This window comes from Cuculus canorus, chromosome 2, assembly GCF_017976375.1.
Source record: "Cuculus canorus isolate bCucCan1 chromosome 2, bCucCan1.pri, whole genome shotgun sequence".
NCBI lineage: Eukaryota > Metazoa > Chordata > Aves > Cuculiformes > Cuculidae > Cuculus > Cuculus canorus.
The window spans coordinates 149,312,380-149,384,468 of NC_071402.1; the positions used below are offsets into that span (position 1 = coordinate 149,312,380).

The 72,089-nt window shown below is 39.7% G+C and overlaps 1 protein-coding gene across 3 annotated transcripts; it reads left to right on the forward strand.

Annotated features, from left to right (window-relative positions):
• The first annotated feature begins 2,758 nt into the window (after positions 1-2,758).
• On the forward strand, positions 2,759-59,755 carry LARP4B (La ribonucleoprotein 4B). 3 transcript variants are annotated; one of them, XM_054059116.1, is made up of 17 exons: positions 2,759-3,121; positions 20,888-21,022; positions 34,370-34,517; positions 34,699-34,860; positions 36,964-37,045; positions 39,032-39,168; positions 39,750-39,853; positions 41,498-41,608; positions 42,064-42,117; positions 42,472-42,681; positions 45,820-45,926; positions 46,341-46,595; positions 48,063-48,108; positions 51,079-51,243; positions 54,547-54,671; positions 55,235-55,346; positions 55,888-59,755. In XM_054059116.1, the coding sequence occupies exons 2-17, from the start codon at positions 20,942-20,944 to the stop codon at positions 56,167-56,169; spliced, it is 2,181 nt and encodes a 726-aa protein (XP_053915091.1). In that variant the 5' UTR covers positions 2,759-3,121; positions 20,888-20,941; the 3' UTR covers positions 56,170-59,755. The 3 variants fall into 3 exon arrangements, with proteins under 3 accessions (XP_053915091.1, XP_053915090.1, XP_009556663.2); XM_054059115.1 differs by lacking the exons at positions 2,759-3,121; positions 20,888-21,022 and adding an exon at positions 29,075-32,505 and having other exon boundaries at positions 46,458-46,595; XM_009558368.2 differs by lacking the exons at positions 2,759-3,121; positions 20,888-21,022 and adding an exon at positions 29,076-32,505.
• The last annotated feature ends 12,334 nt before the right edge of the window (positions 59,756-72,089 follow it).

The following is a 72,089-nucleotide window of genomic DNA, read 5'->3' on the forward strand; positions in this document are numbered from 1 at the left end:
TTGTTACCAAATACAGCAGTTGGCCCAAGAGAGTTGAAAAGTGCATATATTTGTGTTGTCAGTCATACATGTAGCTACTCAGCGCTGCTAACTGTGCACTGGACTATTACTGCAGTCAAACTGAATTTTAGCAATGGAAATAATTAAGAAATTGTCTCATGATAGCCTTGCCACTATGCTATGATTCTTCAACTAGAAAAGAAACAGATACAGATCATCACAATTTTTATTACATCAGGACTGAATGCTCTGTATTTACATGTATGTGTTTAGTTGAGAAAATGAAGGTGATGTCATTTAAAATCAAATGAGAATTTATATTGGAATGTATCTCTGGCTACTTCATCTGAATCTGGATCATTCCTACAGTTAAGAGATGCACAAGTGATATATGGGAATAATAACAAGCTTTTATCAGTTTACTTGATAATTTTCAGTTAGCTACAAAGGAAGCCTGAATATTTCATGAAACTGTTGGATTCCACATAGAACTGAAACTCAAATGTAGATACCTTGTATGATGTTTTGGCAGGCTACTTAATGTCTCTTAGGTAATTTCCCCTCCCTTTGGAAACGGTATTTAGTTTCTCCTTATCTTTGCCTGGTTTGACTGTTAAGATGGTAGTCTACTTGGAACAGGGACTGTTTTTCACACAATCAACTATTTACTTGTGACCTATGAAAAGATACTGACAGAAATAATATATATTTAAACTGCCACTCATCAAATCAATGCAGTGTAGAATGATTACTGGATTCTATTTAAGTTGCAGTTTAATGACAGGAATAGCCCATTGCATGCAATCATTTAGCATTTTACATTTGAAAATCTCTCTCTCTCTTCCTGTTAAGCTGCGTAATAGCATCAGGAACTGTAAAATATTACTTGGCTCATTAAATCTCACAAACTGCAAAGTACTGGTCTGTGGGTTTTGGCTAGTGTTCAGGGTCAGCAGTTCTCCAATAGTGGTAATTCATGAAGACTTATTCCATAGATCTGCAAGATAACATATTTTGAGAATAAAACTGCTGGAGTGTATTTTAAAGGAATGAAAAGGGGAGAACAATAAGAGAGCCCAAAGCAAGAAATTCCTTACAAAGCAGAAATCTAGTCCTGGTTCGGTGGAATTTTTTATCACTTCACCTGAGTGCTTCACAAACTGCAATGAACTAATCCTCTATGCTTTTGTGAGGAAGGAAATATTATCCTTTGTATTAAACTTAGAGAAAATAAGACTGTAAAGCCCAAGCATTCAAGTACGTGGTTTTTACAGCTCTGAGTTTCTGTCTACTCAATTTCAGGTTTAGCTTCCAGGAATACTTTATTTTTTGCAGTTCCTCTTCCAAAGGACTGATCTTCTTAAGTACACTCCAGTCTTTTTTTTTTTTTCTGAACTAGAAATACTAATTTAAAAACCTTATACAACATCATTTTAACAATATATCACTAAGGAAGAAGCAACTCGTCTAATCTTACTTGATTTTTGTGTACTAACAATCCTATTGTTCATACGCTTTGTTCCTTCTCTCTCCAGACTCCCGAGCTTGAGCTGCACAACAACTAGTAGTTTCTATTACCACAAAGCATCCACTGACAGTTTATATTTTACTTCTATCTGGGCACACATTCCTCAGCTGCCCGCACACGAAGAAAAACATTAAATCTCTTTGATCTCAGCAGCATGCCATGCACGGTACAGGCAATTTTTGGCAGCTGGTCATGAGGTGATGTAGTTTTGCCACATTTGAGGCAGATAGCAAGCTGAGGACTGGGAGCAGTCCTGGAAGAGGATTCTGTCTAGCATATTTTTTAAGTCCTGAAAAGAAACGATGTTTTCCATTTGCCTAATTTAGTTAAAAAATCATGATCTAAGTAACTTCCAGAGCTGTTTGACAACACTTGTAAGACTTTTGTTTGACCAAAGAACAAACATCTCTTGGATTTCACCAGTTTTAGATAACTGACAACATACTCTATGCCCCAACACAGTAAACTGAGGCTGCAAAGAGTTCTACTGAGAGAACGGTCTCCAGACTTTCATAACCCACATGAAACAGAAGGCTCTTTCATGAAACACTCTTCTCCTACAATCCTCCCGTTTATGTTTATCACTTCCTTTTGAAGCCACAACTGCTCAGCCTTACTCCACAGAAGCTGCTACGTTAAGAGCCAGAATACTCTGTAGCAAGGCCTGTCGTTTTGAATGGGGAACTGGATCAGGAAGCGACAACACGCCCTCTTGTCACCGCAGAGGCCTCAAAGCCCTACTAGACTCACAGCCCTCGGGGAGCCGGCCTGCCCGACCCTGCCGCCGCCCCGGGGCTGCCGATACCACTCCCGCCCCTTGTCCGTGTGCGAGGCGGCCCCCTCCGAGCCCGAGCCCGCCGTGCTCCCGTGAAGAACAGCTCGCAAGGCTCTTAGGGGAGGCTGGGCCGGCCACAAGGCGCCCACCGAGCGGCGTAGCCCTGGCAGGGCCCGGGCGGCGGAGGGTCACATAATCCGAGGCGCCGAGGCTGCTTCGACGATGATCCCGCCCCGGGGGCGCGGCTACGGGCAGCGCGAGGGGACAAACCGCCTCAGGCGGGCGGGCGGCGCCTTCCCGCCACCGCGCGCTCCTTGGGCGCGGGTGACGTCAGGTGCGTCACGTGCAGCCGGGCGTCACGCCGCGCGCGGGACCAGCGGCGCCCAATCGGCGGGCAGCAGTGCCGGCCGAGCGCGCCTCTCCGCGAGCCAATCCCTTCCGCCGTCGGGGGAGGGACTTCCGCCGGGAGCCGGAAGCGGGTCTCTCATGCGAGCGGGTGGCTGAGTCTCGGGTCGGAGACGTTTCGGGCCCCGCAGCCGCCGCCGCCTCCTCCTCCTCCGCGCCCCCCTCCCCGCTGTGCTGCCGCCGCCTGCTCCTCCTCCCGCCCCCCGCCCCGCTCTCCGCTCTCTTCCTCCTGGCATCCGGCGGCGGCGAGGCCCCGGCGGCGGCGGCGGCGGCGGCGCAGCGAGAGGCCCCGGCGGTAGCGGGCAGCGCGGCAGGAGCGAACGGCGCCGGCGGAGCGACTCCCACTTTCTCGTTCCCGTCCGTCTTCTCCCCGCCGAGGCCCGGCCCGAGGGCGCAGCGGCTGTTGGTGACAGGTGAGTGCGAGGCGCCTCCCGGGGCCCGCGTCCTCCCGCCGGCGGGACCCGCCCGGGTCGGCCCCCCCGCCCCGCTGCCGCTATCTCCCGGTGCGGGGCGGCGGGGACGGTGGGGCTGGAGCGAGGAGAGGCGCCCCGCCGTTCCCAGCCCGCCCCGCACCGGGGAGGCGGCCGGAGCCGCCATCTTCCCACCCGAGGCGGCTCCCGGGGGAGCGGGAGGAGGAGGAGGAGGAGGAGGGAGCCCGGCTCGGGGCCTGGGTGGCGGCGGGAGCAGGGCGAATCGCGGGACCGCTCCCGCACTGCGGGCTCATCGCCCCTCTGGGGGAGAGCCCCGGCCAGTCGGGCGGAGGTAGCGGGCCGGCCGTGCGCGCACGGTAGGAGGGAGTGCTGGGCGAAGCAGCCACCGCATAGACGGCCTTTTACCCTCAGGAGTTTGTTGTCGCTGACTGCTTCGGCCAAGTTGTTTTCACTCTCGGTTTCAATGTGTGCAGATGCTTAAAATTACTACGTAGGTTTGTCCACAGTTTAAACAGATGTGCACTTGCTAAGCAGTGTTGTACAAGGTTCCTGTGCGGCAGATAAGTGTAATTATTTTTATTCTGCAGGTAAGGGAATAGAGGCAAAGTGGTTAAGACTTGCCCGTGGCCACAGAGAGCAAACCAGTTTCAAAACCACTGTTTAAATTTGAGTCATAGTTGGGGTAAAACCATGGGAATTCTGGCTTCCGATCCTGTTTCTTCTCTCTAGCCTAGTTTTGTTGGCCTTTGTCTGAATCCTTAATAAAATTAGAGTAGGAACCCTTAAGTGCTGCCTCAGGATCACCGTTGAATGGCTTTACCCTCTAATGTGGTTGGAGTTTCGTGCCAAACTTATCTGTTTTTTAGGGACTGGATACATTTTCAAAGGTCAAGGCGTGTTGTGTTCTTTTTTTTTTAAACTTGCTGGGGTTTCACAACTCCAGGATTTTGAGTCTGATCTGGTAACTGTTTTTATCAGTTGAACTTTCACTTGTTTCCTGCTGACTTGTAATCATTTCTTCAGGTTAATTCTTGAGATATGGAGCTAATCAGCTTAAGTGCTCTTGCTATGGGAACACCATTAGTATTTACTATTTTTTTATTAATATTTTTTGCGCAAAGTGAATGAGGGGAGAAAACTCATCTCATGGGGTGATGCCTGATAAAGCATACGCAGAAAGCAGTACATATCCTATATATAATGACTATAGGGAACTCAGTATCTACCTGTGTTGCCATTTATATGTGCATATTATTTATATGGAAGCCAAAATTACCCTTAGTTTGTCTTACATTTTGTGTGTCTCTGTGTGTATGAAATCCTTATTAAAACTGAAATAAAAGATTTGCGTGAGTGAATTCACAGAAAGCACTTGATCTCTTGGATATCCCTAAGTAAGCGATTGTATATTTTCATAGCATATAATCATGTCCTCAAGTGCACACAATGTTCTGGGTTAGATTGAATTGTTTTCCTTGTAATTATTTCTGGATTTTTCAAGTATTTACACACAAATGCCTTAAGGGAGTAAAGGTGTCAGCACAAGTGTGTTCTGCCTTAGTTGCTTTTTATGGCTTGCTCTGGTGTAAATACGCACATAGATAGCTATGGATGACTGATATGTACATATTTCTGTTGTTTAGATACATGTCTGAGACTTATATCTGCTTCACTACAGAGTAAGATAGAAGATCTCACAACCACCTCTAGTTCTGGGGCTTTGGAATTTGGAGATGGGGTAGGGTATATGTTTTTGAGAGATGTGATAACCGTGTAGACAGTTTCTGGCTGTGATATTTTACTTGATTAAATTGAAATTAAGTACATGGTTTATTTTACTGAAACGCAAAATAAATACAGTTAGGTTTGTCTAATCTACTTGCTCTGTGGAGATCTGTTGCTGTGTCTCTTAAGTCTCGTATCTGGCAATGGCTTTGGCATTAAATCCATTGTTGGGCTTAATTGGCATGGTAATATAAACTCTTTGTTAAATATTTATTACATTACCTCACAAAATGCACATGCTAGACAGAGAAAAAGCCATGTTTCTGACCACATTGTGTGACAAATCTGAAGTGACAGCTGAAAGGTAGCAAGGAAGGAGGTATAAAGAACAAAGTAATTGGTTGTAGATGTGTTTCGTCAGTTAAATTTTTTTAAACTAGGTGGCTTTTTAGGCTATTAATGTTTAATTCCATGGTGCCTTTATATATTCATCAGGCATTCACATTCTTGCAAATTGACAGATAAGGTGCACAAATAAATGTGTAGTGCAGGCATCTTTTTGTGTTTGTTTTTTGGAAAGAACGGGTCTGGTCAAAGGCAGCACCTTATTGTACTTGAAGAATGTTCTTGTCTTAGAGATGCTCTGTGGAGAAAGGTGACTGTAGAGGTCGCGAACAAATGCAATGTCAAGAAGGCTATCGCTGGCATGGATTAAAAAGCAAGAGACCAGATGAAGAAAGCAAAGGAACACAGTTTCAAGTGTGGAGAATATCAAGCTTTGGGAGTATGATTTTTTGTGTGTGCTTGTACATACACATGTGAGAAACCTTTATATGAAATAAGATGCAAAGAAAGTGTTTTATGTATTCTTCTGTTCCATTGAGCATTTACTAGCAAAATTACATTTTTGGGCAAGTTCATGTAACTCTTAGAAATAATTGTTGAAAGTAGTCTTCAGGTGCATGTATTCATGTATGTAATCAGTAATACTAAACTAATGTGAGTATAGCTAGTCTCTTATATTTGCATTCGAAATGGGCACACAGGTACGAGTCAGAAAGGAAGGATGTTACGACATCAGACATTGTAAGGAAGAAAATTAACCCCTCCCCCTGCAGTTTTGTAAGAGGCAACAGTATGTGGGCAGCTGTGTAGAAGATGGGAGTAAAAGCTACTCTTGTAGTAAAGGCCCCAGGAAAGTATTGAATGATGTTGTTCCCAAAGCAAGGCATAAGTGTGCTGTATCAAATACCGTCGGTTTAGCCCATATAAAATGAAATCTAGACAGGTGAATTTCATCATGTAAGACAGCCATTAAATTAGGAAGGAGAAGGTGGTAAAACTTAAAACTGTGAAATAATGCTAGTTCATGTGATACTTAAAAGAAAAGATGCAAGCACCCCTTTACCCTCTGAACTGGTAATTTGCTTTATCAAAGGTGCCAGTTGAAAATGTCATCACAGTTGGAAGCTAGTGCTTTGGGGAAGTTCTGTTTTACTTTTTTATGTTTTAACTCTGTGTGAATTTCAAGGCAAGCTAGTGTGTCATAGGAGTCAAATGTGAAAGTAGACTACCTCTCAGGACTTTGAATATGAGACATGGTGATATTTCACCTGGTCAATAAAAATAATCTGGTGCTCTAAATACTGGATAATTGAAGACCCATTGCTCTTCCAAAGATCTGTTTCTTTCTTTTTCTGGATATGCTGGCTTTGACTGACTCATAATAAAAAAAAAAAATCTAAACCCACTAAGTTTGAGGCACTTGTTAGAAGCAGGAGACTAGAAGTCGATCTCTGTACCACACATTCATTTAAACTAATCTAGCACAAAGTAGTGCAAGTAAGATATTCCATTAATCATAGCTGATTTCTTATATTATGGTGACGTGACAGAGCTAAGGTTTATAATCTGTTTTGATTGGTCTTTCATGCTTGTGTATTCTGTTTCTGCTCTGCTGTTATGTACCCTTTCTAAAGGGGGGTGTTCCCTCTTCTATTAGGAAGCAGGTGCTGCAGAGTAATACCTGCAGACAACAGAGGTGCTTTGGAGTTCTTAAATTAGGTGTGACAGTAACATAGTATAATTGTGTGATTAGGAAAGCCATGACAGCATTTGTTCTGTGATGTGTGCTGCTGCAGGTATTTTGTGTCTGGCTATATGTTTCAGGAACAGCAATTAACTCCAAAACTGGAAGTCTGACAGGGGTTACTAATATGTTGCAGCTACTTGTCCTAGAACATTGCAGGGAATTGGGGAAATGCTGTTTTGACGCCCTGATGAATCACCAATTTCTTTGAGCCTTAATCTTTTCTAACGCTCGTTTACCATGGAGGGCTGGGCTATGCATATTCTGGATCCTGTCAGTCCAGCTCCTTAATAGGTAGTTGAATGATGTAATACAAAAGGAATCATTCGTTCATAAGCTGAACGGATTGCCGCCTCTGCACTTCCAGCAGCTCTGTTGTTATTCGCATGAGGCTGTTGGCATGTAAGGAGCTAGTGTTCCCGAGAGTATGTCCTGCAGTGAAGGTTTATTCTGGATTGCCTTTATGGCCATCTAGAGTTCATAAAGCTCTGGAGTTCAATGTACATGTATGTAAGGTAGTATTAGTTATACACATCTTTTAGTTCTAGACTGTTGCACATACAGATGGATAGAAAAAGATGCCTATAGATATCTATAGACATCTATCCGGCATGGTAGTTTGTGATGAGTTAGACCCAGAATTGCTTTCCCTGTTAGGGACTCCTTCCTAAAATGCCTGTATCACTTCCAGTATTGAACTTGGCAAACCATGGCGATACAAACTTTGGAAATTACACCTTCAGATGCTATCAGGAGTTCACATGGGACATGTTCAGGAATATACTGTGTTTCAAGTGTGGCAGTAGAACATAGAGTTGATATATCTAAAGCCTGTGCTGGGCCTTTTGCAAGTCTAAATACCGTATAATTTAATTTTGCTTTTAGATTTTCTGATTTTTCTTGAACGTGTACCAGAACAGTATTTTCCCTTTGCTTAGATTCATTCTTCCTCAACTTCATACCGGCCTTTCTCTCTTAGCTTCTGGAAATAAGCAACAATGATGACTAATAATACAATATTGATGGTATTCATAAGGCATATCTATCTCTCTTGGTAATGGAGAAAAAACTTCAAAAAATTGTAGCTACCCCTTGTTCTACTAAAGTGTTGCTCTGTATTTCTTAGCAGACCTAATATTCTGCAATCTATTTTCAAGTATTTTATAATCATAGGATGCCAATGGTCTGATGGGGAATCTTGAGAAACAAAATATTAGTTAAATAGCAATTATGTTGAGTGCAAAAACATTTAACCATTTGGTAAATAACACTTGTTGGAAAGAATGAGATGCTGGAGAAACTTTACAGTGAAGTCTCTTGGCAGCTTTATAGTTTTGTTTGCAGCCAGTGCTAGTATCTATAAACATATTTTTACAGGTTGTGATGCTGTGGAGGGTTGCCCCACAACAGTCTGACTCTTGACTGTTGGTCAAACAAGGACCTGATGAATCAACAGGCCAATGTCCAAAGTAGCTTGCTTTTTCATACCCTGGCACTGAAGGTTTAGGCTCAAACGCTTTGTATTCTACTAATTTCTGATTCTTGTTCTAGAAATTAGAAAAATAGCTCAAAAGTAAAAAATGCATCAAGACGTTGGTTACTTTAAGTGCTGAGGGCGAAAACTGATGGAGTAGCTACCTGTATGTGCAGAATTTGCAATCTTATCTTGCAGTTTTGTTCCCATTCCGTGTTGTTACTGCTGGACAGATTGGGACAGAAAATGGTCAACATGTTGCTGTTTAAAGTAGCAGGGCAAACAATTGGGGCAAAATATCATTGCCTGCCTGGCATGTCTCCAAGAGCTTGAATTTGTGTCCCTGTTACTGTTTAAAGCTTGTTGTCCAGTTCTTTGTAGTAGAGATCTGAAAGACTTGTGTTATAAGAGATATGATTATTAAGAAGGGAGGGGAGATGCTTTTCTTTTTTTTATGAACAGATTGCAGCTTTCCTTATCTGTTTTATGATTATAATTTTCTGTTTCTTAATTAATGTTGTGCATTACAACTGCCTGGATTCAAGGAATTTTGACTTGCAAGGAAGAATTATTGTCCTTAAATCTGAGCTGAAATGTTGTACCAGTCCATCCCTTATGAGTGAGTCAAAAACCTGAATTACCAGTAGTTTTGATTACAGTGATACTCTAAAAAGGTGGGGTGCTCTAACTGAACAAATGTACACTCAGTAAGCGATAATCTTTCCTGCAGTGTTTTTAAAAGTAAGCCAGAGTTGCTTTTGATTTCGGTGAAGCTTGTAATGGAGGATGGTGGCTTTTTTCTAAAGAGGAAGTGATACTAGAATGACTGGATTATTTGGGTTAAACTCTATTTTTGGTAAAGAGGTTAATGAAATAATCATTGACAAAAACATTAGCTTCCTTTTCTTATTACCAAGCCTTAAAGTTAAATGATGCTTTTTGTGTAAGTAGTTTCATTTCACCTTAGATTTTGTCCTGAACATGTTTCAAAACTTAATTTTTTAGGAAAATGAATGCCTTTCAAGTAAAAAAAAAAATAACCCCAAATCCCAAAGCCTGAGGCAACCTCATCCTGGACTGTTTGTTTTGCAGATCAACTGTTTATTAAAAGTCTTTGCATAGTTAAGGACTATTGTATACATTCACATTGGAAGAAAACTTGTCATTGCACCTTTTTATTTGTCACTGTAATTATCAGCATCTTACTGGGTTCTGTATATGCCTCTCACCTGGTGTTTACATAGGTGTAGACTCTTTTCTCTGTCTCTTCTGAGACCTGTTCAGACTGAAGATGTGTTCTGGCAGCACTGTGACAGTTGTCCCATCAGTCTGCATCAAATCTTTTTTGGAATTCCAGGTCTGCATGGATTTGAATTTGAGATCTTTGGTGTAGGATTTCTGCTTTCCTGAGTTTGGCATTTTGTGTGTTCTGCGAATGTGATTATTGATGAACAACTTAGCAAATTGGCTTTTAAGCTGTGTGTATTTCAAAGAATAATTTGAAGCACTAAAAATATTGTGTCCTATAAGTTCCTAATACAGTTTTTGACCTCTTCTTGCTTAAGCATAGCATTGATTGCAAACTTGAAAAAATCCAATATAATCCAAATAATAGCAATATTCTAATATGATAAGCCTATTAGGACCTGTTAAAGAACATCAGACTTCTAACCTCACCCTTGGAACTCTGCCCTAAATATTTACCTTCAAGTGATGTTTTTAGTCTTGTCTTTCATCATAAACTACTGCATATTCTTCTGCCAACTTCTGATTTTTTTCTGAAGAAGTTGCTGTCCATGAAGTCCTGCCCAGCAGAGCGGTGTTTATTTTCTTTACCTTTGCTACTGGTACTTCCTAGAGTCACAGGCAGCATTGTGAGTGTGTGTTGGCCCTTTTCTGGTTAGCAGTGTAGGGAAGTATGAGGAAAGCATAAAGATTGTATTGGTAAGCTGGGAGGATGAACACTTAGTAGTTGAAATAAGGAAGTTCGTTGTTCCCAGAATTGGTAAACTGACACTCTTCGTGCACAACGTTCAACTTGTTCCCTGTAAGCGAGTGCTAAAGCTGCTGGTACTTTGTCATGCATTGTGTTGTTTGAAAGTCTAGTATTTCTTTGAAGAATTCAGAAAGGCCAAATAGGGTCAGTTGCTGCATCCTACCTTTAAAATTTTCAAGCAGCTGGTAAAATATTGTAGAACTTGCAGTTGTTTTCTGGAATAACCAGAATTTATAAAATGACAGGTCCACTTACTGCAAGACTGTCAGACTAAGATGCTGGTGAGTTGGTCAGCCAGCAAAGTTCAGTATCTTTACTAGTTCACACTCCAAGTCAGGAATCTGTTTCAGTCTTAGAATGAAAACTGCCTCTCATGATGAAGTGCAACAGGTTTTGTGAGCTCTTAGCATACTTAATTTTAATTGTTGCTTGCTTGAACGCTGGAATAGAATGATTAATCTCTCCAACTTCCCATAAACAGATAAAAGTAAAGCAACCCCCAAAAAGTGGTTGAGAGCAAGCCAGCTGTGTAGGGAGAGAAGGGAAGCAGGGAAAATATATTAGGCAAGATATTATACTTGCATAATAATTCCTCATGTGTGCATGAGTTCAGAGAAGGTATGATACAAGGAGACAGGCTTAGTGTCCAGACTGTCAAGGTAAGCTCCCCTGCTGGAAATAAGATGTGTGTCAAAATCAAGACCTATAGTTTACATGAGAAAATATCTGATAAATCTTTCATGTGTCTTTCTCCAACAGCCGTGTTAATCTCTTAGTGTGGGGTCTCGGTTGGCTGTGGGAAAGATAGTATAGTCTGTAGGTATGTGGAATTTTTGAATAAGTTTCCCTTATTTTAAATAAATGAGAGTTTTAGAGTAAGTTACCATCTAGTGTTACAAAAATGCCTATTTAAAAATAGTACAAAACCAAACAATATTTTGTGAAATCCCTAGTCATTAGTGCTAAAAGGAGGTCTCGGCTCCTGCCCTATCCACTCCAGGGCAAATTTAATTTTCTTTCAGTTCAATTTACTGTTTCTATTAAATTGTCTTGGTTGTCTGCTTTCTGTGTGTACAGAGGTGTTGTGCAGTTCTCATGTGACCTCAGTGCAGGCAAAGCAGCATGGATAATAACTGATGAGTTAGATGAGATTTTGTATTTGATTGTGCTAAACTTCAGGAAGAGATTTTTGTGATGCTTTCCTAATGTTTGCATTAAGTGGAAAAAAACCCAACAATTTCCACATCAGTGAACAGTACTTGACATTAAATATTGGTATTACATTAAAAGCCTGGCATAGTCTCTCAGCTAGTTTTGTAGACATAAACATATCTGTGGTTACTGAGCAGCTTTCAGAGAAAAATGCAGTTAGCCTATCAAAGATCTCACCAAGGCATCTGGAGTTAGTATTTGTGTAGTAGGTAAACAATTTTAGCAGTTAAAATCATGTATATTAGTAAAAAATACTGACACTTTTATTTGTATTGCCTCAGCTGTGACTTGTATTTGCAGATCAGAATCCTGCTGCACTGGATGTTGTGCAAGTACAGGCTGTTGTCTTGTAGCTTAGTCAGGTATGATGGGTGAATGCAGGTAGATAGGAGCATTGTAAGAAATGAACATGAGCAGTGGGTTCGTACAATATATGATGTCTGTGCTCTGAAAACCTTACCAGTTTTTAAAATATAGTAATTAAAAAGCTTGTGGAAGGAGGGAGCTCCCATCACATTCTGTTGTCTCTGTTAACTCGTCTTAGGCTTAGACTTGGGCTTTTTTTATGCTTGGCTGTTTTTAGAAGATTATATGTAAAGTTAGTCTCCCTCTACGGTTAAGCTCATTTCAGAAGTAGGTTCTCTGTTATACTTGGAAGCAGAGGCAGGTGCGAAATGCTCTGTGATGTGTGGGGTCCATAATTCCAAGCTTGTCCTTCTGTAGGTACTTTGAACCACTGTTGCCCTATGTTCAGGCTTAATTAGTCTTCTGGTTTTTCAATGCAAAAGAGCAGTGATTTGCATTGACCTGTTCTTTCACTTTTTAATTCAGCACAGGCATTCTGCTGGGATTTCTCCTGTGAAGTCCTGCAGGTATGTTACTGTCATCTTGTTTGTTTTTTTTTTTTTCTTTTGTAGTAGGAACTACTGGTGGTATTTTGTAGGCAGAGTGATGTGGACTTGACCAGTTTTCACTTGAAACCGCAGTACTTGCTTTTCAGGACTCTGCTGGTTTCCTGGAGAACAGGAAAGGAGGATTAATGGCATCAGTTGTTCAGGTTAGGTCCTCTCTCCTCTACTACTCTTCTCATGGTCTCAGAAGTAAAGTGTGTGTTCAAGCAACTATTGTGTAGTTCTCTATTAACCTGTTCGTAAAAAAGGAAGGTTGTTCGAGTTTATTCCAATTTGGTTCTTACTGATGATGTTTTCTGTCCCGGAAAAAGAGTGACACCAGGGCTGGGAGGCAAGGAGGAGATCAGCTGCTTGTGAACTTGACTCGGGGCAAATTTTGGAGTATTTTAGTGGAGAATGGTCATCCTTTGAGTTATTTGCCTAACATGCTTGAGTAGCAAATTCCTGATCTCCTTCCTGATAAAGACAAAAGACCTTATTCCTCAAGTATGAGCCATTTTCCACGTTTTGCAGGCCTTCGTGGTGAATGTAGAATTTATGATACTATGTTCAATTAGATAAGACAACTTTTCAAAAGAGGAACGGGTTGTGGAGAATTATGATCATAGATGCTTTGTTATTAGGGCAGCATCCCACTTTTCAGAACTGGCAAGGTTTGGCTGAGGTGCTGACAGCTTTAACTCTGCTCAGTGCACAAATGGGAGAATGGAGGGTTTGTTTATTAACAGTTTGGTACTTTTCAAAATCAATCTGATAAAATAATATCTCACATCATAGATACAAGAGAAATTAAATACGCATCTTTATGGATAACCTGCAGGGTGTGTGCTGTTAGTCCACTTAAAGTGAGGAAAACAAACCTGTGGCTTTCTGATGGATGTGCTACATGAAGCAAGCCCTTTAATGAGTTGGGTTTTTTAATGTTATGTGCTTTCAGCCTGCAGTTAAGAGTGCAGCTTGAGATTTGAAAACTGAGAACAAGCTGTAAGCAACCTGAAAGCTGCTCATGACACAATCGCACTTGTCTTCAAAGAACTTGATACTCTTATCAGGCAAAAAAAATTTATTCCCAGTAGGTTATTCCTGTCATGGTAGGCACTCCCGGCATTCTTAAATAGTAAGATTTTTTTTACATTAAACATCAAGTGTATTGCATTCCTGAGGACCATGTGATTCACAGGCTTACTAGTTTGTTTCCTGAATGATGTTTGAGTGTGCATCAGATAGTACCTGCACGTAAAACTTACTTTCTTGGTGTGCAAGAGGACTGCAAAAATTCTGTCAATATAATGAAAATAATTCCTTTTATTTTAACCATACATATTTAAAATACAATGCATAAAAGACTACATGTAAAAACGAGATTATTTGTTGATAGGGGTCATCCTGTTATCTTCTGTGTACTGTTAAGATCTTTCTCACTGTTGTTTGAGGTTAGGTGAGTGAATAAAGCTGTAACTTTACACTTTTCCTGTCTTTCTTGCTCTTAAAATTTTTCATATACTTCTGTATAGACTTCTTATCATTTACAACTATCAGGTGTCTTTGGTGTTTTATCACCTTTGTTTGGTAACTTACTGCTTGATATCTCTTGGACAACTAATTACTGTAATGATCTGAATTTCTAGACTTGTGGAGTTATCAGTTCTGATGTGTGATGGCATCGCATAGAACTGTGTGTGAGTCAGAAAGCTCAGTAAATTATGAATTGCTTTTGAAGCCTATTGCAGATGTGTTTAATAGACCTTTAAGAAATGCAGCATTCCCTTTAAATGGCAAGGTTTACTGTATTCCTTGAACTCTCAGCCATGCTTTGAAGAGAGACTACATTTAAAGAGACAATTAATGGAATTGCAGGACAGTTTTGGAGATGCTCATCCTTAAGCTTTTAAAAAAAACTTGAAGTAGGTACAGCAGCAACTCTAAATAAAGCATTTGACCTGGGATTTTCTATGGCAGAATGTTAAACCCACAGCATCCAAGGTTTAGGTGGTCTTCTGACAAAGTGCGGAAGAACTGGGTAGCACCCAGTTGCCATGTGGTACGCTCGTGCTTGTGTCCACATTCTTCTTCAGGAACCAAATGTTGCATTGTTTTGGGTGCTGTCTGGGGAGTGACTGAGCAGAAGCAATTTTCTGGTCAGGAAGGAAATCTGAAATAAATCTGATGGTACTTATCTTGTTTTCCTTTGAAATCTAACTTTCCAGCCTCCGTGCTGGCACATGTGCTGGATATATGTACATTCTGAAGCCTTCTTCTGGCAGACTTAGATAAATGTTTGGGTCACACTACGCTCCACAGGAGAAACTTTCAACTTTTCCCCCAACTGCTTAGCTAATTGGCAGTTAAACAAATCCAGAGCCCTGTGATGATTTTTAAAATAGTGTATTCCATATTTAACTTCTGTATTTAACTTCTGTGCTGTGACTAAATATTTGTCATATCAGCATTTTAATTGCTGTTGTGTAATAGAGTTTATAACTGACATAAGCACAATGATGATTGCAGAGATGCCATTGACAAACATGCTTTTTGAGGTGATCAGATTTTTTTCATTCACAGCTGTTTTGTCCACTGTGGTAATGTAACCACTTCAATATATTTAAATCATGCCATCCTTTGAATTGTACATTGCTTGTCACATCTGCTCTGTAAAGAAAATGATTTTCTGCTTTGAAAGGAAAGATGTGAACCCCTTAGTTGTTGGAGGCTTCCTGTGTTAGAATGATATAGCTTTATAGGGTTATTCGTCTACAGAGTGGTAATATGTGCCCTGTGCAATGGGGTGATGGGTCAACTCTTGCATTAACAGCTGAAGTCTTTCTTTGAAAGTCTTCTGAAACAGCCAGCTGATTAAAATTGCAGGCCTGTGTTTGTATCACATCTCATAATGCGAAGGAGGAGGGAAACTTGCAGGCTTTCAGGATCAGGAATTTGTCAGTTTTTCTTCATGGCCCTTTATAAACTTAACTATCCTCTGTATAAATGGGCAGCTTTACCTGGGCTGATAACATGATTAACTCTTGACATGTTACATGTGCCTTGGGTATTCAAAACACTTGTGAGACTAATAAACAAAGGTAAGCTTTGTTTAAATAGGAGTTAATGTATTAAATTAGTAGCATAGTTTTGGAAGAGGTGTCTGTTATTTCTCATATCAACTTTGTGATGTATTCAGCAGGTGCTGAAGCTCTTCTCAAAGCTCGTCAGTGGTAGCTCTGATTATTTCTGCTGTGTTGTAGTGATCCTTGTGGATACTTAAGGGTGCGGAAGGTAGTGAGAAAGTATGTTGTCTCTGACAGTAGGAGGTTTCTGGCCTGCAACTGGAAGTTTGTTATGAGGTTTAATTGAAGCAGTACACCTCTGTTTTGAAAACATTTTAGACTTTCTCATGTTACTGGAAGTGTATTTCTCTATTAGCTTTGTGAAATGTTTCTCTTAATCTGTGTTTAAAATTTTTAAAATGTTTGCTAGGAAGAGTTCTGCACAAAGCCAAACTCAAATCTATTTTTGTTTGTGCTTGCTGGAAGAGCAATGAAAAGATCTTTTATTCTAGTGAGCTTTTTTGGTTTATGGTGTTGCTGTTTGCAGTGGGAAAGTTAGTTGTCAGCACTTGCATTTGTAAATCTCTTTTTAAGGGCTGATTACCCTGGGCTGAAAGTTGGCAGGCAAGATCTCTGCCCTAGAGCATTGTTTAGGGTTTGCGTGTTTTTAAATAACAGATCTGACTGGTTTGATTGAGAGAATGCATGCTGCTACTCGTACTCTTGTAACTCTAGACAGCAAAACCAACTGCATAAAAGCATACTTTGAATATGAATTAGAAAAATTAGAGACTATTTCTAATGATAGCAGAGATGGAAGGGTTGAGGGCTACACTCAAGGGAGGTTTGTGGGGGTTGGCAGGACAGTGCATTTCTGTTGGCTGCACAACAATTGAGTATACGTCTCTTCCGAGTTGTTTGCAAGGTTGTAGTGTATATGGATGCAATGTATGTGTAAATGTCTTCAGACAGTTGAACATTAACACTGCTAGTACTATAAGACACCTAAACCTAGTCTAAAGGCAGTGTAAAGGTTAGCCTGGTGTTGGCACCATAGTAACACACATGTGGCTTTTGGATGAGAGCAGTCCCAGCTCTGCTTGTTTTAGCATCCAGACAGAAGTGATCATGTGGTTGCGTGCACTTATCTGTATAGTCGTCCTGTGGTGCATCTGGTATCTTCTGACATGATGGAATTATTACAACAGGATGCGTTTGAAAATATTTGCCAGTAAGGAACTTGTCTAGTCAACTTAAATTTAGGGGGGAAAAAACAAACCCCAAAACCAACAAAACTCCGCAACAGATCTGTACAAGTACGAGTAAAGAGCTACTGCTTCCATTGTCCTTGGCCTAATGAGAAAACAACTGTATTAAGGCACTGTTCACCTTCCTGTTGCAACTATTAACTTGGCGGACTGAACAGAGTGTAATAGTTTTGGGGACAGTAAGGATTTCATGGTTGAATGTTGTGCAATTTCTAAAGAAACATGGTTTTACCTGTGTTTTAAACTTCTGAGAAATAAGTGTCTTGCCTGGTTACAAACTAAGTTCGGACTGCTTTTGATAAGCTTGAAAATCCGTGTGGTTTCTCTTGGATTAGGTAGTTCTGGAAATAAGTGTTTGCATGTCTTGAGAGTAGCTTTGCTCTTCACATAGTGTGTGAAGTTGAACCCGACTGATTACTCTGTGATTATCAGATGGGAATCCAGAAAGAAAAATAGATTTTACTATACACATTTAAAGAATTTAAATTACATAGTATTACAGTTTTATAGTTATGTACTTCTGAATCCACTCATAAATGAAGGCCATTTGAAGACATTGTGACTACACATAATTTTTGGAAGAAATATTTTTTGTGTGAAACTGCTTACTAAAGACTAGAAATATTATTTAAAAGCTTCTTTAAGAGATTTTGTGCCTCTGAAGATTTTTCTGTTTGTGTTTTTTTAAATAATTTGGATGAAAAAACTGCAGTCTGCTACTGACAGCTCAACGTTGCTGTCTCTAGCAGGAGTCATAGGTGTTGCTGTTTCTGTCCCAAACAGGTCTGCCAACTTGCTGTTTTCTGGAGCATCTCCTACTTGCAGCAGTTTGTATTTTACACAAAGATACACTGAATTGCTGATTGATAATCTGTATCTTTTCAAGTGATAAGCAAGTTAACTCTTCAATAGGGTAATATTTATTGCTGCATTAAAATACCACATTTAACTTGCTTACTTATTTGACTATTAAACTAGCAGCAAAAGAGGATAAGTTGCCTCCAAACTATGCATTCTTATCTGCAGTTTCTGTCCTTGCCACATATTGATTGTGGTTCCTCTAAATAAGCTTGTGTATGAAGATACATGTCAATACTGATAAAAAACATGCTAAAATATCTTGTGAAGAGCCTTAAACATTTTGTGGTCTTCATTATTTCACTCCCTGAAGTAACATTGCTTTTTCTACATCTGCTGTATTATCAGGCATAATGGTCGTGGAAGCCTGCTGTCATAGAGGTTTTATGCTTTAAGACACTTGTAAGTGGCAGCTCTGCAGTGGAAGAATTGACGGCACTGACTTTCTGGAACAGACCTGCACATGAAGTTGTTTTGAAGTATATCTCGTCAGATGGGGTTGTGTGGCAGAGCACTTGATGTCCTGGGGTCTTGTAGCAGTGGGACATTCTGAGCGAAGAAAATTCCAAAGGAAACTTTCAGTCTTTCAGTGTGGCCTTTCAGTTTGCAGAAAGGCAATAGCTGATCAATGTTTAAAGCGTGGAACTTGGAAGGCAGATTGAATATCCCCTTTAAACAGATGATAGTAGTATCTCACTTGCTTTAGAGCAATTTTGATCCTTAATGGTCAAAATGAAACTTAAATATGTGGATTTGGCCTTGTAGTTATCAAAAATGTGTTCACAAGGTGAGTGGTTGTAGTGGGATGCATATCACAACAAATCTGTGTAACTAATGAATATGATTATTAGTCTGAGTAATCTAAACAAAGTTAACTAGAGCTTCAGTGAGGACCTAGCCTGTGATAAGTGTCTTGTGTAATTCCATCTAAAGGCCTTCTGAGAAGCAGTAGAATCACGTGCTACTCTAGTTGCTGGTCGCTTGCCCAAGAAATTTGAAATTGCAGCGTGCAAGTTACAATAGTGTTATCTACCAAGTTGGCCAACAACTTGTCTACCCTTAGCCAAAATTTGTGACTTAGTCAAATGTTTTGTGCTTGATGGCCAGTCAGCAGATGCTTAAAAGGACATGTGTGTAGTGGAACTCATGTTTGATCTTGGCTGTTTCCCATCCACAGTCCGTAGATTTACAAAGTTTCGTTGCTAACATACCAGAGCATGGAAGCGATTGTGGCGTCACTGGGCACAGACATCATAGGAATCCATGGGAATGCGTGAGATAAGCAGGCAGCATAGAGGGATGCAAAGTAGTACCTCGGCATTGATTTGGGGATCAAATATTGAGTAGATAACATCACTGCTGACTAAAACACATTTGTTTTTCTGTAAAGTAGACTTTAGCTTGTGAATTTGGACTGATATGCATGCTGAAGGCTAGCAGGAACAGCAGTGGAGATTATGTACAGTGAACATGGAATGTGAAAGTAGTCTTGTGCTTTTTCAAAAAATAGAATTTTCAAAAGAATTTTAGCAGAAGCATTCTCCATGAAACTTAGGCACCTTCCACAACGTTAATGTGTGCACAGCTTTCCATGCTTGGTTTCGAGCAACATAGACTAGTTATCTAATACTTTTGGAAAATTGCCTTCATCCAGAGGATGATTTTTGATTCTCTTACAAAATACAAACATTCTGAATGAATTCCAGACTTTCTGCCATGTATCCTCTGTGTATGTTCATGTCTGTGTAACACTGAGGGGCAGTATAATTTTATTTCTCTTTCATATGCGGGGTTTTTGTCTCTGTCGGTTCTCCCTTAATTAAATAGTTTCTATTACAAGCTGAGAGGCAGGATGTTAAGAAAAAAACTTCTGAGAATACAACTGTGACATAGTGCATGTGTTTCTTTGAAAAACATGTTTTCATGCTTACTGTACATAAATAGCATGAAGTCATAAGCAACTATTCATCTAAGCTGAATATTTTGTCTCATCAGGGATGTCAGTGTATTTATTTCTTCTACTATGTGTGAGAAAAATCTTCGTTTCTGCGTAATCCCACAATACAGATGCTTGAATTGGTCCATGGGTGAATATCATCCAATTATTTGCAAATTTTGGAATGTATCCAGTCAGTTGTATGAAAGGCTTTGCTTTTGTCCATTTCAAAATATAGTGTAGAGGAGATGCCATGGAAGCTGTAATGCCATAGACTGAAAATACTTTTTAACTCTACTCTTCTGGAGTCAAGATACCCTAAAAGGAGCTTATGCTGCTGAAGAATGGAGTTATACCATCACCTTCCATGTGCTGCAAATATTTACTTTTTTTTTTTTTTAAAGGAGATCATAGAGAATCACCCTGCAGTTTGTTGTCACCAACTTGAAGGCAATAAATTTCTCTCATGCATTGTTACAGATGGACTGCTGGAATTTCTGAGTGAATAAGTAACTCAAAGCATATTGCAACTTGCTCATAGACATTTTAGAAAAGAAAAACTGGAAAATTACTCTGATTTTACATCCCAATATTTACTTCCTAAGACTTTCCTTTAAATAATCTTTTCCTGTTTTTAAAGACCATGTTTTTTAACACTATTAAACAATAGCATCAAATTCCAAAGCAAAGTTGCTGTCAGCCTTTCTGCTCTACTCAGTGTTCTACTTTTCTAATCAAATAAAATAACATTTAAGGATGATGGCGTAGAACAACTTGTTAGGTGTTACTAATCGGGAAGCGTGTTACAACGGTTCTGCTAGATTTGCAAAGATTAAGTGACAGAGTAGTTGTAGAAGACAAAGGTTGGGTTTTTACTAAATGTTTCTTAAGTAAGTCTGCATGGTGCTGTGAAGAAGTCATGGTTTGAAAATGGATGGGTAATTAAAGTGAGAATCCAGTGTAACTTTCCCCGTGGAATTTCTCTTCCTGGTGCTGTGGCAAGTGTTCATCTGCACTGCTGAGGCAGCCAGCTACTGGGACCTGAGTATATCTGCAAGATGGCTCCATCCTTCCTTTTTGCTATAACGTTTTCCCTGAACGTGTAATCCTGACCGCATTGCATGGAAGTTCTTTGGACTTTTGGTCTGAATTGGCATGGCACTGCTGGAATGGCTGAGAGTTCTCAGGAATTTCAACAACCACTTACAGAATCTTTTGTCTTCCCATTTCCGCAGCTTACAAAGGTGACCAGTAAAGTTCTCCCTGAGCAGCCAAAAAGCAGACAGCTCATGACTTCTGATCAGGACACTAAAGTTGTGGCTGAACCGCAGGTGCAGCAAGTACAAGAAGTTAAAGACGGTTCTCATCTTGTAAGTATTATAATTACATATTTCCCTGATATGTGTTGCATGAAATGTTTTTTTCCCTATGTCTTAATCAAAATTGCGTCTCAGAGCATTTTAGAAGACAGTTGGCTGGTAGCATTGCAACACAAAATGCTACAACAGAGCTGTTGAAGGTGGCTAATTCTCCATACAGACTAGAAGCCTCAACTTAACTTTTTAGCCCTACAGGGTAATGTATTAAAAATTACAACTGTTTGCACTCATTTAAGGTACAGGGCTTTTTAAATTGTGCAGGAATTGTATTATCAGTTTTGAGTTCAATTCTAGTTCACACGTTTAACATGTGATGACAATGCAGGAAGTGCACTTGGCGTGTATCTATAATTGAAAAAAGCACAAGCCCATACAAATAGGAAATTGCTTTCTGTAACAGGAATTTTGCTCAGTCATTTCTGCCAAATGGCACGTGCTGCTGCTTCCGTGCTCCTGTGCAGGATCCAGTCAATTGCTTTATGGGATGTTTTTGGCAGATCATAGCAGCGGATAGTGCTGTACATATAAATGTTGTAGTAAATGTTACATATGTCTTCAAGATGGTGGAATGCTTGATTTGTGTGTGAGCTCTACTCATAATGTTATATTTTCATCTTTGATCATTAACTGCGTATTGGGAGGAATGTTTCCTCTTAGGATATCTTGAACAGTTTGGTTTCAGTATGTGTTCTGCCAGGCTCTTTGCCTGTGCTATGCTAAGAAGCAGATGCTTGCTGCTTCAACTTACCTTGTAGCAAAAACTGACGAGCATTTTAAGAAACACTGTAAACTTGTGCTTTTCTTTCCTAAGCAAGCTAGTGGATTTTTTTGTCACCTGCTACTCCCCCCCCTTTTTTTCAATTGGTCTTCTTAGTTCTCTTTTCTGTTTTATCTTTTCCTGATGTGAATTTTGTCTGTTTGACAGTAGAGGAAAAAGCTGAACCCACTTTTGTGCCACACTTTTGAATGCTGAAAAGCTTTTGTCATTTTTCCTTCCCAGTACTCAAGGCATTAATTCCAGGAAACCAGTTTGTAAGCTTGAGTAAGAGGCTCTTGCAGATTTGCTTCAAAAGCTTGAAAGTCAATGCACTTTCAGCAGGTGCATTAGTATTAAAGGCAGTTTGATCAGTGTTCACATTAACGCTAGTTCTTTTTAATTCAGCATACTAGAATTTTTATGAAGCTTCATGTAAACTTGGATCTAAATGTTAATTTCTCTTCTTCCATATCTACTCGGAGGAAGAGAGCAACTATTTCTTTCAATTTCAGAAAAATCTGTCTGCGCTTTTCCTTGGTAGAGCAGGCTAATGTCAATTTTAATATCTTGGAATGTATCCATAGGGATATAATGGTATGTTTCAAATAACTAATTCTTTTGAGATTAAAGCTTTTCCTCTACTGGATGTTTTATTTCAAAAAGATGAGACTTGTATTTTAGTAAGGTTTTTTTAACTTACACCACTGTAGTACTCCTATATGCGTAACATCAAGAGGTCATTTTGTTGTTTGAGAATCACAGCCAATATATACTGTTAAAACTGCTGTTTTCAAGATGGTCCTTTCCATAATGGCATGTTTGCCTGAGTATATTTTGCCAGCACTTCAGGACTTCACTTAAAAGTTTGGGAACAAGATTGTAGCTTGAGGAAAAACTTCATGGAGTGCAGAAAGAAGTTGGCAAACCAAAATCACTAAGACATTTCCATATTTCAAAAAAGGTAATAGGAAGGAAAAAAACTTCTAGGATCCTGACTAAATTGTGTTTAGTAAGTGCATGTTTGAGATTAACTGAAAATTGCCTGCCCTTCCCTGTGTCCCTGAATTACTTCTAGATCGGAGGCATAGACTGCATACAGGTGCAGATTTGTGTCTGTGGTCATCCCTACTTCACTGTATATTTGATATGGGGCCACACTGCCATGGTAGCTAGTGTGAGATTTTTTTTTTTTTTTTAATAAACTTAAAAGAAATTTGCTGAATTTTGCTCCCTAGCTATTTTGGCTAATGCTGTTCTACTAGGATCTGGTTATACCTAGTCTGAGTGCTTTTGTGGCAGTTAAGGAGGAAAGTAGCGCTTCTGGAAATTTTGATATACTTCTGTAGCTCCTGCAAAAGTAACTCCCTGTATGCTAGTCTTAATTCTGAAGTGCTGATTTTTTATATCTTTTAAGTATTTACAATAAGTAAGTTTTCCTAATTATGACTTTAGTCAGTCTTTTCTTTGGCAGGAACAAAACATAACATGTGTTCTACTGTTGGTAGTGTTGAAGAGAAATTCAATAGTGACTTAATTCAAACAAAAGTTTTGATGTGATGGAGCCCTTCAGAAATAACTTTCCAGAGTTGCTTCTGTTAGTGACAGTGCTCACTTGTTCGCCAACAGTTTTCAAGGCTTAACCTCATGGTGAGAGAGCCAGAGTAATTTCTTCTGCCTTCAAGTAGCTATAAAACTATATGGTATTTAGTGCCTAATGCAGATTGATCACAAGCTTAGTTCATGTCCAGCAACAACTCCTCTTGAATTTGGCTGATTTTAGTATTTAACAGCGGAATTTCAGTAGTTTTGTGTGCAAGTCATTGGCAGAAGTTGACAATTTGAGGATCCTGCAGCTTCTAGTTAATAGTAGCTTACATGTAAAAATTAGAGATAGGCAGTCTAGAGGATACTAGTAAATTCTTAGCTTTAAGTTTTGGAGTTAAAAATGCTGATATTTCTGACCTTTTTTTTAACCTAGAGGCAGTGTGTGTCACTTCAGGTGACATCTGTCATTAGATTTTTATTGTGTTCTGATTGACAGTCACTCTGAGAAAGCCCTTGTTGGGCTGGACCCAAGAAAATCATTTTTTAAGATGTGTTTAACTCCCTTTTGACTCAATACTCCATTTCCTTTTGATCAGTAATGCTTTGCTGCTAGAAATTTGAGGTTACTCTCTGAGGGAAGAGGCCAAGACCCAAATCACATGGTTGAGGTAGTTTATATGACTTATCTCTGCCAGACAGGACTTAACTAACCTCTAATGCTAAAGGTGCAGTCTTTTTTCCTTGCTCATTGATCCTAGACCCTTCCCCTGCCATGCCAGCACTTGAATGTGTGGCCCCTCAGAGTACTTTCCAAGGACCAAAGAATTTTCTTTCCTTCATAGGCTGCATCAAAGACCTGAGCTGGACACTTGAAATTAAATTTAGAAGGGATTCTTGTCATCAAGCAACAGGTTTTGCAAATGTTCATGTGTTTCAGTGGAAGATATTACCATGGGGCCATTTAAACTTGCTGTCTGTGATTTGAGTGTCACCCATTCTCTCCCTCTTGAATTATCATAAGGTGCTGGCTTGTGTGCTGGTTTTTGTTGTATAGGCATGTAAATACAAGTTCAATTGTATTGTTGGTTCTAAGCATAAGAAAAATACCCAGCAAGTCAGAAAACTTAAGATGGAAAAAACTTAATTGTACTTCCTGTAATATTTTTTATAGGAGTTAATGTGGAAGGATATCTTTAGCTTAGAACTGCTGGGTTATGTTGTTCAAAAATCCTTTTGCAACCCATTCAAGAATAAGCATCATAGAATAAAAAGAGTCTGAGGAAATTAGAAATAGATTTACTAGTTTAACAGAGGACCCTGATTAACCATTTAGTAAAGTTCAGTAGAGCATATAATTCTCAGATTATTTGACAATACACAATATTACATGTGGTTTGTGTCAATTAAGAGTTAAGTAGTAGTTTGTGTAACTTGTGGGTGATATTTAATAATTCCAGACATCATGAATAGCTTTAAACAAGAGAAGAGAGGATTAGATCTTTAAACTGAGAATGTATGGATGGTATCAGCATCGTGAATGATCGGTACTGCTTAGTGTTTTCTGTCACTTTTGTAGATTTACAGAATGAGAAATGTGCTGAATAGTTCTACACACCTGCAGATGACTTTCTAATGCTAGTGTTTAGTTGCTGTAGTGTGCAAAATGAATCTTTAAACTCTTAACTGTCCATTTAACTTTAATATATTGGAGGGAAAGTTAATCAAGCTGATCAGCTGTTTCCAGAAACCGGCAGTAGTGATGCTGCACTACATTGTAATGTTGCTCTTTCCCTTTATCTGCTGCTGGGCATGACATCAGGTATGGCCTGGGAGTGCAGGGTAATAACTGTTTCTTCAGGACTAGTTATGTTTGCATAACTCTATTATAGAAGAAGAATAGATTAAGTTAGATGTCAGAAGGCTTTCTGGACTGTTAACTTGTGCTATTTTAACTTTAAAGCTAAACAGTATTTTAAAACTTTGGGTTATAAGACCACAAGACCCTTATTCCTTGATAAGGAATAGGTACATGTAGAAATGAAAGTAGATGGGGAGGTTCACTCTTAATAAGCATGTTGACTTTTTGCCTTCTGTGTAGGTGTGTGCAGGACATAGGACTGAAATACTTAGTTTAAAAAAATTGTTCAAGTTATAATAACGCTGCTATTGAGGAGTTTCATTTCATGGAGAGAGAAAAACCTATTTAGGTTTGAGTAGTAGATCATTTAAGTGTAGATGAGAAGTATAGCAGAGCCACAATATAGATGTGTAAAGGAAAACAAAAATGAACTAAACAAAACCCACCCCCTGGATGAGCTCAGCTTTGAAGTGGCAGGGCACAAACTGTGTTAATGTGCTTTTCAAGTCAGATGATGGTGTATAGCTTAGCCAGGAGGTTTTCAAGACTCATTGAGTCTTGGATGTTAAACAACCAACCTCGGGTGATGTAGAGTAACAAGTGTGGCATTTTTTGCTTCAATTTATGTTGCTGTTTTTTAATCGTGATCCCATGGCAAACAGTATTGAGAAATGTGACTTAATGAATGTTCATTATAGATGCTTAAAAATAGACATTATCCCTGGAACTCTCAGATAAAACCAAAGGAACAAGTGTAAAACGTGCTATTGCACATAAGGAGAAGAGTATGGAGAAACTGGAATAAGTTTCTGCTTGCCTGAATGGCTTCACCCATTTTCTCCCCATTAGCTGATGGAAACAGTGCTTGTTAAGGCACTGGAAAAGTGGACTTTGCCCTGGTTCATCACTTAAAGGCACTTAGTTCTTTTTTAGAAAGCACATAATTGTTATAGTAATGGTTAAATCAAGGAGGAAAAAAATCTTGCTGCTTGTTGACCTGGTGAGGGAGTTTTCTGAGTAGTTGTAAACTTTGCAAGTATTCCTGTGACTTTATGCTGAGATTAAATGCAGTTGAATTGTTTGCTTGTGGCATTTCTTCAAAAAAACTATTCTAAGTAACTCCCTCCTCCTTTCCCAGTACATGGTTCCAAGGAATGCTAAAGAAAGGAGCGACTTGGCATAGTTTGAAGTCTGGATCCAAGCATGTTGAATAACTTTGTCCCACGGGAGAATTAAAAAAAATGCAGCAGATGGCAGCAATGATGCATCAGACTTCCTTCCCTTAAGAACAATGTATCTGCAGGCAGTTTGAGGCCTCACATATTGGATAAACTGCGGGGGGCAGGGTAGTCCTCCTCTGTTCTTACTTTGCAATTTCAAAGCATGCTTGCTGAGGAGGGAATGTGTTCCCTAGCCAATTCAGCAATCTTTTTTATGGTCAGAGGATTAGCGGTGAATAGGAGGTTTCCTCTGAAAGTTAGCTGCTGTGGTTCTTTCACGTATACAAATCCGAGTCTGCCTGTGGCACTTCAATTTATATGGCATTTAAAAATATGGTAACCTGTGTTTAATAATCTAAAGCACATTATTTTTGTGGCTTATTTGTCATATCAGCAGAATACTTTCCTGGGGAGAAGAAGCTACAATGGCAGCTGTATTTGCAGCTTTGCACTTTTATGTGCTACACAGAGCATTTATTAAGAGAAGCTGGGTAAGAAATGACTCAAAACATTTGAATACCTTTGAAAAGCTTCAGAGAAGAGAAGCATTTCATGCCGTATAAGGAAGAGATTCACCTCTAGTCTGTTTTATGCTGCTAAATGTCAACTCTACTACTATTGCTGTGGGAGCACTTTGTAGTGACTGCAGTGTAGACTGAAGTGAAACGTTTGAATTTCTAGAGTACTACCTTGCAACTGCAAGTTCTTATCATTAGGCTATGAACAGTTTGGGATAGCAAGAGCTTTTTTTGACTTTTTTAGTCTGTGATTTTACTTCAACCTGTTATGCTTACTGTGGCCCAGTGTATCATCATTTTTTTCTCAATCTTCAGGTAACAACAGTAAACAAAGTTTGCTTCTCTTTTGGCTCATTACTCTAAACATATGTGAACTCAGTTTACTTATTAGAAATGAATGAGTAGAAGAGGAGAACTGTTTGATTTATTTCTATGTTGATAGTGGGTCTTCTGTCAGAAGTAAGTGAAGGAGATGGAAAGGGAAAAGTGATTGTGAGCTTTCTTAGTAAAGATTAATTTGTTTTTTTCTTGGAATTTTGGAAACAAAGAAGTTATCTTGCAGTGTGGTGGTGACAGGCACCATGTAGACATCATAGATAGGACTGAATTGTGTCTTGAACTTATGTAAGCTATGTGACTTGCAATGAAAGAAGCTGTCTTAATGACAATCATGCAGGAAAAAAGAAGCAATGATAGTGAAATATTAGAGCATGGTTCTCTGTTAAGCAGCCTTTACCCTACAAGTATAGTTTACAGTAGAAATTAAAATAGATCTCTTACTAGTTAGTTGAAAGGCACCTGCTTTAATTAGCCATAGTACCCCTACATGACACAATTGAGAAGTTGCCAAGTTAAGGTACAACTCTAGATCAAGTACATCTTGATTAAATTTGCCATGTAGCGCACAACCAATAGAAAAGTAGCACTCAGTTCAATGTACGGCTGAAAGAACATTTGAAGTATAGTTCATGGGTCTGCCTTGTTTTCTTTCTTCTGTTTTCAGTATCTCTTAAGTAACAGAGCAGAGTGATGCTGTAGTACTACAGCCTACAACCTGTCTGAAGGATGATGTGCACGTTTGAAATAGCAGTGGATTTGAAGAGGTCTAAGTGATGCAAGGCAAACAAGAACAATTGTGTAGAACAGAAAAAGATTCAACTTTTTTATTTGGCTTTTATTTATGAAGAAACAGAACCTCTTCTTTTAGCAAGTAAAGGGACTTACAGTAGTAGGAAGTCTTCCAGTATGTATAAAGGTATTCTTTGCTCTCATAATGTAAGAAAGAATTCTGTTTGTGTGACAAAAGTTATACTGGGGACAGAGTTAGGGAAGAAGTAGCATTTAGTCAAAGTACCTTTAAAATCCATCTGAGTTCTTTGGTAAAAGAAAGCACAATTTTTTTTGGATGTTAAATATAATTAATCCTGCCACAACACCACAAGATGGCTAAATAATTGCAAGGCCCCTTCCAGTGTTGTAAGTTAGTGAGGGATTACATATTCTTTTTTTTCATACAGATAAAGAATTAAAAAAAAAAAGGCTTGGAATAGAATTAGCTTCTGATAACGTACAATGACTGTTCAATGGAATACATGAGGTCTTAGCTATCTTTAGCCTGCTTTTCCTAAAGAAGTAATCTTGGTATAGGTTCAAGTCTGGGGGAGGGGAGGAGGAGAAAATGGTCCAAAATTTTTTGGATCTAAACTTCCACTAGCTTAATCTTCAGAACAGATTTAAGCATGTGAATCTAGACTGCATTTATCTTTGTGTAAAAAGTGGGAGTTGTATTAAATATGAAGGTTAGTAGTTTTTTGGCAAACATAGACATTGTGAAAGATGTCATTTAAGTATTTTAATGATTTGGATGAAGGAAGCTCTTGAGGAAGTTAAGCAGTGGAAGTTCATAAGACTTGGTAATACTTTTAAACAGACTGTAATCTCATTAGGAGAATTATTTGACTAGAATATTACAGTGCATATGGTGAAACACTAAAACATTGCTCTGCAACTGGGTCTTGCCACTTTGAGTGGCAATGACATGTGAACCCTTGCATGGTTTTAAAGTGGGTTATTTTTGGCTGCTGGGTGTTGGCTTGTCTCCTGAGTAGCAGCAGAAAGTTAGTTGGGTGTATAGAGGAAGGTGACTCGCAATGAGAAGACTCTTTTGATACTACATATTAAACATGGGCTGCTGCTTCAGTAAAGAATTGAATAACAGCACAAATGAGGAGAAAGCTGGCTTGTTACAAAAATCTTCAGAGGAGGAAGCACCAGAGTCAAGGATAAGTAAAACTTTATCTTCAATTTTAGGAACTTTAGAAAGCCAGGATCTGCATACAGTGGAAAGGTCGGTTGATGGGGCAGCTGTGATAGTCGGCTGTGAATGTGTTTGTAGCAATGATTGCGTGGCGTCAAATTCTAAATCTGGGTTCTGGGATAGAAAAACAAAATATCTGTCCTACAAAAGCATGGAGAGTGCTTACTCTGAGAGCTCTAAGAGAACGTATCACAGACCTTTTAGCTTCTTTAATTCCTTTAGTCACCTCCTGAAGGTCTCTGGTACGTATAGAAATCTGCAGAGAAGTGAAGACAAAAATGAGATTATTAAAAAAAGAGCACCTAAAAAATCTGATAGTGATGGTCAGCACATGAGCGATATAGAAAATATTAATACTACTAATAAAAATGTAGCTGCAGAAGACCATTGCATGTTTGATCATATTTCAACTTCAGATATACCAGCCATCCTAGACAAAGGATTGCAATGTGACATTTCCTTAAATAGAAGTTTTGTGGAGGATTATGCAGTTACATGTCATTATTCAAGGCAGAATGAAATGACCATAGACAATGAAGACAGCAAGAGTGACAACCTACAAAAAAATTCAAGTTCATATAGAGGGATATCGCCAACATTTTGCTATCTTGATGTAGACAACAGACAAATTACAAAAGATTGGGAGTTTTACAGTATTTGTGTTGTAGATACTGAAGATCTGAAAGGGGATGAAGAGATGCCAGCTACTGTGCATGGAGAGACTGTGGCAGACATAGATAACTCAGCTGTTACTGATGAAGGAATGTACAGCATGGCACGACCTCTGGACACTAGGGAGGAATTTCCAATGCAGCAATCAGAACAAGTGGAAGCTAAGTTTAATTCACAGGAAGAACTGATAGAGTATAAAAAAGAGGACAGGTCAAACATGCAGAAAAAGGAAACAAAGGAACGTTGTAGCATAGACGTGCAGTCTTCTTATGGTGACTTACTGGCCGATCAGTGTCAGGTGCACAGGTTAAACATTGACAATACAGTAATAGATAGCTTAAGAGTGAAAGTATGTGATGAAGTTGCGCTTGAGAATAGACTAGAGGAGGTAAATTCCATAGGTAACACTGTCAGTTGGAATGAATCACTCCATAGAGCTTGTGATGCTTTAAAACTTACAGATGCTGCTGAATTGGACCAAGACAGCCCTAAATCAGAAAGTGGGAAACACAGTGATTTCATTTCCAGTGTATTGGTAAACACTGGAGTGTGTAATTCAGGAAGAAATGAGGGAAGTCACAATTCCGAGGTTGGTTTAAGTAGGCATCCCTCAAGTGTTGTAAGAGAAGTGAATGCTGGACAGGTGGCAGAGAGCACGAGGAATAACTTTGAATTGTCATTAGAGTTGCATGAAATGGATAGTGATTCTTTTTTGGTGAGTCAACATGCAGAAAAAGTTGAAGAAGGCTACTTAAAGTTAGGAAGTGAAGTAAACTCAAATCTGCGAGAGAGAACACCACAAAGAACACCTAGTGATAGCCAAACATTTGCTCCTGACTCCAGTGAACATCACAGTGTTTTGGTAGAATTCTTGAAGAATAAAGAGAAATGCACAGGTATGGTTTTACATAGCTGTGAAACTTTGAATGGGACTGAAATGCATGAAGACTTGGAAGAAAGTTCTGATTTTCAAACACAAATTGAGGGTTGCACTGAAAACAAGACATCAACAGAAGTTTCAGACCATAGTGGCATGGAGGAAGACCTCTGTGTGAGTAACGTGGAGCTAAAAGGCAATATGCTTGAGGAAGCTGGTAGCTTGAACAGAACTCAATCTTCGGTAAGTGATTGCACTTTGACACCTCATGAGCTACATAAAACAAGTGCAGATGAAATGTTCCTAAAAGAAAACAGCCTAGAACTTCAAATTTCACAGGAGTCACCAGGGAATAAAGTATGCAAATACTCCAATTCTTATAACAAAACCAGTGTCTCTTATGTGTCTAGGGAACATGAGGGTATGAATGAAATGGACATGAACTGTAGACAAGATAAGCAACAGGATATATGTTCCTTACATGCATTGGAAAAACAATGGGATGTGGGAACTGACTCAGCCAGAATAGCTGGGGATGTAGTAGAATCTGTAAAACAGAGAAAATTGAAAGCTTACATAAATGAGACAGTTGATAATGAGGCAGAAGGCATGAAACAGAATTTGGATGCTAACATTGTGGATCACGATAAATGCATCTTAACTTGCAGTGAAGGCTTGACTCACAATCAGAATACCAACTCCCCTGTGCCTGTAGCGTTGGACAATCGTGTCTATAAGAGTGTAAAATTGATAGATGACACTAAAAATATGGAAGATGCCAGTAATCTCTTGCTTAAAGCCCATAATTGTTTGCCTTCATTTTGTCAAAATTCACATACTCATATGTGTGATAAACGTATGGAAGAGCCAGAGTTATGTCATTGTACCAATCCAGAGCCAGAGGTTGAGGACACCATAGTTTCTGTCGGGCCTTTTATTGAAGTAGGATCAGAAACTCAGGAAGAAAGTGAGTGTGATGTAAATGAACCTAATGTTCAGGATGGTGAAGTAAAACAATGTATCAACATCCACTCAAAGGAGGAGAACCTCCCTGGCTTTACCGTGTCAGCTGGGAATCTAGAAGCTTATTCCACGGGGAATTTAAAGCCATTAGAGACAAAGACTACTGAACTGAAAAACACCAGTTATGTATTAAATACTCAGATGAATGACTTGATCGCAAGTTGGGAACATATACAGTCAGAACACAAAATTCTCTCAAACAAAGAGCTTGAAATTTTTGTTGACCCGAAGCAGGTAGATAAATACGCTGCTACTCCTTCCTACGAAATACCCAGTGCTTCTCCTGGTGCCGCAGGGTTGCAGCAAGGCAGCGAGCCATGCGTGTCAGATATGATGGGAGACATATCGAGTGACCAGGAACATTCCTATGAATTGGACAGACAAAACCCCCACATTGAAATATGGTCACACTTCATCAGTCTGCAAACTGGCAATACCGATTGGACAAATCAGCCGTTTCCTGACACCCTTAGTGCTGGCAATGGTGAATATCTGATGGGCTTCTTATGGAATAATACAGTTTCTAACAGTACCATGAAGAATGACAGACTTTGTATAGTTAGTGAAGATTTCCAGAACGGACTTGAAGACTTAACGGGTGCTTCATACGCAGTTGCAAGATACCCGTATCAGCTGCTGGCACCGGAAAATGTTGGTACTTGGGAATGGCAAGATACAGATGAACTTGTAAGTATTCTGCAGGTGTAATTTGATATTAGAGCTTAAAGCTGAAGCTGGGAATTGGAATAGGCCAGGTCAATGTGGTTTCATTAGAGAATTATGTATGTCATATGCTATTTTGTACTGAAGCTGACAGTTCTTTCCTTTGCAAAACTGACTCCTATAAATAATAGTTCAAAGTCTTTCTGAACATTCATACTTTTTTGGTTCTCTTTACCTTGTGTGAAAGTTTAAACATTGGGCATAGTATCTCCCTTGCAGATTCTCAGCTCTAGATGACCTTGAGGTGAATGCTTCAGTATGTGGAAGGGAAACTTTTGCTACAGACTGTTAATAGTGCCCTTTACATTAACATAGGAAGAAATTTTTGTGGATTTCCTGAAATCTTAAAGTTCTTGCTTGATAGCAATTAGAAAAGCACTTCTGGAGATCTTCTGAAGTGCTGTAGGAAGGAGTGAGTGCAGGAGAAGTGTGAGGAATGAGCTAGACTGGATCTTTGCTAACTGGAATAAGAAAGAAACAAAGCCAACCTGCAGCAGCTGCTATTCCTCTTTCTTCCCCGCTAAGCAGAGCCAGCACTTAGTATTGTTCTCTACACTGTCTGCATTACAGCAGCTGCTCTGATTGTGCCCAGCATTTGCAGTGCTGGCAGTGGATTGTACTAGAGGCCAAGTTTGTTCTTTCCTGGGGGAACTTCTTATAATAAAAATGGAAACTGATGGAACTTGCCATCATATTTGAATCCTTATTATTCAAGGAGCTATGTCAAAACCTCCAGTTTTTATAAATCCTTTGTCTGTCATTCAGTGGTTGTGTTCAAGTTGAGATTCCTTAGATCTTTTTACCTTCAGGAGTGTGTTTTCTCTGTACCGTGACAATGACTACCTAAGCACGTAATAAGAATAAATAAATCGTCATGGAGTTTTGAAGTGCCTGTCTTAAACTCTGCCATGTTCTTGGCATCCTTTAAATTCACAAACAAATTTTAGAAAGATTTTTTAGTGTGTGTTATCATAAGCAATATTCTTTCGCAATAAAATCATCATATTAAAACATTCCAAAGATATTCTGATTATGGAATAACTTCATGCATTTTGCCTAAATGTTGGCAAAACAAGAGAAAACCGTTAATGTCAAAAAAGTATTGTCCCTGTTGGCACTGCAAGGAGCAGTCTCTCTGAAGCACAAACCCAACCATTTATGTAAGGGTTATGGGTAGCCATATATGACAATTAAATTCAAGTTAAGGGAGATTAGCCTAAGATGATTTAACTGGATCTGGTAATTGATTGGTTTTGTCCTGCTTAGGAGAAAATGAACCTAAATTTTTGTTAATGCTCTTCTGTTGAAGTAATGACAGAAGTTGTGTGACATTGATTGTGATTTTCCAGGATGCTTCCTTGAAACCTGCCTATCTATATTCCTGAAAAATAACCCAAACCTGTGCTTTTGTATTTTCTTAATCTTTTTGTGTGGTTTTGCATAAATGGGTACGGTAACAATGTAGATGTTAACATTGAGTTAACACTTATGGTAGAGAACTGCCTGAAGTCTAGGGCAAGTACATGATAATTTTGGCTGTCAGAGGTGAAGATTGAAATGTTTGTTATAGTTTGCTCTGCTTGACTAGGCTTTTCTGGTGATTGTTTATCAGGGAAATGCAATTCTGCGTTGCACAGTTCAGTTGGTTTTGTACCTGAAGCAATTATGAGATGGCAATTCAGTTAATATATTCAGATGTGAATAAAAAACTTGACAATACAATCTAGAGTTGTACATCTGATGCTGTTATTTGAAACTGTACATGTATAGGCACAGGTGTGTGCTATATATCCACAAAGTGCATAACCAAAGATGTTTCTTTTTGTAGGAGTCAACAAAGGTTTCAGAGTTAAATCCTAATGCAAAGGTGTGGGGAACTCATATGTTACACTTGGAAGCAAGTGGTGCCACTGATGGTAGCGTGAGCAAAACGTGGGAAGAAATACCTGACCAACCCCCAGATTCCTGTAAAGAAGGTATGAATAAGTTTTTAGCTGTTGCTCAAGCAGAAGGTAGAATTCAGTGCAGAGCTTTCTCAATTTTAATTTCCTGTTTAAAAAAAAAATGCAAATATGTAAGCAACTTGAGATTTTGTTTTAACTGATGTTACTGTGACTAGAAGGAATGCTTTTTGAGTGTTTGCCATCTCTGCTGTAGGACTGGACACCAATGGTGATGATGACAAAAAGCATCAGAATGCAGTGCTGACAGAGCTGCAGGAGCCATCACCAGCTGTTTCTGTGTCAGACCAGACAGATATGAACCCTTTGGCTCTCGAGCATTCAGAGTATGAGTCTATGCATGAAACCACTCAGACAGGTAGGAGAAATCTGATATCTGCTTGTACGTGGTTCAAAAAAAGAAAATGTATTTTGAGCTGAAGAGTGATCATTCACTTAAAAACCAATAAACAAACCCAAGGCTATACCACTTTTCTTGTTCAATGTATTCTGTAAACAGACCCCAGAAAATCTTGCCTCTCGGGCTTAGAGGTATTTGGGAACAAGTCTTCTCTTGTTTGAGTATAGGCCTTACAAGTTACTGCCCAGAATCAACTGTGAGCTCTGGTTATAACTGAGTATTGTTTTCAGAAATGTTATTGTGAAGGCGAGTCCCTAATGTAGGTATTTACATGTAGAGGTCTAACTCTCTAAGCTGTGTCTTCCTAGTTGGGTCAGGCCCTAAGATGAATTTTATCTAGCGTTTGTTTCAGGTAGTAATGTTAATGCATTGAAAGATCAGTCTTGTACTTAAAATGCTAAAGGAAGCGATAATTTAGTCTGACTTCTTTGCATTCTTTTTTAATGGACTTTCCTGGGGTTTTTTTTTTCAGTGCCATTGTTGGTAGCTGTAGTCTGTACCAGATGGCATGTTTTAAGAAACTTCGGGAAAGTGGCACAGAGATTCAGCCTTGCTTGTATTTCACTGAAAGGGACAGAAGGTCTGCAAGATGCTTGTAGGATTACTACTTGAACTGAGATGAGGGATGAGAAAGAGAGGAATTTGTGTTGGGTGTTTGTTGAGACTTGTAAGAGGTCTGCTCCTTGTTCATTGTGCTTAGTCGATTTTATAACATGTATTTAAAATGACTGCTATAGCTAGCATCCGTAATAGCTGGAAATAAGGACAACTGGAATCAGACATGGTTGTGCCATCATACTTGCTTGTGTTAAAAACTGAATGTCTCTTTGACTCTTCTACGTAATGATACTATTGGAGAATATTAAATAATAGCTAACTGACAAATTATGTTAATGATGCCTAGCATTCTAGAAGGGAGCCGTGTTCCTCACCTTAGGAACTTGTCAGTATGTCACTTATGTGCTGAAAATAGTTAACAAGTCAGATAGTGTTGTAAAGCAGCTGAACAGCAGGTCAGACATATCCCACCAGATGAATAACAACATAGTCTCATCTCTGAAATCTGATTTTTGTTTTATTAAGTTATTTTTTTTAATGCGTATAATTTGGGTATTTGTTAGATTTTGGGCAAGGAAGAAAGAGCAGATGGGGAATGGTAGTAGTTGTTAGTACAGGATATGTGTATTAGGTGGTGTCATTATCTACATCAGAATAGGACACTTGAAGGACGGAATGAGGGGAAGAAATTAAAATTTGCTTTAGGAAGAAGAAAGGTTAAGGAGACCTGAGGAAAATTGAAAGTTACTGAAGAAGAGAAAGGTATAGAGCGTAATGGTTTAAAATACTTTTTTAAAAAGCTAATTTACTTTTATGTAGTATGTTACTGAAAATTTTGTAAATCTGATAGCTACGCTAAACTTCTGGTCTTTAAGCAGTGCTCCCACTGAAACAATTCGTTTACCCTCAGTTGACTGAGTGCAAACTAAAATGAACATGAAATTAGTGGATTTTCCATGTAATAATTCTGAAACTTCAGGTGTAAGAAAATATTTTATTTCTCCTTCTTAACCAAGAGATTGTTAGTTGTTCACACACCTGTTGCTGATTGAGTGGGTATCTGCTGATATTTCATAACTGTGTTTTTCAAATTTAGAGTAAGGCCAGAAGTGCTGAGTGCCTCCATTACATTGCTTGTTTGCTGCGTTAGTCAGCTGTATTAGTCAGGATTTAGTGGCTAGAAATTGGTTATTTTCTTAAGATGGGAAGAGGTACATGAGCTAAATCATTTCAGTATTTACATTGTGATGTGTCTGTAGCTGCTTGTCTAAAATGGCTTCAAATTTTTATTTGCAGAGCAGAGGTTAACAAGTGAAGCCAGATGGCTTTTCTTTTCTGGCTTAAATAAAAAGTGTTCCTGTGCAATTTTTGGTGGGTGGTGAACTAATAGACAATGAACACTTACTAGTTAGACAGCCGGTAATAGACATGATGGCTTGATTAAAATATCTGTTGTGTTATGTAGCAGAACTCAATTTTAAATTTAAGTGTTGTAATTATTAGGTGGAAACGAACAGTTGCAGCCAGAGGGTCAGGAAGATTTACGAGAATTACTGAAAAAAACACTGGAATTCTGCTTATCAAGGTATGTATATATTTAAATATAGCATACTGGAGGATAAATAAAAAGATAAAGAATCTAACTTGAGATGTATGATGATGTATTTCACAGCTGTTACTTAAAGCTGAATGGAAAGGATGAGAATTTGGGGGATGCAACACACAAATTCCAGACTATCATGTAGCTCTGAAAGCTTGCATGAAAATTCTGGGCCTAAAACATAATCTAACAAATATATTGTAACGACTCTCACTACAAAACATTTACCGATCAGGAGAATTTTGACTGTTACTAGGTTCTTTTTCAAATTAAAATTTAGTAACTTAAACCATACAGTAAGCTAGTAATTATAAAATATGCCTTGATATAAACTACAGTTTTTGTGTGTGCATATGTAGATTTCTTTGTATTTCAAATTAAGGATCAATTTAAAAATGAAATGTGAAGGACTCTGAATTATACGCATTCTAGTATAGACTGATGCAAGATCATCAAAGCAGTTTAATTATTCTCAGTGCTTGTGCCTTGATAAAAAAGTCCTAAACGCATATCTTAATAACCTAAACCAATTGCCTTTGACACAGTTTCTCACAGCATTCTGCTTCAGAAACTGTCAGCCTCTGGCCTGGACAGATGCACTCTCTCCTGGGTTGAAAACTGGTTGGATGGCCAGGCCCAGAGAGTGGTGGTCAATGGAGTTAACTCCAGCTGGAGGCCAGTCACAAGTGGGGTTCCTCAGGGCTCAGTACTGGGTCCAGCTCTGTTCAATGTCTTTATCAGTGACCTGGATGAAGGCATTGAGTGCACCCTCAGCAAGTTTGCAGACGACACTAAGCTGGGAGGAAGTGTCGATCTGCTGGAGGGTAGGGAGGCTCTGCAAAGGGATCTGAACAGGCTGGACTGCTGGGCCGAGACCAATGGGATGAGGTTTAACAAGGCCAAATGCCGGGTCCTGCACTTGGGGCACAACAACCCTATGCAGCGCTACAGACTGGGGGAAGAATGGCTGGAGAGCTGCACGGAAGAGAAGGACCTGGGGGTGCTGGTTGACAGCCGACTGAACATGAGCCAGCAGTGTGCCCAGGTGGCCAAGAAGGCCAAAGGCATCTTGGCTTGTATCAGAAATGGGGTCACCAGCAGGTCCAGGGAGGTTATTCTCCCTCTGTACTCAGCACTGGTGAGACCGCACCTTGAATACTGTGTTCAGTTCTGGACCCCTCACCACAAGAAGGATGTTGAGGCTCTGGAGCGTGTCCAGAGAAGAGCAACAAAGCTGGTGAGGGGGCTGGAGAACAAGTCTTATGAGGAGCGGCTGAGAGAGCTGGGGTTGTTTAGCCTGGAGAAGAGGAGGCTGAGGGGAGACCTTATTACTCTCTACAACTACCTGAAAGGAGGTTGTGGAGAGGAGGGAGCTGGCCTCTTCTCCCAAGTGACAGGGGACAGGACAAGAGGGAATGGCCTGAAGCTCCGTCAGGGGAGGTTCAGGTTGGATATCAGAAAAAAATTCTTCACAGTAAGAGTCATTGGGTACTGGAACAGGCTGCCCAGGGAGGTGGTCGAGTCGCCTTCCCTGGAGGTGTTTAAGGAACGGGTGGATGAAGTGCTTAGGGACATGGTTTAGGGAGTGTTAGGAATGGTTGGACTCGATGATCCAATGGGTCCTTTCCAACCTTGTGATTCTGTGAATTCCTGATCTGTATGCTCCTACATAACCAGTTACAATTAGTGGTCATTTGAAGTAATAAACCCCTAAAAATATTAAGTGTTTGTGGGAGTAATGTGTGGCCTGAACAGAAAGCTGCCAATACCATTGGATGAAGGAAAAAACCTTTTTCATATTATCTGGGAAGTGAAATAGCGTAGATGAATGGACTGAGGAGACTGTGGTAATGTTGAAAACAGAATTTAGTGTAGGAATCTGCCTTCTGTGTGATGAGTTTCTGTCTCAGGTTTATTGGCGAAAGTTACATCTCTGACATTCCCTCATGCTTTTTTTGTCTTTCCCAACAGAGAAAATCTTGCCAGTGACATGTACCTTATATCACAGATGGACAGTGATCAGTATGTGCCAATAATGACAGTAGCAAACCTTGATCATGTCAAGAAACTCAGTACTGATATGGATTTGATTGTTGAAGTGCTGAGATGTAAGTAAAAATCCCTTAATTCTAGAAAGTGTTTTGCTTATTGTTGCAGGACTATTGTGAATTTTCAATCTCTCTTCCTTCTTTTGTTATATATCTGTATAAAATGCCATTACTTTTCTGTAAAGTATTAAATAGAGCAAGCAGCTTCCGATTTAGACCATCACAATTGTAGGACTGCAGTTTTATCAAAGCAACCTCACATTTGAGGTATCAAGTAATGATCTGTGTAAATGAGAACAACGTGAGTTTATATCTCAGAAAAGGCTGTTAGACGTTGCCATCAAGGTAGGTATCAAAAAAGAACATGACTGAGTGTGTGTCTTCAAAGAAAAAGTTAATGAATTGGAGTTTTCTAGGCCGCGAGAGTAGGAAGACTGTGGAAATTTTAAGGAACATGTCTACTTAGTTTCATATGTCTGGAAGTATCCTCAGTCATCTTCTGCTTGTTTTGTAATGTTCAAAAATTTTAAGTTTAGTACAAAAAACTTTGCATTGTAAAACTGCATCCACGGCATCTTTAAGTGTGCAAAGCTATTATGACTGCCAACAGCTAAAATACATTTCTGTCTTTTCTCTCTTAGCATTGCCTTTAGTCCAAGTGGATGAGAAGGGAGAAAAAGTTAGGCCAAATCAGAATCGCTGTATTGTCATTTTACGTGAAGTCCCTGAATCCACCCCCATTGAAGTAAGTGTTTCATTGTTCAGTAAAGAATGCTTTTCCCTTAGGATTTGGGAGTTAAACTTCTTTCAGATTTCAGTAAGCATATTGCATTTGTTAATACATTGTTAGTTTCTAATAGCATTTCTAAACCTTAATTTGCATGTGTTAGGATAATAAATACATTTGATAGAAGCATGTTGCTCATAGGAAGACTGTGGTAAAACCTGTAGCTTCACAGAGGGATGGAAAGCTGACAATACTGTGTTTGGTAGAGATACCATAATTTTCTTGGGCTCTGGCTTATCCACATGGACATAGCGTTTGGCTCCTTGTCTAAATAGCAAATGATGATGAGGAAAGTTAAGTCTTAAGGGGAAATGTCACTGCTGCATGTTGAAGCTTGTCATGGTAAAGGACTTAAAGCTTTGTAAACACTTTCCATAATACTGAGACTAAAGATGTTAGTCCGTGAGAATCTCTGCTGGCTTATGGAATGAGTGCAAAGTGGATAAATTGATTCTTTGAAAGATACTTAATGGAGCTCTGTTGTAGTTGGGACTGACTAATGAAGAGACTAGAAAAATGACTGGGTCACAGATTAACTCATCTTGAATTTTAAAAAAGGAGGAGAAGGCAGGTTCTTGATGGGTAGATATTTTAATTTCTCCTCTGTTTAATTTTATAAGGAAGAATAAAGATTCTGAAAGAGGTGTTCTTCTTGATGGTTCTCTTACAAAAATAGAAGCACTGCAGTTTTAAAACTTTCAATACAGTAAGTGGCCTTCACAAGCAGGAGCCGAAAACAAAATACTGAAAGGAGTTGGAGGGAAGAAGTTAGAAATATTATATATGTAGTTTAAAAACAAGAGCTGCTTTTAAATGCTTAACAACAGTGAATTTTTTGGAAGTCTTTATTTGCAGGAGAGGTCTGAAGTGTTTTTGTACAATGTGTTTAAATTGCCATGCTGAGAAATCTAGAATTAATCTGCCAGATTTAATAGAATGTTTTCTGGCATGGCATGATTAGGCTTTATTTAACGAGAGCAAAGTTCCAAAATACTGTAAAGCCACCCAAAAGTTGCATTTTGATGCTACTCACTTCAGCTCTGACAAAAATAATACGCAAATTGCTAAAAATAGACAAAGTCTAAGGTGTGGATTTTTTCATATAGAAACTAGATGGTTGCTTTTGAGGCAACATAAACCCCGTTTCAAATATATTTTAACTGAAGTGTCTACAGATTAATATAACTCCAGGTTTCTGCTGAAACGGAGGGTTTCTCCTATCCCATGCAGTATATATTGGTTTTCGTGAGGCTCTGAGGTTTTGGGGATGGGAGAAAGATGTTTTTCTGTACCTGATGACAAATATAAGTGTGTCTATGGCCTAAATAGCTTATCTCCTGTGATTTGAAGGGAGCAGGCAACTTCTACTTGTAGTATGGCCCTAGGCGGTGTTTGTTTGAATCTCTTCTAGCAGGGAGATTGGAGAGAGCTAAGGGTACTGCAGGTCTTTTGAAGTTCTCAGGTCTGCTTTGTAAAGCCCAGCCATGCTTTTTGTCTTTCTTGCCTAGAGTTCAGAGTTCTGCACTTTAAACTGATATTTTCTTGTGTTCTCCATTTTTTTTCTCCCACCCTCTTCTCTCTTATCAAAATCGCTTTCATTAGGAGGTTGAAGCACTTTTCAAAGGAGATCATTTGCCTAAGTTTATCAACTGTGAGTTTGCCTATAATGACAATTGGTTTATCACATTTGAATCAGAAGCCGATGCACAGCAGGTAAGACTAATTTTTTTGAAGCATTTTAGACTATAACAGTGAACAGGAATTCAAGAGGGTGGGTTGAAAGGTCATAACTTTATTACAAGTGCGTAATTAAAAAAAAGATACCTGAACCAATAAAACAACAATGCTTCCCCTTGGCTAATACCTAGTTATCAGTACTATTAAACATAACCCTGTAAGAGCTATAATTGTTCATACTAAGACAACCGATATTTTGGATGGCACATTGAAATGCTTTAATTGTAAAATATAAAATCTGGTTTTAATGCCACTAAAGGATTTCTGCAATGATGACTTAAATCTTGCCAAATGCAGATTATGTATTGGGGGTTTTCTTTAGTTTAACACTAGCAAACACTTCAAGAATTATTGTTAGGCTTAGCCTGTCAAAACTTAGCTTTCTTTTGTTTAAATTATATTTGACGAATTTTATAATTACTTTTTTAAAGGCTTACAGATACCTTAGAGAAGAAGTGAAAACTTTCCAAGGAAAACCGATTAAGGTAAATAGAGCTTTATGGATTTGGGATGACATGTATGGATATCTTCTGGGTCTTGTGGGGCTCACTGTGTTTTCTAATATAAATTGAAGTGGTCCAGTCTCAGCAGCTGTTTGACCTGGAGAGGGGTTTTGAAATGTAGCATAAGCCATTTTAATTCTCCTTTTCCTCCTTTCTGGCAGCGGTAGATCCATCCCAGCATCAGGCCAGCAGGGGAGCATTCAGCTGTTCCTGCCTTCCTTGAAGGAGAAAGCTATGGCTGACAAGTGTCTAGTAAAAGTTTGAGAGCTGATAGTTTGAACCATCCTGATTATTTATTATAGCAGCCTTTCAAATTCAATCTAATCTCCTTTGCAGGCAAGGATAAAAGCAAAGGCAATAGCTATAAATACTTTTTTGCCAAAGAATGGATATAGACCTCTGGACATGAACCTCTACACACAGCAGCGTTACACAACGTCATTTTACTTACCTCCTGTATACAGTCCCCATCAGCAGTTTCCGTTGTATAGCTTGATTGGCCCGCAGGCCTGGTCGGCCACCCACAGCTACCTTGACCCTTCATTGGTAAGTTTCTTGATTATAAAACTGTTGCATTCTCTTCAAAGTTGGTAGTATTTTCTTACGAAATCTTGAGGTGTAGGAAGTATATCTATACTGAAGAGTGTGGTTCTTCTTGAAGAACAGTTCCTCAAAATTCTTTCCATGATGTACAGGATTAATTGAAAACTCCATCTGGTCTCAGATTGCAATGTGATTCTCTTCTTAACCTTGTAGTTGTTGAGGCAGTTCTTTAGTGAAGACTACTAATTAGCCATTACCAAAACAGATGTTTAGTAAAGACTACTTTCAGTAATCCTCTTTAGAAATTACATCTTCAGTATAGGTACTTGAATACCAGAAAAAGAAACTCTGTTATGTACTGCATAAACTTTATGCAATCAGGTAGATAAAGATTGCTTAGTGTCTTGATCTTCAGTAGGAAAATAAGTTCTAAGTGAACATGCTGCATTACCCCATTTGGCATGTTCTTAGAGCAAATATCTTCTGTACAAAAGTAACATTTTTGGCAATAAAAATCAAAATTACTTCTGCTAATAAAACCCAATAAATTTTAAATTGCCTTTTTTTTTTTTTAAGATTTTCTTAAAGGGGCTGTTGGTAAGCCTTAGAGCTGGGATGGTAGCAGTAAGTTCTTAGAATCTAATGGGACACCCATTGTATCCTGTAGTGTTGATTCCAATGCTCCTCCATTGAACCAGTCCCATCAGAATTACCTTGGCCCCTTTGAGTCTGCATCTTTGAGTCTGCCTCTGCTGTCCTACAAAAGCTAATATGAAGATAGTTTTCTGCAATAACTGGGAAAATGAGTTTGTCCTACACGGAACAGCCTTCTCTTCTGTAAATGCCTCTTGCAGCTAAAAGAAAACTATGGTAGCAGTGCTCAAAATTAGAAGCCATTTAGATGGTTTTTAGCAGAGGATGAGTGTCTCCTTGAACAAATTTGAGCAAACTTCCTGTGTATCAAATAGCAAGCTCATTAGAAAGTTGGGTGTGCTTAACACTTGCAACACAGAAAAGGTAGCCAGAGTCCTTGCAGGGCAAAGCTTTTTAAGAAGGGTGAAGAATGTGCAGAAGACAAGGTACGGTAGTGAACAACATTATCCCAGGAGAAAAACACCTTATTAAGCAGCAATGAATGTGATTCTTCCTGGAGATAATCTAAGGCTGATTATTGCACAGCGCTGTTGTGGGATAGTGAAGTAGTTGGATAGCACTGGTGCAGAGGACTTAAATTAATTTGCAACAGCTTCAAGCAGAGCATAATGTGTGTCTGCCTTCCATCATCCTGGAACTTTTTGTGCTTCCAAAAGCTTAGTAGTTCTGGTTTTTGGTAGAAGACATTACAAGTTTGCCAACATTGAAGTTCTCATACCTTTCTTAGTAAAGCCAGAAAGTTAATTGTCAGAGCTTAAACTCCTTCTATTCCGCATATATTGTCATTGGTTAGCTGCATTTTGTGTACATTAGTGTGATATGGTGTTTCTTGAACTTTTTTTATAGGAAGAACTATATTTGAATGGAAATTACTCCTGAGAAGAACAGGGACAGTTAGGAATAATGGCACAGGAATGATTTTCATGAGACAGGGTTGCAGTTTGCATGTAGACACTTGTGTGCAAACATTGCAGAATTTTCTCTTCTCCTCTGCTTCAGCATAAACACTAATAGTGCTTTCTCTGCTCTCTAATCTCAGCTTAAATACATCCAGTGGTGTGGGCATACAGTTTTAGTTCTGAAACTAGACTGTGGCAATACACGTCCTCAAAATTCTAAAACCTACTTACTTCTTCATTGAGTACTTAGAAGTACTTGAGGAAAGACCTAGTGTATCTTGCTCGGAGGAAAAAAAAATACAGAAAAAACCCCAGCAACCTGTACTTTTGATGAGCCATGTGACTTCTGTGGAGAAAGCAAATTTAATGCTCTTGGTATTATTAAAAAATGAAAATGCCATGGTCACCCATCCTTAAAAAGAAAGAAGGGGTGAATATTAAGCAGTGTTTTAAACTTGTTTTCTTCTAATGTGTTCAGTGTCTTTTCATCATTCAGGTTCAATAGTTGCTCACTAGCTTTGATTTAGTTTTCAGGTTTTTTAGTACAGCATTCAAGTTGTAACTATTAAAGCAGAAAGCACTTCAAAGCCACATTTTGATGAAACTATCATAAAACAGCTTAATAAACTAATAGCCTGTTAATTGAGTCTGAGGTAGCACTTGCTGTCATGTGTGTTAGATTAAGCTAACAGTTTGGCATGACAACTCTTATTTTTCATTAAGTGATTTGCTTTAATTTTTGCTAGAAAGGTTAGACAAGCTTAAAGATACCTTTGTAGGAAATGGTCTTAATCCCAGCTGTTTCTCATTATTAAATTAGGTGTAGAAAAACTGCTGCATAGAAGTCTTACTGTTCTGCATTTTATTTATTTTCAGGGTGAGAAGTCAAGGAAGCATTTGCTGTTCCTAGTAACCTTATGAATGAAACTCATTCATGTATTATAAAAACAAGTGTGCTACCAAGGGTGGAGAAATTGCTGTGAACTTGCTTCAGATTTTGAGATATCTTGTTAATACAAAACATTGATATGCACCAACCACGAAAAATCTTTTGCTAATGTTGCTTCTTCTGGCAACAAGTCAGTAATTCACATGAGCAAGGTGGTCAGATGTCAAAACAGTCAGAGGTCCACTTATACCTAGAGAACAAATGGATGTTTGTTTAGGTATAAAATGGAAGACGAGTAGAATGAGGAGCTAAGAATATTTTTTTATTTATAGCGAGGAATTGACTTATACGTTCTAAGAAACTTTTATATGTGTGTAGGTTAGACTCTTTGAAGAGGTGTCTGTACTCTGAAGTCATGTATAGTATGGTGTGAAGTAGGGGAGTTACTTAGCTTACAGCCAAGAATTTTGGCTCAGTATGTTACAGTCCTCAGAATTATCAGAACTTGAATATGTATAGTGGCTGTCTCCTCAAAAGACAGCATTTTGTAAGTCAGCCATGAGGCACTGGACAAATGCTCTGTTGCTTTTTGAGGCCATCTATTAAGTATTGCCCTGCATAGAAAGACACAAAATATGAAGTTAATTAAAAACAATACTTGGCTTGTTTATAATTATGAGCATGCACTGTATTCTTCAGGTAACACCATTTCCTAATACTGGATTTATCAATGGGTTCACATCTCCAACCTTCAAGCCTGCTGCTTCTCCATTGACTACGCTCAGACAATATCCTCCCAGGAACAGGCAAGTTCAACCATCTTTTAACAATACACAGACTATTTTATTATCTGGCATGTGGGGTTTTAATCTGCCTGTGTTAGTAACACTGCCTTGAAAATACATGTGAAATTGAACCTGGTGCAAGGTTAAGTGAGGCCAAAGGCAGATGGGGCTGCTATTGTTGGAGCAGGTACTGTTTTTAAATGTAAATGGACTGTCTAAAAGCTGAGAACTTTTAGTAAAACCCATAGTTCAAATAGGCAATGAAAAGGTTAATTTTGATAATTCACATAGCCTGGTAAAATTAATACATACCATTCTTAAATGCAATTTGCAATAAAAGACCAAAGATCTTGCTTCTTCTGAATTCTGTGAATCTACTAAGGCCTCAGAAGATATCTCATAGCACGTATGTTGAAATGACTTTTGAATTTGTAGGAATCCTAGCAAGTCTCATATACGACATACAATACCCAGTGCAGAGAGGGGACCTGGGCTTCTAGACAGTCCTACAATATTCAACTTTTCTGCTGATCGTTTAATCAATGGCGTCAGGAGTCCACAGACGCGGCAGCCAGGACAAAACAGGACACGGATGCAGAATGCTGCTACGAGTTATACCAAGAGGGAAGTTGGAACTGGACGGATGGAACAGACCAGCGTTGACTCGTCTCCCGGTTTAGGTAGAGGAAGGTGAGTGTACTCTGTAATTGTCCTCTGAGCAACCTAGTACTACTGTTTCTAAACTACTTATTTTAGTAAAAAGGTATGGTGGTAGTACTGTTCTCTTGACTATTTTAAACTAAGACTGTCTCTCCTCAAAGCTAAAGTCTTGGAGTACTTCAGAGGAAGTGCTAAATATAGAACTAAAGTCAAGTGGATTTGCTTACTTTCCTACCAAATTAAAATCATTCATGGCAACTCATGAACAATTTACAGCCATAAGATCTAATCCACTATCCTTTGTGTTGTAAGACAGTTGTTTGCATATCGTTTGTTTGACTTCAGGAAGCAGTTCTGCCCATTCCATTGCTCAGCAGTGTAGATTGTTCACCTAAATCTGTACAAGCAGTGCTCGTTGTTAATTTTTTCAGTTGGAAGACAGGAATTTTGCCCAAATAAGACATTTACAACAATGAAGATGATGGATCGATATGGAGGGAGGAAAAAGGATTGCGTGAAACTAAGACAACTATTGTTATGCAGTTTAAAAAACAAAACACAAAAAGAGAGAAAAATACCTGGGGAGCTGAAAATTGTTGGCACCAATATTAAAGCGAGATTTAGCAGACTTGTCTTGGAAATTTTAAATACAGTACAGTTTGAAGTGCTTTATAGAAATACTGCGCAGCTTTGTTTAATAATGGCTGTGTTTGTCTCCAGGTAAATCACATTTTGAGTGACATACTGAATTGGAGCATAATGCGAGTCTTTTGCAGATGAACCTGTATTAGACTTGTATTGTACCACAGCAAAGTTCAATGGAGATTTTGTGCAAGGATTGTAATACTTCTCTAAATCTAATTTACCAGATTGTTTTAACCAGTGGATAAAAGTATGATGAAGAACATAGGAAACACAGTTGCTCAAACTATGGACTAAAAAAATGTATAGGAATAGTCAATACTTGGATATATATCCTGATGTTTCGGTATTGAATACATTTAGAATTTGAAGAGTCAAACAGAAAACTTGGAAAAATATTTTGAAAACAAGTTAGAATGCATTACAAACTCTAAACCACTTCTTGGAGGGGCTTTACCTGAAGGAGGACTGAGGGAGAAGCCCTGAAAATGTTTTTGAGGTGCTTGACCTAAATTGAAATTGGCTGCATTTCAAAAGTTACACAGGTACCAAAAAATAAAAATACTAAAACTTTTACTTTGAATTTGCAAGATTTTGTCTAAGCGTTATGTGTACCTGACACAGAGATGCTTTGAATTATTTGTAACCAGTGTATTCGTATGCTGATTTATAGAAGATACATGCCTTTATTTTAACGAGAGCTTACTAGAAATTTTTCCCTGGAATACTTTTTTAATAACTTTTCTTGAATGAAGACTGATGAAATAGCAGCTTGAATTAATTTCTCGTGTTTTCACAAACTGCCTTCTGCTCAATTATAGGCAAGGTTCTGATAACTGCTTTTTTTCCCCTTAGGAAAAACTCATATGGCTACCGAAAGAAAAGGGAGGACAAGTTTACAGTGAGTGTTCATAATCGTATTAATTTATAATAAAAGTAGGGTAACAAGGTAATAGTATGGATTTTATGTGAAGTAGCAGGTGAGATAAGTTATTGCACAGGCAATTGTATGTCACAGTTGATTGAAGACAGCAGCTCATTAATGCAGAAATCAGGAAAAAGTTAAAATTACTCTTTATAATAGCAAAAATTTTCATCTGGATGTTAATTGATTGGCATGCCAGTGTTCATGTTCAGGGAGAGCTAAATATCTAAGCTAAAATTTAAAACACTTGGTTATTGTTCACGTAAACACTGAAGAACATTCTGTATATCTGTCAGAATATTAGTTAGGAAGTGGTGAGTTCTTGCTTGCCTCCCCACGTACCACTTGATAAGGGTATACTGACACTATTGAAATATTACAGTTTTGGTAAACTTAAATTCAAAGTGAATACCTAAATAGTCTTGATACTTGAAAGGGGCAGGGAAAATGTGTAGAAGAAGAAAAAGTGTAATTGTTTGATAAGACTTAAGGTTTAGTTTGATCAAACCAGACAGTTCTCTGTAATTCATTTTTTAACATGACACATTCATTAAATTGAACCAGATTACTTCCTTATTCATGTTGCAATTGTGAAGTAACCCCACTGCATGAGTTGTAACACTTTCTTAAAGGTCTGGAATCATTGTACTTGTGTGTTTGTGCATCCTGCTGTTGAATAGCCTTAGAGGACTTGGATAAAGGAACATCAGGGTTTGGAAAGCATAAAATGAGAAGTGGTTCCTTCCCTTTGGTTACTTTTGGTTCTTGTCAAACTTCTCTGAGCTCAGTGAGATCAGATTACTTGTAGGATTCTCAAAACTTCCCTTTTGCCCTTTCAAAACTACTTGAGTTTAGATTGGTGTTTTCCTATCAACATTTTTTTCCTGTCTTTGAACAAGGAGGCGGTACAGGCTAGGTGTATAAGGGAGTGGCTGGAATGAAAGGGTTGTCTTGGACACTCCTACTGACCAGAGAGGCTCTTTTGACTTTAAAGGCTATTTTAACTTTGGATGTAAAACAGGTAGACGTGACGTCTTTGGAGACCCACGGCTCCCTTCTCTCATCAGAAGGCTTTAATTGCAGCATGTGCAGCCAGTTTCTTTCTAGTCTCTTCTGGCCTATGTATCTTTAGTCTGTGCTGTCCAGTGATGCAGCTTGAACAGATGCGAAAGCTGCTGCACACCCACAACTGTGTACACTGGGAAGGAGAGTACGGTGAAATGAATGATAAAATTTGACCTGTTTAGACTGTGTGAAGAATTGAATCCAGGATCTTTCTTTCTTGTATGATGCTGTTGTGATTAGCTAGTGTATGTAGGATGTCACTACAACCAGTTGTATTTGAATGGAATGATGACTCCTTTAGATTTTTATTATTTTTAAGGGAAAAATTAGTATGCATGCTCGCACAAGAGCATTATGCTTTTTGATCAGGTTGTATTTGAGACTATAGGCATAAGCCGATTACTCAACTTGTCATAACAAGTTGACTTGAGAATTTTATGCAATTGGCAGCTTAAAATGCATTTAAGCCCTCCCTGGTCTCACTAATTTAGAATGTTAATGCTCCTTGTTTCTTTGTTGGGTTTTTTTAGGACTCCTCTGTGTAACTTAAAAATGTTCGAAACCAATAGAAAAGCATTTTCTATTGCAGGACTTCAGTCCTCTTAGAGAAGACTTAGTAGTGCAATTTGAAGAACTGTTCTAAAACCAAAAAAGGTTGTTCCTCTTGCAGGTTGAGCTGTATAAGTGTAGTCTCTCAGTGACCCTTTGACAGGTCATGAACTTCCATTTTGGGAGGTTTGCAGGCTCCATTGCTGTAGCACACTTAAACTGTATTCTGGGGGTAATGCTGGGTCAGTAGCAGTCACTGGAGCTGCAGTTATTCTTGCCTTTGTATTCTTTCACTACTTAGCCCTCAGCATATGTTTCTTTTGACATAAACTGTAGTTTGAAAAACCTCAGAGGTATTTTTTTCATCCATTGATGTTCAGGAAGGGCAGAAAGACATTAAGTAATGCAACACCTGTCTGTTCAGAGGCATTGTTCTCACATTCAGATCATCTTGGATATACACCCATAAATATTTTCCTTTTCAAAATAGGAATCCTCTCAAAGACTCCTTTGCATTTAGTATTCTGCAGCAGCAGTCGTCTTAGTACAGGTGTGAGTGCAGTCGTGAAACAAGTTACTTCTTTGTTTACCTGATGTAGATGAAGTTAATGGGTAACTTCAGTTACAGCATATTACAAAAGGAATTTTATTTTTTCAGTGTCAAGAGTTTAGCTTTGGAAATCCTTACAAGTGGTCCTCACAAGTGATATTCAACTGTGCTACTTTTAACTCCTGAACTGCTCTCTGTAGTGCAAGATAGTTGCATTTAGCCCATTGATGGTTTTTTGCCTGGGACGTGGTTTTCCTTCTTAGATTTAGGTAGAAAAATTCTCCCTGTTTCAAAAATAGTTTTGATATTTATCTTTGCATTTTTACTAAGTGACTGAATAAATTTGTATTAATCAGATAAAATTACCGTTGTCTGGCTTACATGCAAGGCGTGCTGTCTTGCAGTTTCCTACTATATCTGAACATAATGCAAGATTCCAGTCCATTTTCCTTTCTTTTGTCAGTGTAAGTGTCCATCCTGAAGGAAGGAAGGGTCATTGAGAAGAGTTTTCTTACTATACCAGCATCACTAAAGCTTATGCATATGACATTTTGAAGGATGCCAATGCAATCCCATTTAAATAAGTTAAATATTTTTAAGGCAACAGTGGAAAATGAAAGTGTCTTTTCCTCAGTACTGTGTGGTTTTCTTCGGAGGTGGGATGGGGAAGGCCTCCCTTGCGCTTTACAGATATAAATCAAATGCAAAACACAGTTTATAATCCCATATATTTCATTTCTGTCATCCAGCGCAGTAACCTCAACATGTTATTTCTGTTCCAGAGAGGTCAGACACAGTCTCCACCACCCCCAAAACCTCCATCTCCTAGCTTTGAATTGGGTTTATCTAGCTTTCCTCCATTACCTGGAGCTGCTGGCAATCTAAAGACTGAAGACCTTTTTGAAAACAGACTGTCTAGCATTGTAATAGGAACGCCAAAAGAAAGAGTGAGTATCCAGTGCTTGTTCATTTTTGTTGGAAAGCAAAGAATTGCATACCTCTTGTTTTCACATTTGGTGGCTATACATGGAAAAAAACTTATGATTTTATGTGGGTCATAAGAAGTGCTTTTAAATAACAGCTTTCAGATGATGTGCCACTGCCTTCTTCATTTGTATCTTAGAATTTGCCAATATTCTCTTTGAAATGATGTGAACTATATGCACCAGTATAAGTAGATTTTATTACCAGAGATTAGAAAATACATTTTTTACGTTCATAGTTGCTTCAGGCTTTTTAATAGACTTGGGTGAAAAACATGATAAATTTTCTTCCTGTTTGAAAGGCAGACTCCTAAGTTGCATCTAAAACACTTCAAAGTGACAGAGATAAACTTTTAAGCATGGAAATATAAAGAAGCTGCCTACATAATCTCAGTACTAGGTATCATAGCTGGAAAAAGAACTGTTACCAAAACCAGCTGGATCCCAGTATTGTCTTGTCATATTGCATGGAAGGATAAAAATACACCAGAATGACTTGGCAACCACTGCTTTCTAGAAGTAGATGCAGCTGAAAATTAGTGTTCAGTAGTTGTTCATAGATTTCATTCTTAGAACTGTCTCTCCCAGGCCATCTGTCGGTGACAGCATGTTCTTCTCCATCAGGATTCGTATAATCCTATGCACTATGGAACAGTCTAGGCTATGGAAGTCTATCTCAGCTTTTTTTTGTTAGCTCTAATTTAACTTGTGTTTTTCTAGCTGTACCACAACTGAAGTTAACCCCTGGATATAGCAGTGTGAAAAAAATGATAAAACACAAGACACTCTTGTGTCTCATGTCTTAAAACCAGACTGTCACAGAAGTATTTTCTTTGGCACTCATGTTCCAGGAGTGGGTTGGGAGGTGTCTGTTGGTAAAGGAAATAGGAAGCAGCAGGGCGGCCTGCACCCAAAGCAGTGGTTGTACAGACAAGCCATCTGTTCTGTCTCCAGCAAGTGGTAATAGGGACAACTACTTCCCAGAGTTGCATTTGGGGGAGTATGCAGGACAGTGGCATGAGAAGAGCAATGTTTATCTTACTGTTGCTCCAGACTGCAGCCTGTACTTGGCCAAGATCTACCTATTATTTCTGAAGTCGTTTTTGGCTATCATATTCCAAGTTGTAAATACAATTCCAGCACTTGCTATTGATACTGCGGCTGAAAACCCATTGCTCCTCCATTACAAATGTAATATTTGCTTTGCACTGTACTTATTATGAAGAACTTAATACTTCTTCCCTGTAGAAGCACCTGAGTGCCTGACTGATTATGATAGTGCAACGCACTGTCACGTTGATAAGCTTCCGTTGATTTCACAGAATCACAGAATGGTTTGGGTTGGAAAGGGACCTTTAAAGATCATCTAGTTCCAACTGCCCCACCATGGGCAGGGACACCTCCCACCAGATCAGGTTGCTTAAAGCCTCATCCAACCTGGCCTTGAACAACTCCAGGGATGGGGCATCCACGATTTCTCTGGGCAACCTGTGCCAGTGCCTCACCACTAGAGTTCTTCCTAGTCTCTAATCTAAATTGCTTTCAGCTGAAACCCATTACGCATCATCCTATCACTGCACTCCCTCGTAAAGAGCCCCTTCTCATCTTTCCTGTAGGCCCTTTTTAAGTACTGGAAGGCCACTCTAAGGTCTCCCTGGAGCCTTCTTTCTAGGCTGAACAATCCCAGCTCTCTCAGGTTATTCTCATAGGGGACAACTTATTTTTCTGGCTTACACAAGTTGGTCTGTACCATTGTGTGAAAGAAAGGGATTGCACTGTCTTTTCTTGTTGATGTTAATAAGGATAAGGTAACTGCAGCTGGCTCCAGAGAGTGATTGTATTTATCTACAGAGGTGTTTGAGTTAACATTCAAATCTTGCCAATATGTACAGGCTGCTTTTACCTTGATCTCAACATGTTTTTCACGTCACCTGATGTGGAGTTATGAAATGCTAAAGTAGAGTTACACAGCACTGCTCTTGTTTTATAGATGGGCAAGTCATGTGTACAGAAGCTGGGTGAACTTAGGTTGTGTAATTTCCAACAGTTGTTATCCAAGCATTGCGTCTTTATGCTCTTTGCTTTGTGGTGCTATTCCAGGTGCAGCTCTGGGGAATGGCAGGTGTTAATCGTCCCACATTTTCTAACTGGGAAGCTGCAGTGCTGTCAGATCAGGGACTGAGTGTTTTGGCCTAGGAATGGCACTTCTTTCAAGTCAGACATGCTATTCACATTTAACCATGTACCTACAAGTTTTGAACCTGTAGGTTCAAAGATGCTGAGCGTCTTGCAATTTCAAGCTTTTGCATGCACTGTTGTAGTGAGTAAAACTGTAGAAGCTGTTCTTTTATTTTTAAACATCTACCTTTTAGCATGTTACTTTTATTTCAAGTAAAACTAGGCTTAGATCTACTGCAGTGATCTGTACTGCTTGATTTAAAACAGCATCATCAAATACTGTTTTCCTTTCTAACAGTGACCACAGGAGTCTCATGTTTTATGACCTGTGAATGGTGACTGTACTGGGGAAAAGGAGTGGCAATCTTGTTCCTTCTGTGCTTGTGTTCTCCCATTGTGCTCGCTTCTGCCTACCAGAATCTGTTCTGGTTTAGAGCAAATGTTTTTCAAGATAGAAAGTCTTCTTTCTCTTTTATTATTTTGTAACAATTTAAATTCATGTGTGCATCTTGAACTTATTTGGCCTTTGCCTGGAAGTATCCCTTGACGCTATCAGAGTCTTTTGAGGGCAGTGGAGAAGCATCTGCTTGGTAGCAAATAGCACTGTAGCATCAGAAAAGGCCTTTTTGAATGATAGTCATATCCTGCTTTGTAGAAACCCAGCTATTGGGATGATGCGAAGTTAGAGCTTTGAAGAGACAGTTCTTAATGCACAACTCCAGGAGAGTTTTTTGTGTGATAAGCTAATTATGGTTATGTGAACTTTGTCACTGGAAGGCACAAAACTCCCAGGCTGAAAAAAGTGATTTTTCTCATGCAGATATGACCCAAAGGGAACTAAGCTTCTATTTTTTGGGGTGGGAGGAAAGAGCCACGGTGCATGATTTTTTTTGTCTGTGTTTCTAAATAATTGTAAAGGAAAATTTATTTGTTACAGTACATATATTGGATCGTTCTGTTTATTCCTGTAGTTAGTTTACTCTTTTAAATTGACTTGTAAACTGTTTCCTGATTATGTTAACTTCCAGGAAAACCATATTAATTAGATATTATGATTGCCCTTTCGTGCCTTTTTTTTCCCTGCTTCAGAACATTAATGTGGATGCAAGTACAAACACTATTCCATCGGGAATTCCTCGAGAGCCGTTGTTGCCAGTTTCTTCTACGTTGCCCAGGACGTTTGAAAGATCTCCTTCGCCATCCCAGTCTTCTGAGTAAGCACTTAATTACATGGCTATAATTGTTCTGTTTTAAATCACATTTGCCTTTTCTGTCATGAGAAGGCTAGGTGGAACGCTCTAAATAGCTGTTAAAATCTTAATCAGTGAAAGAAGTAGCATTTTGTTGTGCATTGTACTTGTAATGAAGGCAATAAAGCTTAATTTGTGAACAATATCATAGTAGTGATTCATAGTAGTTATTCAGCAGACAAAAGTTTATTCTCTGCATATTTAAAAATTTAATTGAATACCTTACTGTCTTGTATTTAGATAGTTTTGAAGCATAGAGGAAAAAAACCACCATTCTGGGGGCAGTACCATTGTCTATATAGTAGTTAGTTTTCAGTAAGACTTTATTTGGAACCTGCAAATTGGATTGAGGCATTTGAGTAACAGGAGTAAGATAACTGAATAATCAAGTGCTGTCAGTGTCACAAATTACAGGCAGTGTTAACATCCCCATGAATGTCTCTTGAGTTTTAGACACATTATTTGATCATTCATCTGTCCTGAAATTTCATTGTTCATGAGCTTTGCTTCCTGCTGGATGCTTACAGGGACTCCAAGGTTGTGGAGAAACAGCAGAGAGAGACACAAAGTACAGAAAAGCTTTCTTCTTCCACGCTCAGTACTGCATGTAAATCGGTACAAGTCAATGGGGCTGCCATAGTAAGTGACCTTGTTATTTCGTTTAATGATCCAGTTTGATGCATTTAACAGAATATTGCTTCCATTGCTACCCAGCATTGCTTAATCGTGTGAGCCCGGCATCCTTAAATTTGCATTCAGTGACTTCATGATTACTTGCATGATACAATTATGCCATTAACAGTTCAGTGTTTAAAGTAACTTGATGCATGATAGCTGTTTGTCTGAATTCTCTTCTTGGTAGTATCCTTGAGGCAGAAACATTAAAACATGTTGATGTTTAAACCAGAGTATTCATTGTCTTTCAGCTTTATTAGTTTGCTTGAATTGGAATTATTTTGCCCTATCACCATACCCTGTTTTTCTGGCATACTGTTTTGCATCTGACCTTGTCTTAACTTATTTTGCATACAGCTGCTGTAGACTTCATACTTGAGCCCTTAACTGCATGTTCTAGTGCAGTAGTCTTTTGGGATGAAGACTTTTTTTTTTATTAATAGAATATGTGATTTTTCCTCAGGATGCTTTAACTCTGCTGTCCTATTTGGTTCTGATTTTACAGGAACTGCGAAAACCCAGTTATGCAGAAATTTGCCAGAGAACAACTAAGGATCCACCTACATTACAACCCCAGAAAGAACAGAAGCCAAACACTGTAGCATGTGGGAAAGAAGAAAGGAAGCCCACAGAAACAATAGAGAAAAACAGAGAACCTCCTCCTCCAAAGTCACATCCTGGACAACCCAAAGACCAGAGGAGACAGTCAGGACGCAGATCGTCCCCTCCAGCTGTTGGCAAACGCTTAAATAAAGAACAGAATACACCTCCAAAGTCTCCTCAGTGAAACTAATACCTGGGAGGAATTTGAAAAGAGGTCTGCTTCCCACAAATTAAACCCATGTTCCCACTAAGATACCTGAGAATGAGTTGCTGGTTAGGAGCTTGCAGTGATACAAGGCATATAACAATGCCTGCAAGTTATTTTTCTGTGAAATACGTTTTTCCCCTCTTGAACAAACATTCTATTTTTTCTGGATGTTTCTGGATAGTTGTTCTAAACCTTACATTTAGTTTGGTGCTTAATTGGAGGTGAAGCTTAGTGTGATTATTCTTTTTTCAAGATGTAAAACATTTGTCTTTAAACAAATCAACTTTTTATTAAGCCTCTCTGTGGCTGTGTGAGTGCAAGCTCTGTACAGTGAGTTTTTTCTAAACCGTTAAGCAGAAATGTGCTGCTTCAGTATTTTTAATAAACTGGTCTGCAAGTACATATCTAAAGTGTCCAAAAGACTGACGGCAGCTAGTGTGTAGAGTGCAAGGAATTAGCTATATTTTACAAATTAATATGTGACCTTGAATATTTTTTTTATTGGGCTGCTGTACTAAGTGTCAGCAAATGAACTTGCACTTTTAGGTTAAATGAGTTAGTTGTTTCTAGCGTTTTTAAGAAGTTAATCTTTTTTTTGATATTTTGCACACACAAAATGAATCCTGCGGAGCACCATAGCAGTCTCTTTCTAAAATATACCTTTTTTGACTTACTGCAAGCAAGTAACCATCTTCTCACTCCAGAATAAAACAAACGTTGTAATTTGCAAATACAAAGCACATTGTGAATAGAAAGACTTAAGTCTGTGAGCTTCTATGGTGGTGAAGCCTGATAGTGGATGTTATCAGGAGAAAGCACTGTAGCCTTCTTGTGATAACTTAGCTTCCCTGTGCTTGTAAGGGAGTTAACTGAGTCAGCGCTGTATGTTCTGGTTACCCCTGTGCTCTGTGTAGACTTTTTTTAAACTCTGCCCCAAGTGCTCTTTGAAAGAGTTCATATCTTAGTCAGCCTTGTGTTGACATCTTCCTGTAACAACAAGCATTGGCATATAGATTTAAATTTTTCAAGACGTGAGATAATGGTGTTTGTTTTGTGTGGTGGAGGAAGAGATCCCTGATATTTACCTCTGGGATGAGGTTTCTCACACTTATTTACTTTAGAAGTGATGCGCTTTCTGAAGGACAAGGATGCACTAAATTAGCAAGTTTCTAATAAAGTTGAATATAAATTATTTTTGTTTTAAAAATAAATAAAGTTTTTCTTTAAGTGTTTAAACTGCAGGAAGTTCAGACAAAACTCATTCCTGCTGACTATGACAGTACAGTTTATTCCACAAAAATGTTTATTTAAACAACTGATTTTTTTAAAGAATTATTTCCATCCAATATTTAAAGACTTGAATTTTATTTAAACTTGAAAATGACTTTGCCTTAACTTTTGTACAAGACAGCTTAGAGTTAATGAGGTCTGACCCCGTGGAGGGTTAGCATGAGTGGAATACAGAATTACTCAGTTACAGTATGTATCTATTGTCACTGGTCTTACTGGGTAAACATACTGTAGTACAGGAACTAGCAGCAGTTTTTGTAATATACCTTAAAGATCTTAAACAGTTGATCTTTTTCAGATTGTTGAAAAACTTGTAAATGCAAATAGTCAATACTGTATTAAATATGTGCACTTGGAAGTGTGTGCTTTGCTTGTACAGTTGTAAATAATCAGAACATATAAAAAGGTACCCTAAAGAAAAAATCTGATAAAAATTATTGATATTATAAATGTTGCTGTTGAGCTGGATGTAGATAAACTAAATGTTGTGGTTTGAATATTACTTTAATTTGTTGTTTTTTCTTTTTCTTATTTTATTCTGGTGTGCTGAACTGACTCTGCCTCTTCACTGCAAAAGGGAAATGGATCGGAAGTCTTATTTGAAAGCCCTCAAATGTTTTCCTCTTAAGTCCCTCTAAAACCAAGTGATTTAACCAATTCAAAAGTGTTTTGCAATGTAAATAGCCATTTTCAGCAGTCAAGCTGTAATTTTAAGTCATTAATAAAATCAAATTTAATTGGAAAAAACCTTCAGACTGCTACAAAAATAGACACTGAAGCTTACTTGTCTGCTTGCAAGAGTATCAATGCTTTCCTTAGTGTATGATTCACGGAACTGTAAAGTAACTATAGAAGTTGACTCCTGATAAATTTCCTGTTACAAGCATCAATTGGTAACTAGTTGACCTTTTAAATCCAGCCTGTTGTATGCTGCAGAATTGGTCAAAATAGGGCATGCTGGAATCTGATTTTTCTTGTTTTCAAAAACGCACTTTGTGAATGCTGTGGGAGGACATGGGACTCTGACATCACCAAAACTGCTCAACAAGTTCTGTCATTGGATTTCTAATACGTTCCTCCTTTCCCCAGTGGCAGTGAAAATGGTAGCTGGAGTTGTGTATGGTTTAGGCCAGCTGTATGATTAATTTTGTTTGTCTGCTGCAAGTGAAAGGCTTACCAGCTGCAAACAATCACAAGTGGTTCCTTACAGTGACTGTACAGCTAGTTATAACGCTCAACTGGTACCTGAGGTAATGTATCGAGACCAGCGGGATGTGTTGTGCTCTTCTAATGTATTCTGCTGCCATTTGTGCTAGGTCAATACACTGTAATTACTGCTTACCCAGCAACAGTCTGTTGCATTGAAAGTTTAAATCTTCCTCTGATGTGGTTTTTATAGCTTTTTATAAAAAGAAACAAGTGACACGCCAAATAGCTGTGTAATATACAACTTCTCCTTAACGCATTTTACTTTAAGATTTTTTTTTCCACTCAATGACAAAACGGAGTTTTCAGAGTAGAGTTGTGAAGTTGCATGCAGACTGTTGCTATGATACATAGAGGGATTAAAATGTGGCTTTTGAAATTAAAAAACTCCCAAAAGCAGTAGCTGAGTTAAAGGTTCAGGGATGCAGTAATTAAAATTGGCATTTTACCTTATAGGATTGTGTCGTGATGCTTTTCGTGTTGAAACCAAGTTAAAATGGGATCTGAGACTCTTCCAGGAATTAAAAAAAAAACAGAAAGGTTGCTTTTAAAACTCAGTATTGTTTCAAATCAGTCCCCCACTATGGCACTGTCATTTGCCACTGGGAAATCTGAACAGTGGCAGACTCTACTTTGCTGCATTATCCTGCAAAGACTTCAGAGCTGGCATAGCAAGGCCTTTTTTGAGTGCGGTGCAGTGTATCAGGAGCAACAGCTGACTGTAATGGTGCATACCTATCTCTGTATCTCCTTCAGCTAGCAACAGTTAGGGGATTTATGTGCTTTGTAACCTATTACACTAATAGCAGCAGACAATCGAAGATTTCCAAGGAGACCTAACAGCTGCCAATTCTTGAAATAGAAGTGTAATATGGGATCCTTCTTGAGGGTTTTTGTTTTTGTTCTTCTTCCATTAAGACTGGAATCAAGCTTACATGTAAACTATCAGTAATTTAAGTTTCCTTTTGTGTCATAAAATGTAAAACTGTCTAATTTGAAAAAAAAATATGTAGGTTATGAAAAATAAAGATTTAGGCACTGTTGAATTCCTGATTTTTTAATTAAACCTTTCTTCAGCAGTATTTTTCATTACCTTTTGTCTTTTGCTCCCATTTTTGGAAATTGTGTATTTCTAATTTTGGGAAGAAAATTCTTTGCCTTCTTTAGCGTTCAGCACAACCGTTGCAAACACCACCTAGGACTGTGCAGCGGCAGCAAGAACACCTAGAACAGAACTCTAAAGGCAGCAATGCTCAGCTCTACTGGGCAACCATGACTGGTCAACTTTTTATAAAACGAGAAGCGTTGGTGTGATTTTTTTTTTTTTTTTTACTGGAGGCTATCATATTTGTTAGTAGCTTCCTCTAATTATTAGAGAAGGTGTTGGCTTGACCAACTACTGTGCTCAACAAAGTAGGGCAACACAGGAATACCGGCGTACACTGGATACCGCAGGTTTCTCTGTCTTGGAAAAGCTTGTTATGTCAGTTAACCATTAAGCTTTGGTGGTGATATGGGCTACAAGTAGTTGAAGACAACTGATTTTTCACTTCATCTGGAAGTATCCTGTTTTGCCCTTGGGATTCAGTTTTCTATTTCTTAATATCTAAAAATGCATGCAAGTTTGTCAGCTGTGTTGCCATAATCCTAGCGTGGCTCTTCAGGACCACCCCAGCTTTGGCAGAAATCAGTAACTTATTTGTTCATGCAACAAAATTGGGCAGCATCTCGTGTGCTAGTTTTCCCTAATAGGAAGTGATGTTCACTGATGGCTGCACCAATGTTCATATTGAACAAATTGTACCGCTTCCTCTTGGGCATGAGGAGGAAGAGTGAATATGGAAGATTACATGCAATTGAGTATCCTGAGATGAGTTAATGTCACAGAAACTAACTGCATTTTGATCCTTAGGCTTGTTTAAAATAAATAAATATACTGTGTTAGGTTTTCTGATATGCTTTTACTTCACAAACCTCTGGAAGTTAAAACATCCTGTTGATTATTGTGGCCAGGCTTTTATGAGTGCAACAGCTTAAGTCAGGGAAATGATTGAATTTCAAATTTACTGGTTTGTGGGTGGAAGTAATGTTACGCGCTTCATCTCTGCATTGAGAGAACAGGCTGTGCAGCAGCACAGTGCCCTAGTGCCATCTGGTTACGGTAGCTCAGCTACTGCAACATCCACTCTCAGCATGGACTTGGATCTTTCAATATAATCCAGTACTCAAATCGATGAAGTAGGAATTGCTGCTATGGAAGAGGTGCATGGAATACCGTTACTGAGTTATTATGCCAAATAAGCACAGGAATGCTTGAAGGGACTGACCTATCCAAGCTGTGCAGTGACCTTCCTTTCTGTTGGCTCCTGTGCCCATCGGCACGCTTGCCTGGCTGAAAAGTAGCACAGGGGGGTTGGGATTAGATGAGAAGCTGCTGTTCCATCACCAGAATGGAGTAAGGGGCTGGAATACACAATTGGCACCCAGAGGAGCCTGGGCTGGTAATGGTTCTGGCAAGGACAGTGTCGCGCATCACCTGGAGCACGCGGAGTATTTGAACAAATGGCAGGTGAAGGGTCTTGGTGAAAGCACAGCCTTGCTTGTGCTTATGTGTTTGTTGTCTTATCCTGTCTCAGGTGAAGGTGACTCAACCCATCAAGCTAACTTGGTTATTTTGGAGTCTCCTTTTCTCACAAAGGAGAGAAGGGTCTGGTTTTGCTTTACCCTTTATGCTTATTATGTATGAGCTGTACATGTGCTAAACCTTAAATCTGTCTCATGGTAATAGACTATCAGAAGTCTTTATGCATCACTCTGTCATAACCAGTTTGGGAACCGTTCACTGTTTTGCAAAATGGAGGGTAAAGTGTGTATGTGCTGAGGGAAGGGAGTCGAGGATAAAATCACCCCCTTATCTGTCTTAAATTCTCATCAGTTTCAAAAGCAAATTTCTTTGCTTGTGTAACGTATGTGCGGTGAGGAAACCATCCTGCAGTCTGATAGCTTTACGTCCCATTTACTGCAGGCAGAAGGCTGTCTACAGAGTAGTAAATCTACCGCAGCTAAGGGTGCTCTGAGGAAGAAGGTATAGATGGATGAATTTGGAGCTGTAAAACATACTGAAGGAGGAAAGCTCTGAAATCTACATGGATGGAATTACTGGTTCTTAATAAAATGTTTCTAATATCTTCCAAAACTGGAGCCACAGGTGTATCTGCACTCTCCGTGCAGTGTGAGATGTCGGCCGAGGCAGAACAAGCGCATGAGCTTCAGCAGGTCCAGCCTTTTCCAGGTTCACAGCCTTACAGTCTCTTACTCCTTTGCAAGGAGGAAAGTGACTTCTGTCTTGTTTCTCTTTAGAAATAGGTTGTTTTAAGATTTTTTTTGTCATTTTTTTTTCTCCCCCAGTGTTTTCTCCTCCCTTCTAGTGATTCAGTGCTCTCATTCTTGGAGCTGCATCACTTAGGGAGGATGGGAGCTGTTGATACCTACTCATAAGAATCACACCTATTTTCAGAAATACAATAGGCTCTGTATTTTTAAACATTTATTTGCTGGAGTTTGTCTGACTTTTTAAAGCAGATTTAGTACTTAAAGGAGGATTATCTTTTTGTCAGTTTTTAGGCTCTAGGACACCGAACTATAATGTAAAGAATATATTAAAGTATGCTCTATCACTGAGTATTTATAGCTGTTGCTGTATTTATGGTGTTTGTCTGATACTAAGTTTTTCATTTTTATGTTTGCTGGAATATGTATACTTCTTACATGCTGGCAAATGTTAGCTTCGTCTTCTCTAGTGTGACAAGTAGCATGCTTTCATCCTAGCCTGGAAAATCTGAAGGCAGTTGCACTGGGCTGGATACATGGAAGTTACCTGGCAGGTTTAATGTACATCAAGCTTGAAAATCAAAAGAACCAGAGATGTTCTTTAGAGCTGGTTTGTAGTTCTACTATGGAAAAGGGGCAACAGGTACCACGTGGGTCCAGAATGGGAAAACGGGGAACTCTATGCTTCCCCACACAGCTGCACCAGGGGCTTCTGCTCCGGTGCTTCTGACATCCCAGGACACAGCGTATATTAACATTGTTTTGGTGTGAAAAACCTCTACTTTGTTTGTGCATCAAATGATATAGAATTGTTTGAAACCAGATGTACTAACCCCTTTTTGCTGCGACTTCCAGCTGCAGTTTCTGTTGAGGGTAAGTTGCTGGCCGTAGTATATCAAAGATTTATTTCATTGACCTGAATGTCATAGGCTTGGTGTTCTCAACAGGCTGGAGAAATGAGCCAGCAGAAACATTATGAAGGCCTGCAAAGGAACACGTAAAGGAATGGTGAGGAATTAACCCCATGCACCTGAGGGAGGGCAGGCAGGGACCAGCTGGAAGGCAGCTTTGCAGAAAAAGACCTGAGGGAGTCTGGGGGGCAATAAATTGGAGATGTGCCGGCAGTGTGTCCTTGCAGGAAAGAAGACCAATGGCATCCTGGGCAGCACTAGGAAGAATATTGCAAGCAAGCTGGAGGAGAGGATCCTTTCCCCCTGCTCAGTGCTAGTGAGACTACACCTGGGGTGCTGGGTGCAGCACTGGGCTCTCCAGTCCAAAAAAAGTCATGGACATACTGGAATGAGTCCAGTGAAGGGCTATAAAGATGAATTTGGAGCATTTGTCATACAAGGAGAGGCTGTGAGAGCTGGGACTGTTCTGCCTGGATGAGAGAACTCGCGGAGATCTTATCCATGTGTACAAATACCTGATGGGGCAGTAAAGATGATGGAGATGGGCTCTTCCCAGTGACAGAAGAAAAGACATCAGGCACAGACCGAAATGGGAAAGTCTCTTCAGGCAGAGAAGAATCCCCTTTATTTGCTTTAAGGGTGATAGGATACTGGTGCAGGTTGCCCAGAGGGGTTGTAAGGTCTCCATCCATGGAGATACTCAAATTCTCAACACAGGCATCTCTGATCCACCTGCTCTGGCTGCCTGTGCCTTGAGCCGGGGTTTGGCTGGATTATATCCAGAGATCCCTGCTAACCCCAGCCGGTCTGAGATTTTGTGCTCCAGCTGCTAGCTGGGAAGGGAGGTAGTCTCATTTTGGTAGTGATTGATAGAAAAATTCAGATGGTACTACTCATTGAGTAGTCTAATCCCCACTGCGTCACTGTTAGTTCTTCATGCAGAGCACTTCGGAGATGAAATTTCACTCCTTTGGTCTGGTTTATCAGCAGATTCATTTAAATGTAAGGTGTTTTTCTTCTGCTACATTGTGAAATAACAGTTCATACTTCATGTATTTTATTAACTATGTTCCAAAGCCATCAAGTGTGTAATAAAGGTGAAACCTTCTGAGGAACATATTAAATAGCTTGTTTAAAATGAATGACCAAATTTGAATAAGAACTTAAATTTCTACTGAAAGTGGTAAGATTTCTGAGTAATATTTCCCCAAATTCCACCCAACTGTTCCACTTACAGGTCAAAATAGAACATGAGTTACTTGTGTAATGAATCCAAATTCTGAGATTCTGACTAGTCATAATTTTATGACATTTGCCATTGTTGTCCTCTTAGGAACACAGGTAACAAAAAAAAAAAAAATGGCCTGCATAGGTAAGGCGAGGGACGGATGGAGGTGTTGGTGCTTTATGGTATCATATGGGACCTGTCAGTGCCATTACTGAATAAATACTAAGCAATCAGAGAGTCTTGCTGGTGCGAGAGGATGATTGCATGCAGAGAGGATCTCCCTGTGCCTCTCAAGTTCTCTGAGCACATCCTGGAACAGAATACATTTGTCTGTGCATCCTCAGGCCATGAGCAATCCTGGTGATTCAGGAGCACGAATGAGGGGCTCTGCAGTCACCTTCAGGCCTTTGGCAGCATTTCCAGGCATATTTAAATATTTTCTGGCTTCCATTTCTGTAAGAAGTGATGGTTTAAAAATAAATAACAGGTACTGTCTAGGAAACAGAAACCAGAGTGCAAAGGAAACAACGTGCTTTGCACCAGGAAGAGAACTGCAGGCTTAGCCATGTGGCTGTGGGATCTTAGACTCTATGGAAACATGAGCACGATGACTAAAAGACATTTATCTTGTGAGATGTATAAGAAGTTCTGTTGGTCTCCTCTGCTTCTTACAATATCTTCCCATTCCTTGCCCACAGCTGCCAAGTCAGACTGAGTTCAGCATGGTAAAATTCCCAGGCAAATGACAGTAGAACTGCCTTTTAAGCAGCTGAATGGGAGATTGTGTTAGGTTGTGGTCTGCTAATACAGCATAAGAGCAAGGAATGTGTATATAATACACAGAAATTAAGTTATAAACTACTATGCAGTGGCTGGGACTCAGCTTGCAGATGTAGATGAATTTAATTGTCTGCTTAGTCCATGGAGATTGGATCAATAGAGCCCAGAGAGCTCTTCATCTGCATCTTGATCAGTGGAATTTTGATCCTGCATCTTGAGTAGCTCTTCAGGCTCCACTGAAATATGAGGACATGCGGATACACAGCTCATACAGGAGCTGTATCTGGATGTCTTGATCTGTGAGCTCAGTTCCATGCATGAATATGGCCAAGCAATACAGTTCTTCATATAAAAAAAATAGCACATTTTTAGTAGTCTGAGCAACAGTTAATTGATAGTCTGGAAGAAGCTGCAACCCATAGCATGTCTTTTTTTAGTTGCTATTAAATCTTTTCCTAGATGGAGATACAGTAAAAACAAAAGAATTGTAGAGTAATCCTGTTCTGAAGGATTCTCATGAGGTCTTTGGATGGAGAATGCACAACCTCTCTGGACAATCTGCTCCAATGTTTGGCCAACAGTATCCTGGGCTGCATGAAAAGAAACGTGGCCAGCAGGTTGAGGGAGATGATTCTGCCCCTCTATTCCTCTCTTGTCAGACCTCATCTGGAATACTGTGTCCAGTTCTGGAACCCTCAGTGTAAGAAGGATATGGAGCTGTTGTAACGAGTCCAGAGGAAGGCTACCAAGATGATCGGAGGTCTGGAGCACCTTCCATACGAGGACAGGCTGAGAGAATTGGGCTTGTTCAGCCTGGAGAAGAGAAGGCTCAGAGGAGATCTTATAGTGACCTTCCAGTACCTGAAAGGGGCTACAGGAAAGCTGGAGAGGGACTGTTCGTAAAGGCTTGTGGGGATAGGACAAGGGGGAATGGGTATAAACTGGAGAGGGGTAGATTTAGACTAGACATTAGGAAGAACTTCTTCACTATGAGGGTTGTGAGACACTGGCACAGGTTGCCCAGGGAGGTTGTGGATGCCCCAACCCTGGAGGTGTTCAAGGTCTTGGGCAGCCTGATTTAGTGGGATGTCCCTGCCCATGGCAGGGGGTTGGAACTGGATGATCTTTAAAGTCGTTTCCAACCCAAATTATTCTATGATTCTATATTTTGGCTGTGTGTATAATAAAACCCCAAGACCATATCTCTTCAGCCTTAAGACAGCCTTCAGACCAAAGATCTATCATAGTAAACTAATGCTCCGAGTGCCTTTACTGCATCTCTGATACTTTGCTAGATGGAGCAGTTGCTTTCTCCAAGTGTTTTTCTTTAAGGAGTAGGAAATTAGCCTTGTCTTACAAATACACTTCTAGTGCATTAAATCATTGACAAATGCAGCATGGCCTTTCTAAACTAATTTGTCTTAAGTGGGTATCTGATGACTCAATTTATCTGAACTTAGTCATCTGGACATGGCTCAGCTGCTCTGTTCGAAGGAAATCATCTGGATGCATTTGCTGTTTTTGCTCTCAGTACTGGTCTAGGACAGCCCGAAAGAGGGCTGAGCTGACTCAAATAGGCTCGTATTTGATAGAGACACAGAGCACACATGGGGTCAATTACTGCTCATTGCCTGTTCCCTGGTGGTAACTGAGTCTAAGCCCAGAGGTCAGGAGAGAAAATAGTATACTTTTAGAAGAGAATCTCTCAAAAGAAATAGCCTCTAACGTTGCTAAATCAACTAAGTGGCTTTCAACGACTCTACTTTTACTTATGTCCATCCTTAAAAAAGGAAATTTGCCTGAACTAGCCAATTGCCCTACTATTTAGAGTACATTGATTCTTAAAATTACTAAAATGTGGCATTAAATACTAAATAATCAGTACCAATTCTCTCTATGTTTTTTACTGAGCAAGAAATCTGCAGATAAAAACTTATCGAGTCTTTTTTGTATCTTACAGTGTTTAAGAGATTGTCCAATTGGACAAGTTTTTTTGGATATAAATTCGCAGCCTGACACACCAGCCTTCTCCTACCGACTTCCAGAGGACCGCTCTACGTGTTGCTTCTTGATGTTCTTCTCCATGAGAGGCCCAAGTGAATTATTTACAAGATGTCCGTTTCTTCCCAGTGAGATGCCAAAGCCATTTGTTGTTAGTGATAGAAAAAGTTAATTTACGAAGCATTTCAGAGCTGCTTCAGTATGTTCGCATGTGTGGAAATCTAAATGAACACAGTGTATCTTGTTGTCTTCTGTTAAATAGACTTAGCCTGTACTGAGGAAGCTCTAGTGATATTTTAAAAATAAAGCAGCAATTCTTTGACTAAAAGGCTTGTTTTTTACAAATTCAAAGAGAATTTTTTTTTCATTCATGTTTTTAATAAGTTTGCATCTCTTAGCTCCTCTTGCTCTTTATTCAGGGGAGTGACTGGCTCATTAAATCACTCCCACAAACCCACCTCAGGCTCTGGAGTAGAAGTTAGACCCATGCTGCTGGACTTTAGGCTTGGATGTGTTCTGACACCGAGGAAGGAATTTCCAGACTTTTCCAGGCTAATGTTATTTTTGTTGATTTGGGCTATAATTAGGCTTTCAAGAACACTTGCTGGGAGACTTGAGCTAGTAAGAGCTAGTTTATTGCCGAGGTCAAATAACAGTCTACTGGTTATGGCTGTGGGGTGAAGAGGCTCTACTCTTCTCTGTGTCTGGCAGCATCACTGGAAGACAGGATTAACAGAGAGACATGTGGGACACCAAGTAGAGCTAGGGTTGGGCAAATCCCCCTGTGGTGTTGCGTAGCCCTTGCCTGGGAATACAATATAGCAGACTTCCATCTAAGGTTTCTTAGGTTCTTCAGAACCTAAGAGGCTAAGGCATGGTGGTCATGTTTCCATGTTAGGTGAACATCTGAAATGACAGCCTTTTGGTGGCTGAAAGCAAAGCTGGATCCGTGCCTGGGTGTACAACTACCCGGGAGCGGTAGCTGCAGCGAGCACTTTGGGGTAACCTTAGTCAAGAGGCCTGGAGGGCTTGTGAGCCATGGGCTGGATGACAAGGTGGCATTCGTTCCTGTGGCAACGGGGATTGTGAAAGCTTCTCCCAACAGTGTTTGGGCTGGTGTGAAGAGGAGGTTTACTGCTTTGGGTTTATACAACAGATCAACTTCAGCAAAGCACCAGCTCCCGGCCGCAGTAGCTCTCCCTGAGGAGGCAAGTATTATTATTCACTGGAATAAAACATTTAGGAATTTCCAGAAATTTTATGGGATAGAGTTATTTTTGTAATTAAACTGTGCAAGTTTAAAATACTACGTCTGTGTGTGCCTCTACCTAAATAACCGCTGCTTTCCTGAGACTTTAAAGTCTTCCCAAATGTGGTCATTAAGATTTTTAAACCTTAGCTGACTTCTCCCTGTAAAGTTACATATTTTCAGAGTATAAAGCTTATTTTAATTAACGTCATTAAAAAAGGGGGGAGGAAGTTTGCATCTTCAGTGGTTGGGGGTAGTGCTCTGAGTGATGAAGGACTTGCTGTGGGAACTGCTGCCTGGTTGTCTACAGCATTTATTATGCAGCTGATCTAGATGATGTTGGTTCCTTCTGGCCTTCAGTCTGCAAATCTCTGCAGAAACACCCCCTGCCCTGCGTTCTCTCAAGCAGATGGTTAGGCAGATGAAGAGCAGAGATGTGCTACTTCAGCAAGCGCCTTGCTGGTGCCAAAAATTTTTAAGAGGGAGTTGGAGGAAGGAAAATGTGCAAGAAAAGTGCAACAGAATGGGCTAAAACTTCCCAGCGAGGAGCACTGTGCTGCAAGGACAGGCAGGATGGTAACTGGGGAGGAGGGAGGTCTGTGGATCAGTGAATTCATTCTAACTGAAAGAAAATTATGAAAGAATAAGTGTGACCTGAGGTGTGAAGGACTGGGATTGGTCTCTGCTGTGTTAAGCACACTGCTCATCTCTCGCTGGTATCAGGGATGGGGAGTTTGCACAGCTGCCCTGTGTCAGCTGAGGAGAACAACATCAGTTGAGAGTCCCTTTAAATTCCGTCGCACAAAGGACACACAAACATCTCAGCCAAGTGTGAATTTTGATATGTCAGGTGGGAAAATTAAAATGACACAGAAAGCAGCTGAGAAGAGGGTATCTGGGATCACAGTGATTTTGGCAATGTCTGTAACAGAGGAAAGGATACAGGTCAGGGAAAAATCAAGGATACAGGAAGTGTTTTATCAGCTGAGACAGAGGAAAGCCCTCTGTAACTGCTATAGCTCTGGGATTTGTTATGGGTTTGGGAGGATGGTGACCTGTAGCTGGGGGCTCTGGGCAGCAGGAGGGATGACATCTTGTGCAGGACACTTTCAGCACTTTAAGCCACCACAGCACTGAACATATTCTGCTGTTTATTGAAGTGAGAAGAGAAGTGACCTTTCTGCTTTCTTCCCCTCTCCCTAGGAGTCTGATGGGCTGCAATAACTCACTTAGTGGGAGTGTGGGCGGCGGGTGATGGCGTCAGAGTGACGAGAGGGAAGCGGCTCATGTCATATCCTTAGTGCTACGGCACTCTAAAAATAAATGCCATCTCACGTTGGGAGCCTCTGGCTGTGCCTCAGCTCTTCTCATCTGTTCCTCTCCCCAGTGTGTCTGTCGATGCGGCTCTGCAGCGGCTGATGCTCTGTGCTGCCTCTGAAGCGTCTGAGTCCCCAGGGGCCAGGCTACAGGCAATTGGATGATTTTGCACAGCAGGAGAAATAGAGGAGCCACGGAGCTCTCATTGAGCCCCACTGCTGAAACTTCATGAACAAAGGCACCCACAGCAATCAGCCTCTCTGGGTGCCAAGCTGAGAAGCAGAGATTTGGTCTCATCCCGAATTGTCACCAGAGACAATAAACTGGTGGGTTTGATTCACCGTATCTGGCAGACGTTGGCAAAACTGTGCTGGATGAAGGGAGCATTTTTACTGAGGAGCTGGGGCGGACACACAGTTGAGCTAGAGCAGGCAGGAGAAGGTCCAAGGATGGTACCAGAGGTGGTGGAAGCAGTAGAAAGTGGCTACCCTCCATGGACCGCATTGGGTCCCTGCTGTGCTCACCACTCCGAGCCCTCGGCATGTGCAAACATAGGTTGTGGCAGCTTGGTACCCACTGTGCAGCTTAACTGGCACACTTAGACACCTCCCCATGGGGTGCAGCAGCAGAGGACCTAACGTGGGGCTTAGGGGTATCTGGAATGTTCAGCTTTGGAGAGGAAGACTTATCTGCAGAGGCAAGACTTCAACAGGTGATTTATTTACATATAGCAAATGTAGAATGGTTTCTGCAACCACAAACAAGAGAAGTTAAAGAGAGCAATACAGAAAATAACCCCTGTGAGGACAACGTTGCTGTAAGAAAAACACATGCATCATTGTCTACCTTTCTCCCATGCTTTCAAAGATGGGCCCAGTGTGTCAGCCACACAGACTGCTCCAGTCCCAGTGTCTGTGGGTGACCACCGGGGCAGACAGGGCTGGGCTGGGAAGAAGCTGCATTTGGGCTACAGTGTCTGTGCCATCAGTGAGGCTAGCAGCCACCCGGTGGGACCTGCTGCTGCTGAGATCATCACCACCCTGCCCAGGGAGGTATCGCTGGCTGTTTATCCATCACCCACACAGGAAACATGCATCTTTTTTCCAATCCTTAGATGGGACTGTTGAGCCCGTAGAAGAGAAGCTGAAGGTGGATCTTACCTAGTTTAATGGATACCTGCTGGGGGAAGTAAAGAAGACAGAGCCAAGATCTCCTCAGGGTATCCAGAGAATGGGCAAGAGGCACTAAGCTGCAGGAAATTACATTGAAACATAAGAAAAAGGCAGGGTTATGGTATGGATACTCAAGCCCTGGAGCAGGTTGCCCAGAAAGGTTGTAGAGGCTCCTTTCTTGGAGTGTTCAAACCTGGACAAATGGAGCCCTGAGCAACCTGCTCTGGCTGACGCTGCTTGAGCAGGGGATTGGACTGGATAATCTCAAGAGGTCCCTAATGTTCCCAGCCAGTGTGTGGTTGTGCATTCCTGCTCTCTTATTCCTCCCCCAGCTCCTGCTGGATATTTGACCTGTTGCCACAGCCACATGTAGTTTTCAACAACCTGTTTATGGTGCTGTCTTTTTCCTTATGAAGCCCCTGGATTCTTCCCTTACTGAGCAGTGTTAGGTGAGATAGAAGTCTCACCCTCACTGAAGTGTAATAAAGTGGCACATTATTGAAGTGCAATAAAGTGGCATATTACTGGCACATTTGGAATGAGGGAAATTGAGTGATAGGCAAGGGAGAAAAGACCTCCTCTTCTTTTCTTTAATTGCTGTGTGACATGAAGGTAAAACTTGTGACTTCCAGCACTGCTCTCCTTGAGCTGTCCTGTCTCAGAATTTGTCCCTGAGAAGACAACTAGAAGAGACTTGGATTGTTTTTTAAATAAAATAAAATAAGCTTTAACTGGTAGCAGGTCAGAGGGTTTTTAACATCCTTTCAGGTTGAGATGGAACTAGAATATACCTGTTTGCTGAGGAGAAAGTCATTGGTCTTGGGAAAGAAACTACTCTTGGCTGCTGTGGCACTCATTTAGCCGGGAAGGTTGATGGATGAGAACTGGCACTGCCAGGCTGGGGTCAGCATGGGCAGCTGTCTGGCCTGTGGACCCAACACAGCTCTAGTGGAGCTGGAACTCATCTCATGGGGCAGAGAACAGGACTCTGACTTATCCTTCAGCATCATCCGGTGTGCTTTTGTGACTGCTACCATTCCTGGTGAAGACAGCAGCGTGTTGCCTAAAACGCATCTGAAATGTTCTTGTGTAAGTGTGAGCATGAAGAGCACACATGCATCTGTACGTGTATTACTTTTTAAGTGATATGAGAGTTGTCCATCCACCCCAAGAACTGTTTCCATAAAGAAGAGACAATTATGTCAGAAAGCTTGTTTTCTATGATGCTACCCTCTTTATTCACAAAGAGCATGTAACACTTTTGTAAAACTGCATCAGAGGATTAACTGAAGTGGAGGTTAACTTTGACCTCTGATGGGCAAAGATGAACCTCAGCAGTGCTTTTCCTCAGCTTTTCCTTCTAAGCTTGCTTGTACAAGATGCCTTTCCTCTGTTCTTGTCCATTTTTTTCT

Bases quoted from the DNA above. Each gene is read 5' to 3' on its own strand.
- LARP4B (XM_009558368.2), top strand. From the start codon at position 29,113: ATGGGCTGCTGCTTCAGTAAAGAATTGAATAACAGCACAAATGAGGAG. The intron at 42,118-42,471 runs GTAAATAGAGCT...TCTCCTTTGCAG, and splicing joins TCCAAGGAAAACCGATTAAG to GCAAGGATAAAAGCAAAGGC. The intron at 48,109-51,078 runs GTGAGTGTTCAT...TTTCTGTTCCAG, and splicing joins AAAGGGAGGACAAGTTTACA to AGAGGTCAGACACAGTCTCC.